This window comes from Equus przewalskii, chromosome 5 (genome assembly GCF_037783145.1).
Source record: "Equus przewalskii isolate Varuska chromosome 5, EquPr2, whole genome shotgun sequence".
NCBI lineage: Eukaryota > Metazoa > Chordata > Mammalia > Perissodactyla > Equidae > Equus > Equus przewalskii.
This window is the reverse complement of record NC_091835.1, coordinates 72,776,569-72,848,657: the sequence shown is the minus strand read 5'-3', so window position 1 is coordinate 72,848,657 and position 72,089 is coordinate 72,776,569. Positions and strand designations below refer to the sequence as shown.

Here is a 72,089-nt window from a genome sequence, read left to right as displayed (position 1 = left end):
AAAGTTTGGTAAGCTGAACTCGTATAAAATAAATACACAGTAATTTTAAGTTCTCTGAGTCCTAGAATTATCCATTAGAAAATAAAAGCTAATCAAGAGTTTTGTTACATTAGCAACTAATATTTAATATGTATAGTAATATGCTTACTAAAAAAGTGCAGCTCTCAAATATAGAATCACCACAGAATTGCCAAAACACGTAAAAAAGATGATGATGATAACGGTAATAATAGTAGGAGGAGTTACTGTTACTTGAATGCTTTCTTGCGCTAAGTGCTTGGGTTATACTATTTTATGTGATCCTCTCACCTGTTGAATGAAGTAGGTAAACTGACAGCATCCCTTCAACCTTAAAACCATTCCAGGACTTCCCACATCTGTGATCAGGGGCAGCACAGGGACTTACACCTAGGCTGTCTGGTATCAGAAGCAATACTCTTAGCCTTGTTCTCACAAATGTGTATTGTAAATATTTCAATTATCTGCTAAATGAAAATATTCTGCAAAAAACAAATAGAAATTATTTTCAAGTGCAAAATAATCCTGAAGTCACTGAATTAATAAATAATATTCGCTATGAAATTTTTGGAAAAGACGTAGCCCTATCAGGCGTTCAATCCTGTTGTGCAACAAGTATGTGACACCAGCATAAAAACAGACAAACAAAAAGAAAGAGCAAAACAAAAAACTTGAAATACAATTAGTATGTATAAAATGTACTACACAATCGCAACAATAGATTTAATAAACCAAAAGAAATTATTGTGACTTATTAGAAATTTTGGGCAATTTGCGTCCTATTGATGAATATTTTACTGGAAGACCAGTAATTCCCTGTTCCTGCTATAGCCTGGCTGTGGGTCCTATCAAAAATTATCTGTAGGACTTGTTTTCCTCAAGTAATAGGAGCAATTGGAAACAAAGCGTCACTTTATTTTAATTAGCTGAAATTGCTATCCAGTTGAACTAGACCATTTGGGGAAGCCATGAGATCTTGGAAATCCTTCCCCTTCTGCCTAAATTCAATCGTTAATACTAGTTAAGAAAAAGAAAAAACCTGCCGCGGTGAGGTGGTGTACAGCCCATGTGAGAGAGGAAGAAAAATGAAAGAACTAACTCTCTGGTCTGACCTGATGTGGTTGAGTGTCAAACAGTGATAAACCACATGTATACATTATTAAAACAATAACTCACTCCCCTTAATAAATTTGGCTCAATTAGGTTCCTGGATTCTTATTTTGTATTCATATATCTAAAGAAAGGAAAGAAAAGCAGAGAAAGTAGGTCAAAAGCATTCATTTTCTCTCATTTTTATATCCCTTTTTCTGAAAAAAATTGCACTACAAATGAGGAAAAGAGGAGAAAATTCAGAGTAGAGAAGAGTTGTGCAAAGGCTTCCTGTGAAAGAGTGATGTTTTAAATGTAGGAAAAATTGGCTAATTGAGTAAGGACCTCAGTCTGCATCATATAGAAAAAAAGCTTTTATATCAACTACAATGTTACAGTGCTATGTTAAAAAAAACATTAAAAATGTTTATCTGATTTTAGGTGGGTAAGTGTATGCACTAAATTAAAAGAGAAAAGTCTAGTAAATAAAATTATATGCAAATGTATACTGCTTTACACCAAAAATTGGTTCAAATGTTAAAAGAAAATAGAAACCCAGAATAATACTTCCAAATAATGACAAGACAATGGGTCCAATGTATTATAGTTTTAAGATTGGCCACATATTTATACCTCCATTCAGAAATAATTGTTTGTAGGTTGTGAGATTACATTTTCAGAATATTCTATATGTTTTGAAATATATATTTGGATAATAAAAATTCTCAGGCCATACTGGTACTGAGTTTTGGCTAGATAAAGTTACTTCGTCTCTCATAACTCAATTTCTTCTTTTGAAAATGGTGATAAAAATGAAACATGGCATATAGTACCTCTTCTTTAGGTATCAGCTTTTATTATCATAACATGTATCATTTTACACTAAGAAGAAAACGGGGAAATAAAAATTAGCAGAATGTTATTGACACACACTTTCCATGTGAAGAATTGTTTTTCAAATAATATATTGTGGGCCTTCTTTTTACAGGAGTAGCAACTCTAAGGATGATACTCCACAGAATATGGCTCTGTACCTTTGGGAAAGAATAGGACCTTGAGTCAAAAGTGTTTTGTGTAACCATTACCATTCCATTTTTCCACCTACCAATGGGACTGTTATCTTTTCCAAACAAAAATCAGTTTGATGCCGGCTCAGTGAGCCATAGAGTCAAAAGAAAGATTTCTTGGACTCTCAAGTTCTGGTAGTAGTGCTCCTTTATTCAGAGAATAGCATGGAGTAGCATGGGGACAAGACCCATGGGCAGTGAAGAGCTGCAAACATGGGTTGAGGGTAGGGCTAAATTTATAAGACATAGGTATGTGAGTTATTTCTCTATAAGACAAAGGAAAAATTATGCAAAAAAAGTCATTAAATTGGTATCAGTGCAGGTGGGGTTTTGTTATCAAGGGGTCCTATAACTTTGGATACGAATCAGGTAGGGTCAGGTGAGGAGGTGCTATGCATCCCGGAGAATGATATAGATGATTGGAATGTAGGCCAGGACACCTTGGTCTTCTTTCCCTGGGGCAGCCTTGATCCTCATCAGGTTTACTTGCTTTGTAGAATTAAAAAAGTTAAAGAATAGTCCACAGAGGTATAATATTATTTTAACTATTATTTAATAACAGCTTTTAATATTTACATCTTGACCAAGGAAAAATTGAAATGAAAATATCATTACCACATCATCAGTTCAGAACACAGATGCTTTCATACATTCTAAGCAAATAAAATAATGATGCATATACCTATATTATTAGAAATATAATTTTGGAAAACAAAAATATTTGTTACCATATATATAAATATCTTGGATATGATAATTTTACAAGAAAATGTACACCTAGGATGCATAGAAAACAAAATTTGTCCGTTACATAATGGTTTTACACGTATCAGTGAGAGAACCATTTCCTGTGTAATATTCTTTTCACAGCATCTTTCACATCTCTGTTTCTCAAACTATATATTAGAGGGTTTAGCATTGGTATTATAAGCGTGTAGAGCACAGCTATAATCTTGCTTTGCTCCGGTGAGGAGATGGCCCCAGGCTGGGCATACATGAAGAACACAGTCCCATAGAATAAACTCACCACAGCTATATGGGAGCCACAAGTGGAGAAGGTCTTACTCCTGCCATGGGTGGAGGGGATCTTCAGGACAGTGGAGAGGATAGAAGCATAAGAAACCAGAATGACAGTTGTGGTGGTGATGATGATGAGAGCAGAGAGAATAAACATTACAATCTCATTCACAAAGGTGTCAGCACATGAGATCTTGATCAGGGCTGGGACATCACAGAAAAAGTGGTCCAATCTGTTTTCTCCACAGAAATGCAAACTGAAGGTGAAACTTGTTTGTATCATGGAGTTGATGCACCCACAGATATAGGACCCAGTTACCAATTGAACACAGACTTTCTGGGACATGTGCACAGGGTAAAGGAGAGGGGAGCAAATGGCCGAAAATCGATCAAATGCCATGACAGCCAGTAGAAAACCTTCAGTTGTGACAAACATGGAAAAGAAGAAAAATTGAGCAGCACAGCCACTGTAAGAAATTTTCTTTTCATTAGACAAGAAGTTGGCTAAAGTTTTGGGAGCAATGACTGTGGAGTAGCAGAGATCTAAATAGGACAAATTTCTAAGGAAGAAATACATAGGCATTTGAAGTCTGGAGTCCATCTTAGTGACAGTTATCATGCTGATATTTCCCACCACAGTGGCCACGTAGAGCAGCAAGAACACCAGGAATAAGAGGATCTGTATCTTTGGAGGGGTCCTGAACCCCAGCAGAATAAACTCAGTCACCGCTGAGTAATTCCTACTCAGCTCTGTCTTCATAGCTGAGACATAGGTGGAACTGGAGAGATGGTGAAAATGGAAGAAATGAGCGATCAGAATACTTGTTTTAGTAAAAATAACTAGGAACCAGGAGGGAACATTTTTGTTTCCTTATATTTCCAATAGTTTACAAAACACCAATGAACACAAAGAATGGATTAACATTTTTAAAAAGTCGTCCTAGTGAAGAGTTCTATCTGATTGATTAGCCTTTTTAGATATATTTATTAGCAAATGATGCAGATTTGCTCTCTAAATGTGCATTGGGGAAACGGAAGTCTAGGAAAATGTCTGGAAACAATAGCTTGTTTTTGTCTTAATTTCTTGACTTCTTATCAATTCAATGTCATTGAAAGTTGCCTCCTTAATAGAAGATATTTCTCACAGACATTATAACCCACTTAAGATTTTATTCAGAGTTAAAAATCTATTCAATTGATGGTTTCGTATTATTTTTTTTAATGATTAGTTTATCCACCAAAGAAAAATAATGTGCCAAAATTGTATCTTGTCCCTCTTATACAAGGAGAAACAGTCAGATCCAGACAAAAGTATCATGCTTTTACACATTAACCTCATATCCTTATTTCTCTCATTATTTTTGTCCCTGTTGTGATATACACTCTTAGTGGCACAGTTCATCTGCTAAAAATGAAAGTAACTCTCGCTTGTATTTCCTAAACACAATAAAATCAGACTTTTCTTTCCCTCCCTCCTTACTCGCTTTCTTCCTTCCTTCCTTCTTGCTTTTGTTCCCTTTGGATTTTGCAGAGTGGAATGCAAATGGAGAATTCTAATGTCTTGGGTAGAGATTGTTCTGTCTTTTCGGAAACAGACAAATCTAATTAGAAATACAAAGTTCTGTGCATATGAAAGATAGAAGGCACACAGAACATTTTAAAGATAGCTACAAAAGAAAAAAGAGAAATATCTATTTAAAGAAGCTTATATTATATTTATTTAGGTTTATGCTATTATGACTATAAAATGTACTAAAATACAGTGCAGAGGTAGAGAAAAGGATTAATTTTTATTATAATTTTATAAATGGAGGAACAGGCAAAAGTAGATATAAGAGGCTTACTTGGAGTCATGAGATTGAGCGGTATAGGGGGTTACTATTCAACAATCTATCATAGAATATAAAAGAAAAGTGAGGGGCTGGCCCCATGGCCAAGTGGTTAAGTTCATGTGCTCCACTTCACTTCCGCGGCTGAGGGTTTCACCAGTTCAGATCCTGGGTGAGGACGTGGCACAGTTCATCAGGCCATGCTGAGGCAGCGTCCCACATGCCACAATTAGAATGACCCACAACTAAAAAGACACAACTATGTACTGGGGGATTTGGGGAGAAAAAGCAGAAAAACAAGAAAAAAGGAAGGTTGGCAACAGTTGATAGCTCAGGTGCCAATCTTTTAAAAAAAAAGAAAAGAAAAGTGACAAATGACCAATTCAACAATTCACATGCTATGGAAATGTACTTTATAATATTATAATTACATGAATTTATAATTCTGTAGATATTCAGACTTCTACATAAGTTGTATAATTATAATAAATACATGATATAAAATGTCTCAATGTCTCTTGTAATTTTTGCTGTTGTCATTGCTATGGTTTTGCCAATTTTGACATTATTTTAAGATAGATTGGGACTACAGAAGTATACTACAATCAATTTGGTCTAGTTACAATATCTATTTCCTGAAAAAATTAAAGGTTAACAGAAATGTTGACAGACTGATTTTAGAAGGCATAGGAATGGTCAAAATAACCCTTGGTAGATCTTATCAACTACAAAAATTCTAGTTCCCTTAAATTCATATTTTACATAACAAGTTTCTGATTTCAATAGAAAAATTGAAAAAGAAGGAAAGAAATATAACTAAAGGTATCTGAAAGAAGAGTTTTGAGAATAAACAAGTTAAATGTCAGACATAGTCTCAAGAATGAATATTGCTTCTTATCTTAGTAAACTCTCATTATATGTGAAATCAAGTACATTCACAAAGAAATAAAATTATGTAAAGAAGCAAACCTTTGCTTAACAGGAAGTTTTTCTGCAACAGAGATTGCATTCCTTCACTGTTCACATCATGACTCAAATTGCTGAGATGAACAAGTTCTAGCAAAAATTGTAGCTTCTCTCTCTCTCTTAGTTTACTGTACTTTTCATTGATTAAACCAACAAGTAGACCTAAGATGGATCCTGAGAAAAATTCTCTCATGGGGAGGGAAACCAGGGTAGTGGGTATTCCCTCTGCAAGATAATCACCAGGGACTAAAGGTCCCTCTCACCAGTAATGTATTTTGAATCATAATGCAAAAAAAAAAAAGAGAGAATAAATTATTAATTAGTAAACTTACCAGATCTTTAGAAAGTTAGAAGGGGTTTTTAGGGGCCATAAGAAATAAACTTGTACTTATAGGACAAAGTAATAAAAAAAACACATTTGGAGGAGAAGATCAAGTTCTTGGTCTTGATTCTTCTTTTATTTTCATGACTTACAGAGAGACAAATTCACAATATTTCCTTTGAATGGATTACAACCCTTACTCCTAGAAACGCATTTTTTATCTCTCCTGTAAATGCATCATGCCTGTATTAATCAGAGGAAAATTAATACAGAGAATAAGCTAAACAGTTAATGGAGGAGTTGAAGAAAGGGGATGTTGAAGTAATATAGAGAATAAGAGCAGGAGTCATACTGCATCTATGATTGCAGGGCATAAGAGACATGGTGTTAAAAGATCGCAGAAGTTGGGAGTTTCTTCAAGAGTGAGAACTATGGTGAGAACAACAGTGCCCAGTAGGTGCTGGAACCAAACAGAGAGACACTCTAAAAAGCATGTTGAAAGAGCAAGAAATTCTGTCTCTTCTTACCTCCTCAGTTCTGCCACTGTCGTGTGAGAGAACCGTAGACAATAAGTCATTGAATGAGTGCAACTGGATTTGGCCCACAGGCTATAGTTGGATGACCACTCCTCTAGAAGGTACAAAGATTCCTCAGCTAACATTTTGGGAAAGAAAAGATCTTACATGAAATTTTTCAAAATTTTCCACAGTCGTGTTCTGTGCATTTCAGAATTTCCTAGAGATCCTAGTTTAGATTGACAATATGTCCTTTTAGCCAGAAAAACTGTTTTTGGCATTTCTTATAGTGCAAATTTGGCATAATGCATTCTCTTAATTTTCCTTTATCCGAAAATTTCCTTATTTTGCCTCCAGTTCTGAAGTATATTTTCCTGGATATGACATTTTGATTTGGTCTCCTCTACTATCTGTAAGCAGTTTAAAGATGTTGTGACATTGTCTTCTGGTTTGAGATGTTTCTGACAAAAATTCGATGCTCTGACTTGTATTTGCTTGTCTATAATGCCTCTTTTTCCCTCAGCTATTTCACCAATGTCTTTTTTACTCATTTTTAGAAATTTTATTCTGTTAAGTCTTCATGTGGTTTTCTTTCTGTTTATCCTGCTTTGATTTTGTGCATTTTCTTGCATCTGTGAGTTGATTGTCATCATCAACTTTGAAAACAAATTTGACCATTATAGTTTCTAACATTTTTCTGGCCCCTATTCTTCCAGTTACATTTGTAATGTTTTCTCAGTTCTCGCTGAATGTCTGTTCAGTTTTTCCTTTTTAGCTCTATGCTAATGTTTGATTTGTTTGAATTGCTATGTATTCAAGTTTAAAATCTTTTCTTCTTGATTTATTTCCTTTTTCTAGAGAATTACAGTTATTCTCTGCCTATTGTCCAATATCCGAAAATAGTTGGTTCATATATTTTCTCCAGAGTTTAGCTTTTTGTTATGGAAGGTAAATGTTGTGGTAGTTATTCTTTCATGAGAAGATGTGGAAACGTCTTAAATTCATTACTTTTTAAATATTTAATGACTTTTACATTTGTAGTACAAACACACTCTTCAGTGAGATTTTATTATTCCTTTTGTATTGAAGTGTTTTATTTCTTAATATTCTGCTCAAAACTTTTTAAGTTAAATTAGATTTATGTATTTTTTTATTTTAATGTGTATATGAGACTGATGGTAGACTCATAAATATAGTCAGAATTATTTACTTTATGACTATTCCTGAAAGAGTTTATGTAAGAATGGTCTTATTTCTTTCTTAAACATCTGGAAATAAACACTAGTGAAGCTATCTAGGCAAGGACTATTCTTCTTTGGAAGACTATTAATAAAAATTTAATTTCTTTAATAGATATTTTAAAATTTATATTTCTTTTTATATATAATTTTGTTCTATTTAAAATAATCTTATTTTTAAAAATCATCAATATTTGGTAGAAATATAGTTTACTACATTCTTTTTGTTAATATCAGTAGGATCTACAGTGATATCCCATTTTTCATTCCTGACGCTTGTGATTTAATGTTGCTGGTTCACTTTTGTTAAGTTGGCTAGGGTTTTACTAATCTTTCCTACTAGAGTCTTACTAGTTGTTCAAAGAATCTATGTTAAGCTATGTGATTATTCTATATTATTCACATTTTTTCTATTTAACTAATTTTTTATCTATGTTATCTACCTACTTTTATTTTTTGTTTTGACTTGAGTATTCTATTTCACATTATTAAGATAAATTAGTCTATTGATGTTCCTGCTTTTCTTCTTTATACTATTTACCTATAAGGCTCTGTATATCTGTCTAAGTACTACTTTTTCTGCATTCCAGAAGTTTAGATATATCATAATTTATTATAATTTAGTCTGGTTTCTTTTATCCATGGATTTTTAGGAAGTGTTAATTTTAAGGTCCATGTCCATGGAGTTTCTAGTTATCTAATTTATCTAGATTTATCAAATTTATCTAATAAATCTAGATTTCAATCTTTGAATTTGTGGAGAGTTTCTCAATGACCCATCTATTGTGAAAGCCAGTAAGAGTTTCTTATGTATTTTAAGCAGAAGTGTGTTGTTATTGCTAATGATATTGTGGAAAGTTTAAAGATGAAAAAAAGTATATTAGACATTGGTACATTTTCTAGATTAGAAACACAAGTTCCACCCTACATGCTTTCTAGTTGGAGATGTTGGAAAGTTGAAATGTCTCCTGCTACTAGAGTTCTTGACACCAATTTTTTTCTACCAACCAGGTGTCTACTTATGGCTAAACAAAATATACAAACTCATATTTTGGGAGGGGATCGACATTCTGCTCCTTTCGACTTATTCCACCAGTGAGGACGGTTGTGGAAATAGGTGGGTTTCCCGCAGCGTTGATGAGTCTCCAGCTTTCTAGAAAAGCTGTTTGATGAATGAGAAAGTAGGGACTTTCTTTTCTATGTATCTGATCCCTGGAGCAGAGTTACAGTGCTGTGTTTTGAAATCATACCTCCAATACTAGCCCCCTTTGTGAATTAATCCAACATTGCCCCAAGGGTCATTGCAAGAGTGCCACCCAGAAGTTCCTCCAGCCTTTCCAAATTTGACAGACCTCAATTCACATTAGTAAATGATTTCTGGTTTAAAATATCTAGACTGCTTTCTCTTCCTACACTGACCAAACTTTTACTAATACTGTGTTAGTATTAGTATTGTATTATAGTGTTAGTACTGTATTATAATATTCCGTATTATAATAAGGAGAAGCTCTGACCCCATATCACCTTGCTATCTCTACACTATTCCAGAAAAATTCTAGAAATAATTAATTAAAAGAGGGAATTTCTAAAAAGAGGATTAAAATTAACTGATGGAAACATTGAAGTAAAAATGACATCCCTGTAATATTAGGCTCATTAAATAAGGTATTATATCTCTGATTTAAATGTAGTCTTTAAGTCTCATAGTAGTTTTAATGAATTTTTAAATATAGGTATTGATCTCATAAATATTTTTACTTAGTATTTTTAAAAATTTTACTGAATGCTTTTATTTCTTCCATTACATTTCCTAACTGTTTAGTGTTAAACTATAAGAAAGCATAGAATTAGCAAAACATTATCTGACTTTGAGTTTGTGACTCAGAGGGCATTTTTTATATCATGAAATATGTCTGCATCAAGAAATACAGATAAATCATAATCTGGGGTGAATTTTTATCTTTTTAAATCAGAGTAAATGTAATTTACTACATAATATAAAATATTGTTATCTAAACTTTTCTCACTGTGTACAAACTTTTCAATTTGTTTCTCTATGCCTATCAATACGTCTGCTGTGGTAATTATCAGGAAGCTTTTCGTTGTCAAGGAAGAAAATAAAGTCCAGAGAAACTTCCCAAAAGATACACATAAGCAGAGAAGAAAAAGATTTTCATATTTGGACTATTTTTAGACTATTTGTCTATATATGAGGTTCCCACAGTCCTCATGGACAACAGCCCTGGAGCCTGCACTTACGTCTCCATAATTGGCTTTATGATTACTCTTCTCCCAGAGGAATTCATCACAGAGGATGAGCAAAACCTCAGTGCTGAAATATCCTGAAAAAAGTTTTCACAGGAATAAAAATAACTAAGGCCATCACAACCACTGTTGATAGTGTCCCAGATGATCATGGACTCTGGAAGATACAAGGCTGCTCTGCTCCTTAAAGATCCATGGTTATCCTTATTTTAAGATGTATACCCTATCGAGATTTCAGGAAAGGAAATCTCTTTATATAGAGAGAGAGATACAGATATAGATATAGATATAGATATAGATCTATAGACACATTCCTTGTCCTGACTGAAGAGTGAGTTCCCTGGAATTGACGCAGCTTTGGTAAAACATCATTTATTGTAGTGTCAGGAGTGGAATGTTCACCGGCTTCTCTTTGCTTAAAAAAAAGGGCTAAATGATTATGGCATTTTTAATTAAGCAACTTCTAATGAAAATGAAATATTTGTAATGAGGAAATAGAAATGCATTTATTTGGGGAGGCCAGCCCAGCGGCTGAGTGGTTAGGTTTGCGTGCTCTGCTTTGGCAGCCCAGGGTTTCGCCAGTTCACAATCTACGTGAGGGCATGGCACTGCTCACTAAGTCATGCTGAGTCGGCGTCCCACATGGCACAACCAGAGGGATCTACAACTAGAATATGCAACTATGTACTGGGGCCTTTGGGGAGAAGAAGAAGAAAAAAAATAAGAAATGTATTTATTTGGCAGAATGGTTTTGATCTAAGAAAATGAACATATATTTGGAAATGGCTTTAGACAACTTTATTTTATTCATGCTTACTGATTTTGATGTTATTGATTTTAACATAATAACATATCTAATTTTATTCTATGTTAAAAGATGGCTACAGTAGTAATGGGCACTATATAGATTGAGGTAAAATAAGGTAAAAATATTTTTGAATATATATATTACTGTCATGTGATGATTCGAACACTGGCTTAGCTAACATAATTTCTACAAACACTATAACAGAGATTATACGTAATACTTCTATTTTAGATTATATGAAATACGTGTTTTAGATAAAGATAATTCTTTAACTATAAATATATTGAGAATAAAAATTCAGACAGGGAGTAAGATTAGACAATAAAATATGCCACATTCTTGCTGAACTCCCTGCAAATGTATGAATGAAATACAATAACCAAATAACTTCTTTTACTACTTAATAGAAGAGCAATCTCAGAAGCCTAGTGTCATCTAATCCAAATTCTTGATTCTTCATGACATTAAAATTGTTTTATACAGAATAGTAAGCTGTAAATAATTTATTTCTGCATTTAAGAGAGCATTTATGTCACTAGAATAAAAGCCGAGAGTTCCTTTATTCGCCCTGCGCCTCTCAGCATGTTTCTACCGTGGGTGCAAGAAGAACAAGCAATCACTCAGAAGTCACTGACTTCGTTCTTGTAGGCTTCAGGGTCTGCCCAGAGCTCCATATCTTCCTCTTTCTGCTATTTCTGCCTGTATATACCATGATTCTTCTGGGGAATGTTGGGATGATGGTCATTATAATGACTGATCCCCGGCTGAACACACCAATGTATTTCTTCCTAGGCAACCTCTCCTTCATTGACCTCTCCTATTCATCTGTTATTGCACCCAAGGCTATGATCAACTTCTGGTCTGACAGCAAGTCCATCTCCTCTGCAGGCTGTGTGACCCAGCTCTTCCTCGTTATCCTCTTCGTTATGACTGAGACATTTCTCCAGGCAGCGATGGCTTATGACTGCTTCATTGCCATCTGCAACCCAATGTCAGTACGTCTCTGCACGCAGTTGGTGGCTGGTTTTTATTTTTGTGCCTGCATCAGCTCAGTTCTTCAGACAAGCATGACATTTATTTGATCTTTTTGTGCTTCTTGGACCATCAACCACTTTTACTGTGATTACCGTCCAGTTCAGAGAGTTTCTTGTTCTGATCTCTAGATTCAAAAGACGGTTTCTTTTTTCTTGTACAGCATTATTATTTTGCCTACAATAATTATCATTATTGTGTCCTCTATGTATATTGCGTCCACAGTTCTAAAGATACTCTCCACTGAGGGACATAAGAAAGCCTTTTCCACTTGCATAAAGTGACCTCCTTATGTTACAACTTAGTCACAGCCATGTTGATTCCTTTCATTTACTCTCTGAGAAACAAAGACATCAAAGAAGCTCTGAGAAAGATCCTGTGGAAAAAAATACTTATTTTTTAATTCTATTGTAACATTGATGTAAGACAAAGGCATGGACATTATGACAATTTGGAGAGGCACCGATGCAAAAAAAAACACCATTAACTTTAGGAATATTTAATCTTAGGGAGTTTATTATTTAAATTCTATGTAATTACAGTTGAACAATATCTTTGGATTACATTTTGCCTGGCTGTTGGTCTTGAAGTGGAATGGCTTTCTCCATACTTCATCTTCATTTTGGATAAATATAATGATTGACATGTCATTTGTCTTTATGGAAAATATATTCCTAGTTTTTTGCTGGCTCTCTGAAGATGATATTTGGGAATGTATTATTTATCTTGAATCAGCAACAGATGTTACGTGGATATGCATATAATTGGTAGAGATAACAAAATCTGATTGATGTGATAAGCAGACAGACAAAAATATCACATTTACTAAAGAAACCTTTTTGAGTGCTTAGTTCAAGAACCAGATACTCTCCAGTGCACAGAGTCTTAAGAATGACATGTGAGTCACACTTAGTTTTCCAGAGGCTAAATGACAGACACATTTCTTTCATGGTTTCTCTGGCTTGGATAAGTTATTCTTGAAAATTCACCCTTTTCACAAGAAAACTTTAATGAAAATGAACCGAAAGTAAACATAATTCATTATTTCTTATATATGTCTTTGTGAGAATCAATTCATCAGTTTGATAGTGAATTTTGATTCACTCTTTGCCCTATGAACATCCCTAGGAATAAATAATTTCTATACTTAACGTCACAATCATTGAGGGGAAAATTGTTGTACAGAGAACTAAGTGCCACTTGGTAAACCCAGTGAAAAGACATGTATAGAAAAAACAAAGGGAGTGGAGCCTCTAGAGGGGAGTGGTCCTAATGGTCAGGGCAAAGTTCCTAAGGACATTTCAAAAAGTAAATACAATTGAGCAAGAGAAAGTGACAGGTTTCTGTGCAAAGGGAAATAGATAACTATGTGGTGAACTGCATGAAGGTTAATAAGTGATTTTTATGCATAAGGCAGGGAGTGAGAGATTAGACTTCCAAGGAAGTTCATGGAAATCATGCAGATCTTTATGACAAACCAAGGAAGATGATCTTAATTCTGTAGGCAGAGGTTAAGCATTGGGGATTTTTAAGAAAGGTGGTATTGTGTTCATTCTACAAAAATCACACTGGTAGCTTTGTGGAAGATAAATATTCACAGAGAGAAGATGGGAGTCACAGAAAGTGTGTGGTCGTCCAACTAAGAACTTAGGGTGGCTTGAACAAGAGCGGTATTATAGAGACAGTGAAGAGAGGGACTGTTTAAAATGACAGGTAAACTAAGCCAAATATTGATCAATGGTTGATTAAATGAGAATGAGGTAGAAGTGTATAATGACTTCTAATGTTCGATTCTTCTATGAAGAAATGCTACCTCATAAAATGAGAAAAAAATATGAGTAATAAGAGTTAATCCTTAACTTAAGAGTTCAGAAAATAAACTCAGGAGTCAGACTGAGCTTTCAAATTCTGTTTTTGCCTCTGTAGCTTTGGGAAAGTTACCTAATATTTCTGCACTTTCATTTCCTCATATAAAATGGTATACATAATAGCGTCTACATTTAGAATTATTTGAAAGATTAAATTATATAAATTATTTATAAATTTGTTAAACCCATATATTTAATGGCTGCCAGATTTGTTCTTTCCTCATGCCCTCAAAACTACATCATAAGTCCAAGAGAGAAAAAATGATCATTTTCTCTGCCCCTTTCCCTGACTCTCTAACATGGACCATCCCCAATTCTCCAAGATGACCTGTTTTAAGTTCCTAAGACAGGGCCTGAGAAAATCATAGTTATTTCAGTCTTTACCTTTCTTTCTGCTAAAAACTAATAAAAAAGATTTAAAAATGGCAAAAAAATGAACAGAGCCCCCAATTAGATGCAAAATATTATCTTATCATCGAATACTATATCTATTTATCTTTCTTCTCATGTCTTTCTTTAAGAGTGCTCTCTTACACCTTAACAACGTTTCCTGTTTCACTCACGTTTGTTAAGTTATGGATTACTGAGGAAAATAGGCGACTCACCAGATAGAAAAACCTTGTTGCGATTTTCAGGTAAGTGATCACTGTGCTAAGGTGGAGTCTTGCCTCTCTCCCGAGATGAAGCAGAAAGACATTTAGGTTGAAAGAGGAACATTTTGCTAACCCTCCTCTGGGAGTACAATACAGAATCCTTCAGGCAGCACTCTGAGTCCTGTAATGGGACAAGCCTGCAATGAAAGAGGATCCTGATTCTTTGTAATTCCAGCCTATGTAAGGCCCAGGAACAGGGTCTTTGTCCAGTGGATATTAATAATCTTATGTTAAACTGAGAAAGAAATCCTAACTATAGTGTTGACTGTCAAGGGAGGAGAATGTTCCTCTATATTCACCATGTCAACGCAACTCCCCGTCTCCATCAGATTCCACACATACACATAAATGCAAACATAATCATAGTCTCTCTCTCTCTCTCTTCTCTCTCTGACACACACACACCCCAGGATATCTTTGAGTAAAATACCAAGAATGATCGCTGATTGAATCATCTCCAAGGGTCCAGTGTCAGCCAGTGGACTCAGGAAAGCATCTTCAGACTGAGGTAAAGGCTAACATACCTCACCATAAGAGGATATGCATCATAAGTTTTCAATGCTGACTTTTTAATTTTCTTTCCTGAGGTCACGTAATTGCTGTCTTTGCTACATGAATTAAATTCAGGTATATTCTGTTCACACTCCTGTGTGGAACTAACTCTTCTCATTATACTTTTGACTCAAGGAGGGTGGATATGCTAAAGAGAGTAACCTCTGAAAGCAGGAATGAGATTGAAAAATAATAACGAGCATGTTAATGTAAATTAATCAAAACATATACATAAATGCATATATACATATATGTATATATAATTATCTAAGTATGATACATGCAGTATAAGACTGTTCATAATATAATCAAAGTTGTAGTACATCATGTACAAAATCATTTTAAGAATTCTAGCTAATTTTTTTATTTGGGAATTACCAGTTATTTTTCTTCTCTTTTTTTTTTTTTAAAGATTGGCACCTGGGCTAACAACTGTTGCCAATCTCTTTTTTTTTTTTCTCTGCTTTATCTCCCCAAACACCCCCGTACACAGTTGTATATCTTAGTTGCAGGTCACCAGTTATTTTTCAAAACATCATTGTTAGTAGCTAAATAACATTCTTATTTAAAACACGGTGGACATAAGGAACTTCTTCAAGCTCATCTAGTGACTTTCCATTAAATTTATAATTATAGCTGATGTTAGTGTCAATTACTACTAAGTTTTCTTAATTTAAATGATAGTGTTATTTTGGTGAATTCTCACCCACCTGCTGCTACACAAACAACAAAGTTTTAGCCTGCTTAACGTTAATATTTTTATACAAGTATCTTATATTGCCTTCATAGTTTCCTGGTTTTTAGGCCAAACTAAATCTTCCATCCTAAAAAAGACATTTCTAGGTCATTGCTCTAAAACGCAAATGGTTGGATCTATAAAGGCAGCTCTGCTGATTATTTTTTCTCAAGTACTTTCTTGAGGGACAATTAGTGTGAAATAAATTGTATTCATTCACAGTGTAGAGTTCTGTGAGTTTTGAGGGTTTATACCTGAGTGAAATCATCACCACATCAAGTTATAGAACATTTCCATTAACTCAAAAAATTTGTCACGCCCCTTTTTAGTCCACACCTCCTTCTAATTCCATTCCCAGGTAACCAGTGATCTGATTTCTTTTGCATATTATTTATACAAGCACACACACACACAGTATGCACTCTTTTCTGTCAGGCTTCTTACACTGAGAAAAATTATCTTGAGACTTATTCATTTTGTCATGTGTATAAGTAATTCATTCTTTTTATTCCTGGGTAGGATTTCATTTTCCACTGTATACATATACCAAATTTTGTTTATGAACTCTTAAATTCATGCTCAATTGAGGTGTTTTCAGTTCTTAGATATTGTGAATAAAGCTGATATGTCCGTCCACATATATGTATTTGAGTCAGGGTCCACACCACCCCTCCCCTCTCTCAGCCCACTACGATAGAAAGTTCACTTGTTCAGGCAAATGCAGACAAGCATAGAAGGATTCCTCGTCCCTCAGATCCCAGTCAAGGCTACCATATCTCCTTGAGAGTAGCAGACATTTCTTATCTGCTCCAGCCCCATGTTGCAGAGTCTCTATTCATGTTGCAGCTCCATCAAGAGCTGATAAAATATCTGGAGTTCTCTTCCTCTACCCAGTCCATTCCTAGTGTAGAAGTTTTAGCCCAGGCACGATAGGCCAAGAATAACAGGGCCCCCATTTCAGTTTCCACAGTTCAAAAGATAGATGTTCTATGCCAAGAGAGACAAGCTTAGAAGAACGTAAGCTACAGATCTCACCAAGAAATCTGATCATAAAGCAGGGGTGTCACTCTGTGAGAACTGGGCCACTGTTCCTGCTCCAGTTCCAGAAAAGTTGAACACAGGTTTTACCTACAATGAAAAGCAGGCCATTACACCAGAAGGCTCCAAAGCTATCCTCAAGTGAATTGACTTTATTTGGAACAAGTTTGGGAAAGTTTAAGCATAAGTGAACTCACAAACATGAAAAATATTTGGTGGTAAGCAATTAAGAGGAGGTTGGTAGCTTCATGAGAGCAAAAGCTAACTGTCACTCAATTGGAAGATTACCAGAGTCAACTGGGGAAGCAGACAGCTAATAAGTGCCCTTCCAGAGCTAGAACAAATCACAATGACTGGTCTTAAAGACTAACCTTTCAAAAGGGACCAAATTTAATTGGATCAGACTGTAGAGTAATACACGTCTTTCCTGGATTGTGCCTTTGCTGTTGTATTTAAAAAGGCATTGCCACACCCTTGATCATCTAGATTTCTTCTGTGGTATCTCCTAGGAGTTTCATAGTTTTATCTTTTACACATAAGTCTGTGATCCACTTGAGTTTATATTTGTGAATGGTGTAAGGTTTATATGCAGGTTCATATTTTTGCATGTGGATGTCCACTTGTTCCAACACCATTTGTTGAAAAGACTATCTTTCTCCCCTGAATTACCTTTGCTCCTTTGTCAAAGATCAGTTGACTACACTGATGTAGCTCTGTCTCTAGTCTCTCCATTCTGTGCCATTGATTTGTTTTCTATTCTGTCACCAATACTACACTGTCTTCATTACTGTAGCTGTGCTCAGTCTTGAAGTTGTGTAGAGTCAGAGCTCTGATTCTGTTCAACTCCTTCAATACTGTGTTTGCTGTGTTGTGTATTTTGCCTCTCTACATAAACTTTACATTCAATATCTAAAGATTCTTCATATCCACAAAATAACTTGCTGGGATTTTGATTGGCATTGCATTAAATTCATAGATCAAAATGAGAAGAAGTGATATCCTGACAATATTGAGTCTTTCTCTCCATAGACTATCTTTCCATTTATTTAGATTCTTCGATTTCCTCCATTAAAGTTTTATAGTTTTCCTCGCACGGATTTTGCACGTGTTTTCTGAGAATTATATAGAAGTATTTCAATTTGGGGGTGGGTGTGCTAACATAAATGGTATTCTGTTTTTAATTTTAAATTCCACTTGTTCATTGCTGGTATAAGGAAAGTGACTGACTTTTGTGTATTAACCATGTATCCTGCATCTTCCTATAATCTTGTATTAGTTTCAGGAGTGTTTTTGTCAATTCTTTCAGATTTTCTACATACACATTCATGTCATCTCTGAACAAGGACAGTTTTTTTGTCTTCCTTCCCATTCTGCATATCCTCTGTATAATTTTGCTAGGGCTGCTATCAGAACATACCCCAGACTGGGTATCTTAAAAAACAAATTTATTTTCTCACAGTTCTAGAGACTGGAAGTCCAAGATCAAGCTGCCATTGGATCTGGTTTCCCCTGAGGCCTCATTTCTTGTCTTCAGGTGGTCACCCTCCAGCTCCCACTTCACATGGTTGTCCCTCAGTGCACGTGCACCCCTGGTGTCTCTCTGTGTGTCATAATCACCTTTCCTTATAAAGACACCAATCAAAGTGTATTACAGCCCACCATAACAGCTTATTTTAATTACCTCTTTGAAGGCCCTGTCTCCAAATATGACTGCAATCACATACTGAAGTACTGGGGGTCTAGGGCTTCAACATATGAATTTTGCAAGACTTAATTCAGCCCATATCACTTTCATTTCCTTTTCTTGTCTATTTCATTAGCTAAGACTTCCAATAGGATGTTGAAAAGGTGTGGCGAGGGGGTACATCCTTGCCTTTTTCCTGATCTTAGCAGGAAAGCTTCTAGTTTCTCACCATTAAATATGATCTTCCCTATAGATTTTTGTGAATTTTCTGTTTCAAATTGAGGAAATTCTCCTCTCTTCCTAGTTTGCTAGAGCACCTGTACTGTTAATCTGTTTGTACCATCACCATGCACATCATTCAAGTTAAAAAATGGTGAAACTCTCCTCCTTGGCATATACTAATCAGTTAATACGTTCTGTGTATTTTCCCCATAGTTTTTGAAATCAGCCTTTTTTCATTTACGTTGGCATACTTCAAGCCCACATCAATAACATCAACTGATACAGCATTTTCCCTGACTCAGATCTAATTCCCTTTAAATAGATCTTCCACGTAGCCCTGAAGATTTTCCCTGACTACCGACTACCCGCTCCCAGGCACTCCATCTTGCAGTCTCCGAGTTGGTCCTTGGCATACACATCTCTGGATTTTAATTGTCTGTCCAAAGATGTGACTCTTATACTAAATTGTAAGCTCCCTAAAGAATGAGGTTATTTATACCTGAGCCTACCACAAGCCTAGAACATATTAAACAAGTAGTCAAAATTAATCACATAAATAAATATTCAGAGGCAAAGATCAGCAAATTTTGGATAACACTCTACTTTGATGACATGCTTATTTTTACACCTTTATTATATATTTCTCACAATAATTAGCAAAGGAAAAAATTATGAAAATCGAAATTGAGGAAACGATGCTTAAAAATGTTTACGTATATTTGTCTCCCACTTTGGTTCTTTATATTAGGTTTCAGCAACTAGTAGAGCCTCAGAGCACTCCACAATGTCTGACACACTCAGTGTACAGTTTTCCAAGTTAATATATAAGGATTAAGTATTATTTGTTTCTTCATATCATGAATTCCTATCAATATACACATAAAAAATACTTGATTCAAAGTAAAAATTTAATAACCATTTTACATGGTAAAGAAATTGGTTACAAAATTGGGAATTGTTTCATTTAAACAAATTAATTGGGCATTATTGTCAATTATCAATGATTGTGTGTAAGGGAGAAGCAATTCCAGAGACAAACACCAGACAAAATATTGTTTAAGCACTACAATAAAACATAAAAATAATGTTCAACAATATGCCATAAAAATAAATAAACATAAATTCCATGAAATAAAATGTTGAGATCAATGGGAGGGTTCAATCTCAAAATATACTTCTCTAATGTCCAGGACATCTCCAATATCCAGGATGTTAAGAATTAACAATGTCTCTGAGGGGGAAAAAAGTAACACATGGGAAAGTAAAATCACCTTGAAAAAGCTTCTGATAATATTTTTCTGATACTCAGGAGAATAACTTTCATTAATGGCCTCAAGGAGTATGAAATAAACAGCCCCAACACTTTTGGTGGAAGAGAAATAATAATCAAAGAATTGTATTTTTCTTCTCTAGAAGTTTTTTTAGAGCCTCTTTGACATCTTTGTTTCTCAAGGAGTAAATCAAAGGATTCAACATGGGAGTGACTAAGGTGTAACATAAGGAGGCCACCTGACTGAGCTCAGGAAATCTGTCAGGAGTGAGATACATAAAAAAGACAGCTCCATACAGCACACTCACGACTCCTAGGTGAGAGTGCAAGTGGAGAAGGCTTTCCTACGTCCCTCAAAGGAGGGTATCTTTAGAACTGTGGACACAATATACATATAGGACACAATAATGACAATCACAGTAGGCAAAATAGTAATGCCACATAAGAAAAAAGAAACAACCTTATAAACATAGAGATCAGAACAAGAAATCCTCTGAAGTGGACGGTAATCACAGTAAAAGTGGTTGATGACCCGAGAAGCACAAAAGGATAAAGTAAATGTCATGCTGTTCAGAAGAACTGCAGTGATGCAGCCACAAAGATAGGAACCAGCCACCAACTGAGAGCAGAGATGTGCTGACATCTGAACAGAGTAAAGAAGTGGGTTGCAGATGGCAATGAAGCGGTCATAAGCCATGGCTGCCAGGAGAAATCCCTCAGTCACAATGAAGAGTGTAAAGAGAAAGAACTGAATCACACATCCTGCAAAGGAGATGGACTTGCTGTCAGACCAGAAGTTGACCATAGCCTTGGGTGCAACAACAGATGAATAGGAGAGATCAATGAAGGAGAGGTTGCCTAGGAAGAAATACATTGGTGTGTTCAGCCGGGGATCAGTCATGATAATGGCCATCATCCCAACATTTCCTAGAAGGACCATGGCATAGACGAGCAGAATTAGTAGGAAGAGAAGGATGTGCAACTCAGGACGGACCCTGAAGCCTACAAGAATGAAGTCAGTCAGTTCTGAGTGATTGCTTGTTCTCCTGTCACCCATGGCAGAAACCTGCTGAGAGGCACAAGGCAAAATTAACAAATGTGCTCTTGCCTTGGATCCTAGCTACAAATAATTTCTTACAATATTAGAATTTACAAAGCTAGTCTATAATCATTATTCATTTTAACCTTATAAAATCATTGTAACTTAAAATTAAGCCAATTCCAAATGATGATGAATCAAATGTTCAGTTTAATGCCATAATTCCTCCAAGTGGTGGAATTAGATCTTTTTCCTCTTGGTCTACTGCAATGCCTTTCCACTCAAATGACTTTCGCATTTGCAAGTATCACTTCTTTATGCATTTCTGACTTATGATTTATGCACTAAATTGAATGTCATTAAGCAGTGATTGGAACAGAGCACAAATAATTTAATAAATGACATATAGGAAGCAATTTCAATGTCTGGGTTTGGAGATAGAGGGGGCTTCAGTAGTCTAGTTTAGGAAAACTTAACTTTGAGGGCTTGAGTTAGAGCTCAAGCAGATATTAAAAAAATGACTAAATTTAAAAACTACTTAAGGGCCGGCCTGGTGGCACAGCAGTTAAGTGCACACATTCTGCTTTGGTGGCCCAGGGTTTGATGGTTTGGATCCTGGGTGCGGACATGGCACCGCTCGTTAAGCCATGCTGTGGTAGGCGTCCCACATATAAAGTAGAGGAAGATTGACATGGATGCTAGCTCAGGGCCAGTCTTCCTCAGCAAAAAGAGGAAGATTGGCAGCAGATGTTAGCTCAGGGCTAATCTTCCTCAAAAAAAAAAAAACTACTTAAGAGGTGCAATTACTTTTTGTGGGTAATGGAATCTTTGGATTCTGATGTAGAGTATATACTAACTAAGATAAAAGTTGTGCACCGCCAAACACAAAAATAATTAGCACTCACATGCTAGAATTTCTCTCCCAGACTATGGCCTCCAAAGCCCTTTCATAACGATAATTTCCCTCATTTCCTCAGCCCGTAGCTCTTAGTTGTTTAAGAAGAGGCCTACAGGTAGTTTAGATAAGAGAACTATTTTAGAAATGGATACCAAACACAAGATACATATGAAGGAATTGTTGCTTGCATTCTTATTTACCCTGGATGTTACTTTCATAGTCATCATTAATTTGTTTACTGGACAGCTCAACTAGGATTTTGAACTCCTCATGTTAAGAATATGGTCACTCTTTCTCTCCCCTTAGGGCTTTGTATGCACAATTGTGCCTGGTCTATAATAGCAAACATTTATGTGGTGCTTTTTTATATGCCAGACACTTTACTCAAGTTACAGATGAGGAAACTTAGGTACAGAGAAATGAAGCCTGTTGAAAGCTACCTATTAGGGTCAGAATCTGAATCTGAAGCCAAGAAACATGGCTCCAGAATCCATGCACCTGATCACTGCCTGATACCACCTTTGATAAGGAGCCCTTCCTGTTCCTTTACCTGACTTACTTCTACTCACACTTCAGAGTTCAGTAAAGTGCCTTATCTTCAAAATAAATTCCCCAATTCTTCAACTTGGGTTAAAATATTGCATACATCATTCTCCCAAGGATAGTAGCTATTATCACCATATTTTATATTAAATATTAACTATTCCTCACTTCGCAATAGCTTCCTTAAGATCAAAACTTCAACTTGCCCTCCATACATTGTCACCAGAACATTCTATGTCTGGCAAATTTCAATTAATCAATATATATTTATCATATAGGTAAAAGTTGAATGATAATTGAGCATGCAGAATCAGAGAAAAACATCAAAACTCTGTAATACTGCAGTGGTTAGCATGGGTTTAGCTTTCAACAGAGAAATGTTCCAGTGCTGTTTCTCTCAATTTCTAACTTAATCTTGGACAAGTTACTTATGTAACTTACTTTTATCACTCTATTATGTTAATTACTTAGTTACTCATGTAACTTTTGGCAAGTTACTATACCACTGTATCTTCATATAAAGGAGGAATAAAAATAATACAACCTTCAAAGTTTTCTTAGGGGTGGACAAGGAGATAATACATGTGAATCACTCAGCACCTTTTATGGCAGAGTAAGTACTCGATAAACATTAGCCATTATTTTTATTTTATCTTTCTGTGCTCAATCCCACAATGCACACCAAAATCATCAGTAATTAGGTTGAAAATTGATTATATATATATATATATATATATATATATATATATATATGGCTTTTTGGGATAAACCATTCTAAGTTGAGGGGAGGTTTCGGAGAAACTGTAAAAGTTTAGAAAGAATAAAGAAATCTGAAGGAAGTTTAACGTTTTCACTGAGAAAATGATGACTAATAGGAAAATGGCATGGTGTATTATTTTTATATTTCTTTTAGTCACCAGCTACACAAAAAATTAAATATGCAAATAATTGTATTATAAAGGAGGAAAATTTCAAATAGATTATACTTAGATTCTGGGGATATGTAAGATATTGAAGCAGTGAAAAGAGAGCCTGAGGTAGTCATGAAACATTTTTTGAAATGTAATATATCTTATTCATAATTTACATATTATTTATATTATATTTAGTCTCACTTAGGAGCAAGGACACAGACTATTTTAATTTTTGATATTTATTCCTATTAAAATCATTCTAATATTAAAGTTTATGATTGAAGGCATTTATACCCAGAAAAGGGAGTTTTCCCCAGAGTAGCCAACAAATAAGTAGTCAGTTTGTGACATATTATCAGTCAAAAACTCGCATATTTTAAAAATTACTTCTACCTTGTATTGTTTGGTAATTCGTCAGGTTCTGTAAAATGAAGCAGCAGAATTTGATGTTATCTTCTTCTTCTTGTTTTAATTCTAGAAAGGGTAAACATAAAGGTAATTAATGTCTATGTTACAACTACAAGTACTGAAAAATCATGACATCAAGATAAAAAGAACCCTTCTCCCCTCAAAATTTACAAATGCATGTTCATTATCTCAGTTGTGGATTCCTTCCATAGAGAAATTTGACTTCATTTTCCTTACTGCTGTACTAGACCAACTGTCCTTGTTTTTTCGGTAGTTGATTTCTTGATAAATTCTGTAGTCCTTCACACAGGAGAGGCAAGGTGAATTTTCTAAATGATGCTCTGCTAAAATTGAAATAATTCCAGGAGTTATATTCTGTGGTAAAGTAAAATGAACCTGAGGAATCAGTCTTCAGAATATTCTCTCTCCCGCATTTTTGGATGTTTGAATGCTTTTGAAGAAGGAAAGTAGATTGTCTTGAATGTATTAGTAAGACCCCTGAGGTATCTGGAATCCCCTACAATCTGCCAAAATATCAGCAGCTATTATTCTCAATGGCTTTGGTTTGGGCAAAACAGTATAATCCTTTCACATAATTGCAGCATTGAGGTTTTTCCCACCTTCTGGGAGATAGTCCTCCTGGGAGAGAAGGAAGCATGTCACTTATTAAGATATCTAGGCTCCAGGGCCAGAGTCCATGAGGACCACAGAGATTCAAGATTAAAAAGAAGCAAAAGTTAAAGGAAAAAAAGAGCCGAATAGGTGTCAAAATATGTGTAAGATTTTTTTCTTTCTTTTCTGTGTGACTCTTTGGGAGGATCCAAAAGGATTTTTCAATATTAATTTCTTCACTGAAATGAAAGCATTTCAATTTATCATGACAACAAAGTCTGTGGTAAGCAAATAGAAGTAGTAATGAAAGGAAATACTATCCTTCATAATACAAGCTATAGGGAAATTTTTGTTCCTGGTCATAAAGTTAATTTCATTTTCACCCAAAACTCTCCATATTTATTCTTCAGCTTTATTTTCACAATAATAATGGATAATACAAAGCAGAATAGCATGACCACAATATGGGGCAAAACCCAACAAATGCCCTCTAATTCATTATGTAAATGTTAAATGGCGATTGACTAGATCTAAACGTAGGCTCACTTTGAAACGTTAATTGCTTTAAGCTTGTTCATCCAAGTGTCATGTATTAAGTTAATAATTGCTCAACAGTCACTGTATACACTTCAAAATAAATGTTTAAACTGTTCTTTATGAGCTAAAAAAATCTCAATTTGTATTTGATAAAAATTAAATCATGAAGCTAAGTGCCATAAATATATCTTATGTAACATAGTAAGAGTAGGAGAATGAGCAAAAAGGAAGAAAATAATGGCAGCTCATAAAGTCCTCATGTATGCAACTGCTCAAAGGTAATAGTTGGTATTTTTCCCCCCATAATCTCCTTGGTCTCAACAATATCCTCAATATGCAGAAGTTGTTTACCTAGTAGGTGACCCAAATATTCATTGATGAAGTATCTGAGCCATTGCGGTCTGGCTGTGCTGTAGTTTTTCATTAATATTTACCATCAGACATGGCGGTCTTAGGAGGCATCCTGTGAAATTCCCTGGGTTACCACTAGACTCCTACTTGTTTCCTTTCTATTAATATCTTTTGCTAGTCAGCATCAGTTACCCAAAAGAATGCAAAGCATTTTGTTTACCTGTTGGTTCAGTGAATTACGTAACTAGGAGGCAGGAGCAATTGCTGTATCCCCTAGTAAAATCATCCCTTTGTTGAGAAGGAAGTATGCTAACTCAGTAAAGTCCAATGTCATAGAGCCAGCAAGGAAGGAAAATTTGAGACTGGGTTAGTAGGATTTATAATGGCAGTTGACATTCCCATTTTTACCCATTGCACTTGGGCTAATAGTCAGATTAGGAAAAAAATAGTCTGATATATTGGTTGTTAATGCAGAGCACAAACCACATCCTGGATGACAGGTACTCAACTTTGTAAAGATCTGTTAGCCACTTGATCCAACAGCTGAATCTCCAATTTCACCATTCTGTAAGATCATCTGATTCTGTTTAACTAGATAATTCTATTGACTCCCATGGGTATGAGTACATTGCCTCACTTCTCTTCTTGTAAAATGAGTGCCTTGCACCAAATCACTAGAGCAATATAGTATAGTAACAAATAAGGCATTTATTGAGCCCAGACAGGGTGGTACTAACAGAAGCAATTTGAGCACGAATGGCAAAATGATATCTAGGGCAGTGCCTGGACACATAGCTAATTCTCCTTGATGGAAAAACTAATCAGTCTGAAACATGATGACTGACTGGTAGACTGACATACTTATTCCTGATGTACTTATCAGGAACGTGTTTCTTCCTGTTGTAATAACATTTAACATGAGATCTACACTTTCAACAAATTTTTAAGTATGCAATACAGTACTGTTAACTATAGGCACAATGTTATACAGCAGATCTCTAGAACTTGTCCATCTTGCACAATTTAAATAAGTTAAAACCCATTGAATAGCAGCTCCCCATTTTCCTCTCCCCATCAGCCAGTGGAAACCAACATTCTACTCTCTGCTTCTATAAGTTTGACAATTTACATACCGTACATAACTGGAATCATTCAGTATTTGTGCTTTGGCAGCCCAGGGTTTGCCGGTTTGGATCCCAGGTGCAGATCAATGCACCGCTTGTCAAGCCATGCTATGGCAGACATCCCACGTATGAAATAGAGGGAGATGGGCACAGGTGTTAGCTCAGGGCCCATCTTCCTCAAAAAAAAAAAAGACCATTAACATCATATCTAATAGTGAAAAAGAGAATAATTTTCTGCTAAACACTAGGAAAAAGGCAAGAATCTCTGGATCACTACCTCTACTCACCATTGAATTGAGAGTTCAAGGAAGTTTGATAAAGTAAGGAAAAGATATTAGAAGTACCCAAAATGAATGGAAGAAGTAGTAAAACTGTATTTATTAGCAGATGACATGATTATCTGTGCATTAAACTCCATAGAATCTAGAGAAAAGCTACCAGAATTAATAAATATTAAACCAGCATTACTTTCCTGGGATCTACTTCATTTGTCATAATGCAGTATCCTTTTTATATATTGTGGAGTTGATTTTCTAACATTTTATTAAGAATTTTTGTATCTATATTCATCAGAGATGGATAGGCTATCAAAGTACATTGGTCTCATAATGAGTCGGGACAAATTATTCTACTTCTATCTTCTGGAAGAATTTGGTAGAACTGTGTTCTACAAAAAGCATACCATTTTTGATAACATAAAACATGTTAAATATTTAGTGATAAGTCTGACAAATGTGTAAGCCTGGTACAACTAAAAACTAGAAACAGTGATGAAAGAAATTACATGAGACCTAAATAAATGGAGGATACCATATTCATTAATTGGAAGACAATATTATTAAGAGATTAGTTATAATCAAATCAATATATAGATTCAATTTAATTCAAATAAAAATCTTTTTGTATAAATCAACAAGTTTATCCTAAATTTTACTAGAAACGCAAAGGAACTAGGATACCCAAAATAACTTTTAAAAAGAACAACAAATCTGGAGGCCTCAATAATTTTAATATCCTAATTCTAAGACTTACTAAAAACCTACAGTAAGCAAAACAGTGTGAAACTTATATCAAGACATCAAAATGGACCAAGGGAAGAGAGAGTCCAGAAATAGATCAACACCTGTATGATCAATTGCTCCATGAGTCTTAACCAGTTATGTAGATCCTTAACTGAATCATACCATTACATTTATTTTTTAATCTGTTTTCTCATATTTTATAAACTTTTTCTTACTAATTTTACCGTGTTTAAAGGAAAGGAAGTGATTGAAATGAGTCAGAAAAAGATTCTAAGCCCTTAGAAAGACTCATTGAATAAAAGATATAGTCTTTGCTAAGGAGACATTTGCTTGCTATTGCAGGAAGCAATAAATAAATAAATATGATATGTTTTAAGGTGTAATAGAAAAGATGAGAGAGCATAGAGAGATACATGATTCTCCTGTGTCCCTTGACTTTTAATATTTGAACTATTTTTCTACCTACAAGTATATGGAGCACATATTTTTAAATATCTATACAATTATAATGACCTCATATTTTATTATCTGATAAAAGATACAACATTTTCTGGAAAGAAATGATATTACATTCCAGGTCATTTGTTTATCATATAAGAACAGCTGAAGCATATGTACAATTTCACAATGCTCAAAAAACTACAACCATTAAGATGAGTCATAATAATTTGTTGAATCTTAAAAGTTGAAAGGTAAAAATATGACACATTTGCTAAACATAGAAACAAGTAAGGTAATATGGGCTTATACTTCTCAAAGATGAAAACAGTAGAATTGTCATTTTCTCAGAGCAACACATAAAAAGGAAAATTATAGAACAAGAAAATATTAAAAATGACAAAAGTGAAGAAAAATAGATTGTAACAATGAATGTAAATGATATATACTACCCTAATTTAAGAGAATAACATTTCTCTTGGGAGGAGGGAAACTTGATTTATAAAAAGTCACAGCTAGAGTGAAATCAGCATCATGGTGGAGTGAGACTTCCCCTTCAACTTGCCCCTCTAAGGCACAATGAAAAGGACGTTCATACACCAAAAGAGGGCATTCACACAACACAAAAGATGTCTGAGAGACCCACACACCCATACATCTGAAGGTGGAGGTGCTGGACCCCCTGGAGGACATGGAAGGAGATAATGGGAATCTTTACTTATTCCCAAACAGCAGTAACCCAGGGACTTCTTGCAGCTCTGAGAGGAAAGGAGGGAGGGGTGGCCCTCTGTGGGAACACCATCACTCTCCAAGTTCCCTCACAGCCTGTGGGAAAGCCTCATGCAGAGGTAACTAAGCTATCATGGAGGTGTCTTCATCAAGCTAGCACCCCAGGAGAGCAGATAGTGAGGGCCCAGAGAGGACATCCCAGGGATCACTCAGGTGAAAGAAAGCACCCCTCTTCCCCTTCTAGCACACCAGCTCAGTGGTCAGCCAGAGCACACACAGACAGAAAACCACCAAGCAGTAGGGGGCTATCATGTGGGTGAAAGAAAATGCACTTCCCCCTGCCCAATGCTCCAGCTCAGCAGTTGGCCAGGGTGCTCACAGACAGAAAAGCAGTCAGCAGCTGGGGGGATTACATAGGCAAAAGAAGAAGCCCCTCCCCTTTGCCCAGCACATCTGCTCAGTGGTCACCCAGAACATGCCCAGCCAGAAAAGCAGTCAGTGGCTGGGGCAAGGGAGCTGCAGATCACAGAGGACTCAAAATACATAGCTCCTGACCCCCACCCAGTGGCAGCAGGTGGAAGCTGTGACCAAATACTATTACTATGTGGAAGCATAAATCCATAAATCTATTCATTAATAGAATGAAATATTCTATTAATTCCCCAGGCAAGAAGGAAAATGGCAAGCACCCAGAAGTCAACCCTGAAGCCACAGAAATTTATAAGCCAAATGACAGGGAAGTCAAAAGAGCTATCATTAAAAAAACTCAATGAGTTACAAGAAAATACAGAAAGACAGTTCAATGAAATCAGGTACTTCTTCACAAAAAGAGATTGAAACTATAAAGAAGAACTGATCAGAAATATTGGAGATGAAAAACACAATGGCTGAGGTAAAGAAAAATCTAGACTGCTTAAACAAAAGAGCTGATATTATGGAGGACCAAATTAGCAATTTAAAGGACAGAAATATAGAAATACTTGAGAGGAGAGGAGAGGAAATTAACACTAAAAAGAAATGAAGAACTTCTCCAAGAAGTATCAGACTCTGTTAGGAAATGTAACATAAGGATTATAGGTACTGCCAAGGGAAAAGAGAAGGAGAATGGGACAGAAATATTCTTCAAAGAAATAATAGCTGAGAACTTCCCAAACCTGAGGAAGGAGCTGGAAATACAAGTAAAGAAAGTCAAAAGATCTCCTAACTATATCAATGGAAAAAGACCTTCTTCAAGGCATATAGTGGTAAAGCTGGCAAAAGTCAATGACAAAGAATAAGTAATAAGGGCAGCAAGGTAGAAGAAAATAACTCACAAAGGAAACTCTGTCAGAAATTTCAGGGGACTTCTCAGTAAAAACCTTACAGGCTAGGAGAGAGTGGAATGATACATTCAAAATCCTGAAAGACAAAGTCTTTCAGCCACAAATACTCTATCGAGCAAAAATATCCAGAAAATATGATGGAGAAATAAAAAGTTTCCCAGATAAACAAAAGCTGAGGGAGTTCATTGCCACAAGAAACCCCTGACACAAGAAAGCCTCAAGAAGACCCTCATACCAAAAAAAAAGGGGGGGTTACAAAGTGCTTTTCAAGGAGATAAATAGCTAGGCAAAATCAGAAACTTCTAGCTATCTATCATGACAGGTTATTAAACACTTAATTATAACACTAAAGATAAAGGGAAAGAAAACACCTAAATAAATATAATCTCATCATTTCAAAGACAATCTCACAACATAAGATGGAATACGATATGACAATAATAACTTTGAAGGGAAAGAGGTAAGGGGTGCAATTGGCTTAGTCTGAGGAAATAGGCTATCAGAAATTGGACTATCTCATCTATGAGATTTTTTTATACAAATCTAATGGTAATCACCAAACAAATAATCAGAACAGTGACAAGAATGATAAATATGGAAAGAACTAAGAAAACCATCATGGAAAACTACCTAACTTAATTGGTATTCTGAAATACAAGGGACAAGAAACAAAGGAAACACAGAACAGCTGGAAAATGAACAGTAAGATGGCAGCATTAAGTCCTCAAATATCAATAATTACTCCAAATGTAAACAGACTGAATTCTCCGATCAAAAGACACAGAGCAGTGGGCTGGATCAAAAAACAAGACCCAACAATGTGCCACACCCAGAAAACATATCTCAGCTCCAAAGACAAACACAGGCATCAGAGTGAAGGGATGGAAGACAATACTCTCAGCTAATGGCAAACAAAAGAAAGCAGGTGTCACCATACTTATATCAGACAAAGTTGACTTCGAGATAAAACAGATAAAGAGAGAAAAAGAGGGCAGTATATAATGATAAAAGGGACACTCCACCAAGAAGACAGAACACTTGTAAATATTTATCCACCCAACACAGAATCATCAAAGTACATAAAGTGAGTTATTAACAAACCTAAAAAGGGATATTAACAACAACACCATAATAGTAGGGGACCTCGACACCCCAGCACATCAATGGATAGATCATCCAGATAAAAAGTCAACAAGGAAATAGTGGAATGAAATGATAAACTAGACCAGATGGACTTTACAGACATACATAGAACACTCCATCCAAAAAGAGCAGAATATGCATTCTTCTCAAGTGCGCATGGAACATTCTCAAGGATAGAGCATACATTGGGAAACAAGTCCAGCCTCAATAAATTTAAGAAGATTGAAATCATATCAAGCATCTTTTCTGACAATAATGCTATGAAACTGGAAATCAACTATAAGAAAAAAGCTGGGAAAGGGACAAAGATGTGGAGACTAAACAATATGCTACTTGAGTACCAATGGATCATTGAAGAAATTAAAGGAGAAATCGAAAAATATCTGGAGACAAATGAAACTGAAAATACACCATACCAACTAAAATGGGATGCAGCAGAAGCAGTCTTAAGAGGGAAATTCATAGCAGTACAATTCCATGTTAACAAACAAGAAAAATCCAAAACAAACAAACTTTAACTACACCTAACAGAATTAGACAAAGAAGAACAAAGTCCAAAGTCAGCATAAGGGGAGAAATTAAAAAAATAGAGCAGAAATAAATGAAATTGAAACAAAAAATACAGTAGAAAGGCTCAATGAAACTAAGAGCTGATTCTTTGGGAAGATAAAATTGACAAACCCTTAGCTAGACTCACCAACAAAAAAAGAGAGAAGGCTGAAATAAATAAAGTTAGAAATTAAAGAGGAGATATTACAACAGATACCACAGAAATACAAAAGATTATAAGAAAATACTATGAAAGACTATATGCCAACAAATTGGACAATATAAAAGGAATGGACAAATTCTTAAATTTATACAACCTTCCAAAACTGAATCAAGAAGAAATAGAGAATCTGAATAGCACAATCACAAGTAAAGAGACTGAAACAGTAATCAAAAACCTTCCAAAAAACAAAAGTCCACGACCAGACAGCTTCTCTGGATAATTCTACCAAACATTCAAAGAAGATTTATTAACTAACCTTCTGAAACTATTCCAAAAAATTGAGGATGATGGAACACTTCCAAACACATTCTATGGGGCCAACACCACCCTGATACCAAAGCCAGATAGGGACAACACAAAGAAGGAAAATTACAAGCCAATACCACTAATGAACATAGTGCAAAAATCCTCAACAAAATATTGGCAAACTAAATACAGCAATACATTAAAAAGATCGAACATCATGATCAAGTGGGATTTATACCAGGGATGTGAGGATTATTCAACATCTGCAATCAATCAATGTGATACACCACATTAACAAAATGAGGAACAAAAACCACATGATCATCTCAATAGATGCAGAGAAACCATTTGACAAGATCCGACATCAATTTGTGATAAAAAAAAAAAACTCTCAATAAAATGGGTATAGAAAGAAAGTACCTCAACATAATAAAATTCATATATGACAAACCCACAGCCAACATCATACTCAATGGGGAAAAACTGAAAGCCATCCCTGCAAGAACAGGGACAAGACAAGAGTGCCCATTCTCACCACTCTTATTCAACATAGTACTGGAGGTTTGAGCCAGAGCAATTAGGCAAGAAAAAGAAATAAAAGGAATCCAAATAGGCAATTAAGAGTGAAACTCTCACTATTTGCAGACAATATGATTTTATATATAGGAAATTTTGAAGAATCCATCAGAAAACTGTTAGAAATAATCAACAACTATGGCAAAGTTGCAGGGTACAAAATCAACTTACAAAAATCAGTTGCATTTCTATACTTTAATAACAAACTGACAGAAAGGGATTTCAAGAACACAATCGCATTTAGAACCACAACAAAAAGAATAAAATATCTAGGAATAAGGTTAACCAAGGATGTGAAAGACCTATAAAATAAAAATTATAAGACATTACTGAAAGAAATCAATGAGGATATAAAGAAATGGAAAGATATTCCATGCACATAGATTAGAAGAATAAATATAGTTAAAATGTCCATACTACCTAAAGCAATCTACAGATACAAGGGAATCCCAATCAGAATCCCAAGGACATTCTTCATAAAAATAGAACAGAGAATCCTAAAATTCATATGGAGCAAAAAAAGACCCCAAATAGCTAAAATAATCCTGAGAAAAAAGGACAAAGCTGGAGGCATCACAGTCTCTCCCTTCAAAATATACTGCAAACCTATAGTAATCAAAACAGTATGGTAGTGGTAAAAAACAAAATGAACACACAGATCAAAGGAAGAGTACTGAAAGCCCAGAAATAAACTGCACATCTACAGACAGCTAATCTTCGACAAAGGAATTGAGAACATACAATGGAGAAAGGAGTCTCTTCAATAAATGGTGTTGGGAAGGGGGCCGGCCCAGTGTCTCAGCGGTTAAGTGCGCACGTTCTGCTTCAGCAGCCCAGGGCTTGCCAGTTTGGATCCTAGGTGTGGACATGGCACCACTTGGCAAGCCATGCTGTGGTAGGCATCCCACATATAAAGTGGAGGAAGATGGGCACGGATGTTAGCTCAGGGCCAGTCTTCCTCAGCAAAAAGAGGAGGATTGGCAGCAGTTAGCTTAGGGCTAGTCTTCCTCCAAAAAAATAAATGGTGTTGGGAAAACTGGAAAGCCACATGCAAAAGAATGAAAGTAGAACGTTATCTTTAACTATGCACAAAAGTAAAATCAGAATGGACCAAAGACTTGAAGGAAAGAGTTGAAACCATAAAACTCATAGAAGAAAACATAGGCAGTACACTCTTTGTCATCAGTCTTAAAAGGATCCTTTTGAATACCATGTCTACTTGGGCAAGGGAAACAAAAGAAAAAATTGACAAGTAGAACTTCATCAGACTAAAGAGCTTCTGCAAGGCAAAGGAAACCAGGATCAAAACAAAAAGACAATTTACCAAGTAGGAAAAAATATTTGAAAATCATATATCCACCAAGGGGTTAATCTCCATAATATAACGAACTCACACAACTGAACAACAAAAAAACAAACAACCCAGTCAAAAAGTGAGCAGAGGATATGAACAGACATTTTTCCAAAGAAGGTATACAGATGGCCAACAGGCAGATGAAAAGATGTTCAGCATCTCTAATCACTTAGATATCTCCTTACACCCGTTAGAACAGCTATAATTAACACGACAGAAAATAACAAATGTCGGAGAGGTTGTAGAGAAAAGGGAACCCTCCTGCACTGCTGGTGGGAATGCAAACCAGTGCAGCCACTATGGAAAATAGTATGGAGATTTCTCAAAAAATTTAAAATGGAAATTCCATATGACCTAGCTATCGCACTACTGGGTATTTATCCAAATAACTTGAAACCAACAATTCAAAGAGACTTATGCACCCCTATGTTCATTGCAGCATTATTCACAATAGCCAAGACATGGAAGCAACCCTAGTGCCCATTCACTAAATACTGGATAAAGAAGATATGGTGTATATATATATATAGATATATAGATATATAGATAGATAGATAGATAGATAGATATACAGTGGAATACTACTCAGCCATAAAAAAGACAAAATCATCCAATTTGCAACAACATGGATGGACCTTGAGGGTTTTATGTTAAGCAAAATAAGCCAGACAAAGAAAGACAAACACCACATGATTCCACTCATATATGGAAAATAAAAAAACACACGGACAAAGAGAACAGATAAGTGTTTACCAGAGGGGAAGGGGTTTGGGAGATGGGCGTAAGGGGTAAAGGTGCACATATATACGGTGACTGGCAAATAATAATGTACACCTGAAATTTCACAATGAAAGCAACAGGATAATTATTTTCTTGATAGTAAAATACAAAACAAAGATATACAAAACAAACAAAGATATTAAAAATGTCAAAAGTGAAAAATAACAGATTATTACATTTAAAGTAAATGATATAGATTCCTCCCATTTAAGGATAAGTTGTTTCTGTTGTATATATGTATGGGGGGGAGGAGCTTGAGTTTTAAAAAGTCACAGCAATAAAATACTTTATAAAAAAGTTAAATATCAAAGTTTTAATAAGATATACCAGATAAAATTTAAAGATAAGACAAGTGCCATATTGACATTAAATAAAGTAGAATTCAGATTAATGCATTTACAAATACAACAAAGAAATGCATCTATATTAATAAAATATGTAACTAAATGATGTATATTATAATATACAATACATAAAAAATTATTGTAACGGAGAAAATGACCAAGTAACACAAACAATACTTAAACACATTCTGCTTGTGATATGCCAAAGAAGGAAAAGTCAACGAAGTTAGAAAGATTTGAGTAAAATTGCTAACACATTTGAGTTAATAAATATCTTTATAATATTAAAACCTATAGAGGATAAAACTTTCTCTGAGCCACTGCCACATTATCTTTACCTTTGTGGGCTTTGGATCCAGAAACTTCCGTGTTCCAGTCCTGGCCTTGATTGTTGCTGGCAATATGAAATTAAGTACATTACTTAATTCTTCTGATACAATTTCTATACTTGTAAAATACATTAATTTAAATTATCCATTTAGTATATATAATGTTGCCTTTACCATAATTTTCATTTGAGGAGTAAAGAAATACCTGGGAACTTTATACAGTACCTGACATATAGAGAAAGTATTTTTAACTAATATCAACACTTTAAGAAAGTGCTGATGGAAATTTTTCAAAAATTGCCTCTTTGATAAGCAGCCTTCAAATCCAATATTTAATTGAGAAACTCTAAGAATTGAAAAAAGTTTTGTAAGCTGAACTCATATAAAATAAATACATAGTAATTTTAAGTCTCTGAGTCCTAGAATTATCCATGAGAAAATACAAGCTAATAAAGAATTTTGTCACAACAGCAACTAACATATAAAATATATAGAAATACTTTAACCAAAAAAAATGTGGCTCTCAAATATAGAAATCCACAGGATTGTTAAAACAAACAAAAAAAGATGATGACAATGGTAATAATAATAATAATAGTAGAAGCTACCATTAATTGAAAACTTTCTGGTGCTAACAGGGTAGGTTACAGTTTTCTGTGTGATCCTCTCACCTGTTGAATGAGACAGGCAAACGGACAGCATCCCTTCAACCTTAAAACTTCTCAAGGACTTCTCACAGCTGTGATTGGGGCAGCACAGGGACTTACACCTAGGCTGTCTGATAGCAGAAGCAATACTCTTAGCCTTGTTCTCAAAAGGGTATATTGTAAATATATCAATTATTTGCTAAATACCATTCTCCCAAAAACACATAGAAATTATTTTTAAATGCAAAGTAATTCTGAAGTAACAGAATTAATAAGTAATATTAGATGAGAAATGTTTGAAAAAGACGTAGCCCTACCAGGCATTCAATTCCATTGTGCAACAAGTACGTGATACCAGCATAAAACAGACAAACACAAAGATGGAACCCAACAAAAAACTTGAAATACAAACTAGTATGTATAAAATGTACCTTATGATCATAACAGAATTTCATAAACCAAAAGAAATTATTATTTTTTAGAAATGTTGGGCAATTTGTATCCTATTGGTCAATATTTTACCAGAAGACCAGTAATTTCCTGATCCCACTATAGCCTGGCTGTGGGTCCTCTCAAGAATGATCTGCAGGACTTATTTGCCTAAAGAGATAGGAGCAAATTGGAAACACAGTATCACTTTATTCTAACTAGCCATAATTGGTGTCAAATTGAACTAGAGCATTTGGGGAAGTCACGAGGTCTTGGAAGTACTTCCCCTTTTGCCTAAATTGAATTATTAATAATAGTTAAGAATAAGAATAATAAAAAAAACCTGCCACAGTGAAGTGGTATACAACCCATGTGTGAGAGGAAGGGAAATGAAAGAACTCTCTCTCTGGTCTGACCTGACGTGGATGAGTGTCAGAACAATGACAAATCATATGTATACATTATTAAAACAAATGATTCACTCCCACTAATACATTTGGCTCAGTTAGCTTCCTGGATTCTTATTTAGTATTCCTATAGCTAAAGAAAGGAAAGAAAAGCAGAGAAAGTAGGTCAAAAACTTTCACTTCCTCTCCTTATTTTTTTGGTTCCTTCTTTACTTTCCCATTTCCTTTTTTTCCTGAAAGAACTTGTACTACAAATGAGGAGAAGAGGTGAAAACTCAGAGTAGAGAAGAAAGAGTTATGCAAAGGATTCCTGTGAAAGGTGATTTTTTAAATGTTAGAAAAATTGGCTAATTGATAGAAAGAACTAGAGTAAGGACCTCGGTTCACATTATAAAAAAATACTTTTCATTAACTAAAATTTTACAATAATATATTAAAGTTTAACATTAACAATATTTATCTGATTTTGAGTGGGTAAGTGTATGTACTAAATTGAAAGAGAAAAGACCAGTAAATAACATTATATACAAATACTGTACTTCTCTACACCAAAAATTAAGATGTTAAAAGAAAATAGCAACGCAGAAGAATATTTGCACAAATAATGACGGGACAATGGGTCAAATCTGTTCTGGTTCCAGGACTGGCCCTATCTATACCTCCACTCAGAAATGGTTGTTTCTAGGTTGTGAGATTATATTTTTGGAATAGTCCACGTTTTGAAATACGTATTTGGATAATAAAAATTCTAGGGCCATACTGGTGTGGAGTTTTGGCTACACCAAATTACTTAGTGTCCCAGTACCTCAATTTCATCTTTTGAAAATGGTGATAAAAATGATACATAGCACACAGTACCTCTTCTTTATGTACCAGTGTTTATTATTATAAAACGTATCATTTTACATTAAGAAGAAAAAGGAGAGATATAAATTAGTAGAATGTTATTTACACACATTTTCCTTGTGAATAATTGCTTCTCAAATAATACATTGTGGGCTCCCTTTTCACAGGAGTAGTAACTCTAGGGATGACACTCCTCGGAATATAAGCCTGGAGCTTTGGGAAAAATTGGACCTTTACTCAGAAGTGTTCTATATAACCATTAACATTGTGTACTGCCACCTACACAATGGGACTGTTATCTTTTCCAAATAAATATCAGTTTACTTTCTTTGTAGAATAAAGTTAAAGAATATTGCACACAAATATAATATTATTTTAATTACTATATATTAACAGCTCTTCATATTTACATCTTAACTGAGGAAAAATTGAAAGAAAAATATTATTACCATATCATAAGTTCAAAACATATACGGTTTCATATATTCCAAGCAAAGAAAATAATGATGCATATACCTATACTATTAGAAATATTATTTAGGAAAATGTAGAAAAATATTTGCTGCCATATACATACACAATCTTGATATAATAATTTTACAAGAACAAGGATAGCTAGGATCCTTAGAAAACAAAATGTGTCCATTGTATAATGGTTTTCCACATATCAGTGAGAAAATCATCTCCTGTGTAATATTCTTTTCACAGCATCTTTCACATCTCTGTTTCTCAGACTATATATTAGAGGATTTAGCATTGGTATCACAAGTGTGTAGAGCACAGCTATAATCTTGCTTTGCTCTGGTGAGGAGATGGCCCCAGGCTGGGCATACATGAAGAACACAGTCCCGCAGAATAAACTCACCACTGCTATATGGGAGTCACAGGTGGAGAAGGTCTTACTCCTGCCATGGGTGGAGGGGATCTTCAGGACAGTGGAGAGGATAGAAGCATAAGAAGCAAGAATGACATTTGTGGTGGTGATGATGATGAGAGCAGAGAGAATAAACAGTACGATCTCATTCACAAAGGTGTCAGCACATGAGATCTTGATCAGGGCTGGGACATCACAGAAAAAGTGGTCCGATCTGTTTTCTCCACAGAAATGCAAACTGAAGGTGCAACTTGTTTGTATCATGGAGTTGATGCACCCACAGATATAGGACCCAGTTACCAATTGAACACAGACTTTCTGGGACATGTGCACAGGGTAAAGCAGCGGGGAGCAAACGGCGGAGAATCGATCAAATGCCATGACAGGCAGAAGAAAGCCTTCAGTTGTGACAAACAGGGCAAAGAAGAAAAATTGAGCAGCACAGCCACTGTAAGAAATTTTCTTTTCATTAGACAAGAAGTTGGCTAAAGTTTTGGGAGCAATGACTGTGGAGTAGCAGAGATCTAAATAGGACAAATTTCTAAGGAAGAAATACATAGGCATTTGAAGTCTGGAGTCCATCTTAGTGACAGTTATCATGCTGATATTTCCCACCACAGTGGCCACGTAGAGCAGCAAGAACACCAGGAATAAGAGGATCTGTATCTTTGGAGGGGTCCTGAACCCCAGCAGAATAAACTCAGTCACCTCTGAGTAATTCTTACCCAGATGACTCTTCATAGCTGAGACATAGGTGGAGCTGTGGAGAGATGGTAAAAATGACAGAAATGAGTGACCAGAATGCTTGTTTTAGTAAAAATAACTAGGAACCAGCATGGAAAAATTTTTGTTTCATTATATTCCCAATATTTTAAGAAACACCAATGAATACAAACACTTTTAAAAAGTCTTCCTAGTGAAAAGTTCGATCTGATTGATTAGCCTTTTTAGATGTACTTATAAGCAAATGATGCAGATTTGCTCTCTAAGTGTGCATTGGGGAAATGGAGGTCTAAGAAAATGTCTGGAAACAACAGCTTGTGCTTTTTTTTAATTTCTTGATTTATTATCAATTTACAGCCATTGAAGTTGCCTCCTTTAGTGGAAGTAATTTCTCATAGACATTATAATTCACTTAAGATTTTATTCAATTGATGGTCTCTTTTTATTTTTACTGATTAGTTTATCCACAAAGAAAAATAATATACAAAAATTGTATCTGTCTCCCTCATATTAGAAGAAAGACTTCAGATCCTGACAAAAACGTCGTCCTTTTATGTATTAACCTCATATCCTTATTTCTCTCATTATTTTTGTCCCTATGGTGACATAGACTCTTAGTGGCACAGTTCATCTGCTACAAAGAGAATTGACACTTGTTTGTGTTTCCTGAACACAGTAAAATCAGACTTTGATTGTTTTCCTCCCTTCCTTCCATTTTCCCTCCCTCCTTTCTTCTTCCTTCCCATTTTTGTTCCCTTTGGATTTTTCAGATTGAAATGCAAGTGTAGAATTCTAAGGTCTTGGACAGAGATTTTTCTGTCATTTCAGAAACCAGCAAATATAATTAGAAATACAAAGATCTGTACATAGAAGGCACAAAAGACAATTTAAAGACTGCTACAAATGAAAAAACAGAAATATATATTTAAACAAGCTTACATTATATTTATTTAGGCTCATGCTGTTATGACTATATAACGTTTGTACATAAAATACAGTGGAAAGGAGGAGAAAAGAATTAATTTTTATTCTAATTTTATGAATGGAGAAACTGACAAAAATAGATATAAGAGGCTAATTTAGAATCATGAGATCGAGCGGCATAGTACTTTACTATTCAATACTCTATCATAAAATATGGAAGAAAACTGACAAATGATCAATTCAAAAATTCACATACTATGGAAATGTATTTTAAAATTTTATAATTATATGAATCTATAAATCTGTAGAATATAACTTTATATATAAATTATAATAAATAAATAAATAAAATTATATATGATATAAAATATTCAATGTCTCCTATAATGTCTTTAAATTTTTACTGCTTTTGTTGCTATAGTTTCACTAATTTTGACTTCTTTTAAGGCTGGTTGGGACTATAGAAGTATATTAGAAACTATTTGGTCCAGCCACAATATCTAGTTTCTTGAAAAAATTAAATGTTGACTGACTGATTTTAGAAGGTATACGAACGGTCAAAATAACCTCTGGTTATCAACCACAAAAATGCTAGTCTCCTTAAATTCATATTTTACATTAACAAGTTTTCGGTTTCAATAGAAAAATTGAAACGAAAAGAAAGAAATGTAATTAAAGCTACGTAAAAGAAGAGTGTTGAGGGGCCGGCCCTGTGTCCGAATGGTTTTAAGTTCCGGAGCTCCTCTTCGGTGGCCCAGGGTTTCGCTGCTTCCGATCCTGGTCTTCGACATGCCACCGCTGATCAAGCCATGCTGAGATGGTGTCCCACATAGCACAACCAGAGCCACTCACAACTAGAATATGCAGCTATGTACTGGAGGGCTTTGGGGAGAAGAAGAAGAAAAAGAAAAGAAAAAGAAGATTGGCAACGGTTCTTAGCTCAGGTGCCAATCTTAAAAAAAAAAAAAACATAAAAAAAGAAAGAAGAGTGTTGAGAATAAACAAATTAAATATAAGACAGTCTCAAGAATGAATACTACTTCTTATCTTAGTAAACCCTCACTATATTTGAAATCAAGTACATTCGCAAAGAAACACAATTATGAAAAGAAGCAAACCGGTGTTAGGAAGTTTTTCGGCAACATGGATTGCATTTCCTCACTGTTCACGTCACCACTCAAATTGCTAAGTTGAACAAGTATTAGCAAAAATTATACCGTCTCTCCCTCTCTCTCTCTCTCAGTTTACTGTACTTTTCATTGATTAAACCAACAAGTAGATCTGAGATGGATCTTGAGAGAAATTTTCTCATGGGGAGGGAAACCACGCAGTGGGCATTCCCGCTGCAAGATAATCATCAGGGACTAAAGGTCCTTCTCATCAGTAATTCGTTTTGCATCAAATGAACAAAAAGAGAGAGAGAGAGAGGGAGAATAAATTATTAATAAGTAAACTTACCAAGCCTTTAGAAAGTTAGAAGGACTCTCTAGAGGACATGAGAACTAAATTTCTACTTATAGAACAAAATGATTTTAAAAAACACATTTGGATCAGAAATATTTGATTCTTCTTTTATTTTCGTGATTTACAGAGAGGGAAAGTCATGATATTTCCTTTGAATGGATTATAACCCTTACTTTTAGAAACTCATTTCTTATCTCTACTGTAAATACATCCTGCTTTTATTCATCAGAGGAAAATTAATACAGAGAATAAGCTAAACAGTTAATGGAAGAGTTGAAGGAAGGGAATGTTGAAGTAATTAGAGATTAGCAAGAGCAGGCAGTCATACCTCCATCTATGATCTCAAGGCACAAGAAGAGTGGTCTTAAAAGATCCTAGAAGTCTAGAAGTGTCTTCAAGAGTGAGAACCATGATGAGAACCATAGTGCCTGGTAGGTGCTAGAATCAAATAGAGAAACACCCTAAGAAGTATATTGAAAGAGCAAGAAATTCTGTCTCTTGATACATCCTCAGTTCTGCCATTGTACTGTGAAAGCACTGGATTTGGCCCACAAGCTGTAGTTGGATGACCACTCCTCTAGAATGTACAAAGATTCCTCAACTAACCTTTGAGAATGAAAGAATCTTACATGAAATTTTTCATGACTCTCCACAATCATATTCCATGCATTTCAAAATGTTCCTAAAGATCCTAGTTTTTTCTGCTATTTCCCTTTAGCTAGGAAAACTTTCTTGGGCATCTCTTAGAGTGCAAATTTGGCATAATGTATCCTAGTTTTCCTTTATCTGAACGGTTCCTGAATTTGCCTTCAATTCTGAAGTGTATTTTCCTTGATATAACATTTTGGTTTGGTCTCTTCCCCCATCTGTAAGCACTTTAAAGATGCTGTTCCATTGTCTTCTGGTTTGAATTGTTTCTGACAGTCTATGCTCTAACTTGTATTTACCTGTATTAACATCTCTTTTTCCCTAGCAATTTCACTAACGTTCTCTTTTTGATTCACTTTCAGAAATTTTATTCTGATGTGCCTTCATTTGATTTTCTTTCTCTTTATCCTCCTTGAGTTTGTGAACTTTCTTGCATCTGTTAGTTTATAGTTGTCATCAACTTTGAAAAAGGTTTTGAGAGTTATAGTTTCTAACATTTCTGGCCCCTCTTCTTCCAATTACCTTTGTAATATTTTCTCATTTCTCACTGAATGTCTGTTCATTTTTTCCCTATTTACTCTATGCTTATGTTTAATTTATTTCTATTGCTATGTGTTCTAGTTTAAAACATTTTCTTCTTGATATGTTTCCTTTTTCTCAGGAGTTGCAGTCATTCTCTGCTTATTGTCCAATATCTAATAATATTTGGTCCGTATATTTTCTCCAGAGTTTAGTTTTTTGTTACAGAAGGCAAAACTTGCAGTAGTTATTCTTTCATGAAAGATGTGACAACATCTTAAATTTATTGCTCTTTAAACATTAAATGCCCTTTAAATTTGTAGTAAACACACACTTCAGTGAGATTTTATTATTCCTTATGTATTGAAGTATTTTATTTGTTAATATTGTGCTTAAAAATGCTTAAATTAACTTTATGAGATTTATCTATAATTTTTTATTTTGATGTCTATGTGAGACTGATGACAGACATAAACACAGTCAGGAAATCTTTCCTTTATGACTATTCCTGAAAGAGCTTATGCATAAAGTCTTATTTCTTTATTAAACATTTGGAAGTAAACACTGGTGAAGCCATTTAGGCAAGGGCCATTCTTCATGGGAAGATTACTAATGAAAATGTAATTTCTTTAATAGAATACTTTAAACTTTAAATTTCTTTTTATACATCATTTTGTTCTATTTAAAATAATTTTATTTAAAAAAACAAGAATTGGTAAAAATACAGCTTACTACACTCCGTTTTTTAATATCAGTAGGCTCCTTAGTGACATCCCATCTTTCATTTCTGATGCTTATGATTTAATGCTGCTAGTTTACCATTGTTAAGTTGGCTAGGGGTTTAAAATCTTTCTGATAAGAGTCTTACTCATCTTTCAAAGAATCGAGGTTAAGCTATGTGATTACTCAGTATTATTCACATTTTTTCTATTTAACTAATCTTTATCTACATTATTCACCTTCTTTCATTTTTTGCTTTGACTTCCTGTTTTCTGTTTCACATTTTTAAGGTAGATTAACTTATCGATGATCCTGCTTTTCTTCTTTGTACTATTTACCGAGAAGGTTTTGTATATCCATCTAAGTACTTCTTTTTCTGCCTTCTAGAAGTTAGATATATCATAATTTATTACAATTTAATTTAATTTCTTTTTTATTCCTTGGATTTTTAGGAAGTGTTTATTTTTGATGTCTATGTTCATAGAGTTTTCTGGTTATCTAATTATTATTGATTTCCATATTAATTCGACATGATCAAAGAACACTCACTGAATGATTTCAACCTTTGAATTTGTGATGAGTTTCTTAATGTCCCATCTATTATGAATGACAGTAAGAGTTTGATATGTATGTATAAGCAGTAGCATGTTGTTATCGCTAATGCTATTGTGGGAAATTTAAAGATGAGAAAAAGTATATGGGATTCTGGTTCATTTCATAGATTAGATATCCAAGCTCTGCCCCATGTGCTTTCTAGTCACCGATGTTGGAAAATTAAAGTGTTTCCTGCTACTAGGGTTCTTGACTCAGATTTTGTTCTACCAATTATATCCATACAAACTCAGAATTTGGAAGAGGATCAACTTTTTGTTCCTTTTGTCTTTTTCTACCTTTTGGGAAGGTTGTGGAAACAGGTGGGTTTTCTTCTGCAGCATTGTAGTGTCCCCAACTTCCTAGAGAAGCTATTTTGATGAATGAGAAAGTAATGACCTTTTTTTGTTTCTATGTATCTGATCCTTGGGTCTGAGCTATGATGCTGTGTTTTGAAATCATACTTCCAACGGTAGCCCTCTTTGTGAATTAATCCTATGTGGCTCTAAGGGTCATTACAAGAGTATCACTCGAAGTTCCTTCAGCCTTTCCAAATTTGATAAGCCTTGGTTCACATTAATAAATAATTTCTAGCTTAAAATACCTAGACTGCTTTCTCTTCCTACACTGACCAAACTTTTACTAATACTGTATTGTGATATGGAAAAGCTCTGGCCCCATATCATCTCGCCATCTATACGCCAAAAAATTCCAGAGAAATTCTGGTAATAACTTCTAATTAAAAGAGAGATTTTACAGAAATAGGATTAAAATTAACAGAGAGAAACATTGAGGTAAAAATGACATCCTTGTAATATTCAGCTCATTAAATAGGGTATCATGTCTCTGATTTAAAATTAGTCTTTTAGTCACACAGTAGTTTTTTGGTTTTTTTTAATAAAGGTCACCTTCATGTAATGGTTCTCAACCTTCATTCTGACAACTTTTTTTAACAGTTTTTTTTTTTTAAAGATTGACATCTGAGCTAACAACTGTTGCCAATCTTCTTTATTTTTTCTGGTTTTTCTCCCCAAATCCTCCCAGTACATAGTTGTATATTTTAGTTGTGAGTCCTTCTAACTGTGGGATGTGGGACGCTGCCTCAGCATGGCCTAATGAGGGGTGCCATGTCCATGCCCAGGATCCCAACCAGAGAAAACCTGGACTGCCCAAGTGGAGTGCGCAAACTTAACCGCTCAGCCGTGGCACCGGCCCCTCACACAGTAGTTTTTAATAATTTTTAAATATAGGTATTGATCTCATAACTATTTTTACTGAGTATTTTTTAAAATTTTTACTGATTTCTTTTGTTTCTTCCATTATATTTTCTAACTGTTTAGTATTGAAGGAAAGCATAGAATTAGCAAAACATTGTCTGACTTTGTGATTTAGAAGGCATTTGTCATATCACGAAATATGTCTACATCAAGAAATACAGGTAAACCATAATTGGGAGTGAATTTTTGTCTTTTTTAAATCAGAGCAAATGTAATTTACTACATAATTTAAAATATCCATTTATCTAAAACTTTTCTCAAGGTGTAAAAACTTTTCTATCTCTTTCTCTATGCCTATAAATATGTCCGCTGTGATAATTATCAGAAAGCTTTTCTTTGTCAATGAAGGAAATAAAGTCCAGAGAAATTCCCAAAAGATACTCATAAGCAGAGAAGGAGAAGACCCTTGTATTTGGACTATTATTAGACTGTTTGGATCTGAGGTTCCCACAGTCCTCATGGACAACAGCCCTAGAGCCTGCACTTGTGTCTCTGTAATTGACTTTGTGATTACTCCTCTCCCAGTGGAATTCATCACAGAGGATGAGCAAAACCTCAATGCTGAAATATCCTAAAATAAGATTTTACAGGAATAAAAATAACTAAGGCCATCATAAAGAACCACCTTTGATACTGTACCAGATGATCATGGACTCTGGATGACACAAGGTTGCTATGCTCCTTAAATACCATGATCATCCATACGTGAAGACATATACAGTATACGAGAAGTCAGAAAAGGATGTTTCCTTGATATATATTTCTTGTCTTGACTGAGGAGTGAGAGCCCTTGAATTGATGCAGCTTTGGTAGAACGTCATTTACGGCAGTGTAAGGATTGGAAGGTTCACCAGCTTCTCTCTCTGCTTCAAACAAAGGGCTAAATGATCACAGCATTTTTTAAGTAAGCAACTACCAATGGAAATGAAATATTTGTAATGAGGCAATAGAAATGCATTTATTTGGGGGCCAGCCCTGTGGACTAGTGGTTAATTTCTGCATGCTCTGCTCCTTTGTCCTGAGTTCAGTTCTCTGGAGTGGACCTGCACCACTTCTCAGCAGCCACACTGTGGTGAAGACCCAAATACAAAATAGAGGAAGCTTGGCACAGATGTTGGCTCAGGGAGAATCTTCCTCAAGGAAAAAGAGGAAGAATGGCAACAGATGTTAGCCCAGGACAAATCTTCCTCAGCAGAAAAAACAAAAAACAAAAAAACCTTTATTTGGGAGAATAATTTTGATCTAAGAAAATGAACGTACATTTTTAATTACCTTTATAGAATTTTATTTTATCTGTGCTTAGTGATTTTGATGTTATTAATTTTTTTTTTAAAGATTGGCACCTAGGCTAACAACTGTTGCCAATCTTCTTTTTTTTTTTTTTTTTGAAGGATTGGCACCTGAGCTAACTGTTGCCAATCTTTTTTTTTTTCTGCTTTATTTCCCAATCCCCCCTGGTACATAGTTGTATATCTTAGTTGCAGGCCCTTCTAGTTGTGGGATGTGGGACGCCACCTCAACGTGGCCTGACGAGTGGTGCCATGTCCACGCCCAGGATCCGAACCCTGGGCTGCTGCAGCAGAGCGTGCAAACTTAACCACTCAGCCACGGAGCCGACCCCTGATGTTATTAATTTTTAAGTAACAATAACTTATCTGTTTTTATTGCACTTTAAAAGATGGCTACAGTAATAATGGAAAATAAATAGATTTAAGTAGAATAAGGTAAAAATATTTTGAAATATATATATATATAACTGTCATGTAATAAGCCAAACACTAACTTGGCTGACATAATTCCTACAAACACTATAACAGAAATTATAAATACTTCTTATATTCTAGATTCTATGTACAGCATATGTTAAATAAAGATAATTTTTAACTATAAATATTTTGGGACTAGAAATTCAGAATGGGAGTAAGATTAGACAATAAAATATGCTACATTCTTGCTCAACTCCATGCAAATGAATGATTTAAATACAGTAACTAAAAAACTTCTTAATAGGAGAACAGTCTCAGAAGCCTAGTGCTATCTAATCCAAATTCTTGATACTTCATGACATCAACATTGTTTTATATGCAACATTTAACTAAGCTGTAAATAGTTTATTTCCACATTTATGAGAGCATTTACGGCACTAGGATCAAAGCCAAGAGTTCATTTATTTGCTTTCTGCTTCTCAGCAGGGTTCTGCCATGGGTGACAGGGGAGCAAGCAATCACTCAGAACTGACTGACTTCATTCTTTTGGGCTTCAGGGTCCGCCCAGAGCTCCATATCTTCCTCTTCCTGCTAATTCTGCTTGTATATGCCATGGTCCTTCTGGGGAATAGTGGAATGATAACCATCATAATGACCGATCCCCGGCTGAACACACCAATGTATTTCTTCCTAGGCAACCTCTCCTTCATTGATCTCTTCTACTCCTCTGTTATTGCACCCAAGGCTATGATCAACTTCTGGTCTGAGAACAAGTCCATCTCCTTTGCAGGCTGTGTGACCCAGCTCTTCCTCTTTGCTCTCTTCATTGTGACTGAGGGATTTCTCCTGGCAGCCATGGCTTATGACCGCTTCATCGCAATCTGCAACCCTCTCCTCTATTCTGTTCAGATGTCTACACATCTCTGTACGCAGTTGGTGGCTGGTTCTTATTTTTGTGGTTTCATCACCTCAGTTCTTCAGACCAGCATGACATTTATTTTATCTTTTTGTGCTTCTCGGGCCATTGACCACTTTTACTGTGATTACCGTCCACTTCAGAGGATTTCTTGTTCTGATCTCTACATTCATAAGATAGTTTCTTTTTTCCTATGCAGCATTATCATTTTGCCTACCATAATTGTCATTATTGTGTCCTATATGTATATTGTGTCCACAGTGTTAAAGATACGCTCCACGGAAGGACGTAAGAAAGCCTTCTCCACTTGCAGCTCTCACCTAGGAGCTGTGAGTGTACTATACGGTGCCATCATTTTTATGTATGTCATCCCTGACAGATTTCCTGAGCTGAGTAAAGTAGCCTCCTTATGTTACACCTTAGTCACTCCCATGTTGAATCCTCTGATTTACTCTCTGAGAAACAAAGATGTAAAAGAAGCTCTGAGAAAGATCCTGGGGAAAAAATTATTTTTATTTAATTCGATTTTAAAATTTATGTAACTGAAAGGCCTGGACTTTATGAAAATTTAGGGAAGCACTTACGCAAAAAATGCACCTCCTGATGTTAGAAATATTTAATCTTAATGAGTTTATTTCTTTGAATTCCGTGTAATTTCAGTTGAAAATATATTTGCATCATATTTTGCCTGGCTGTTGATTTGGAAGTGCAATGGCTTTCTCCATACTTCATCTTCATTTCGGTTAAATATAAGATTGACATGTCTTTTGTCTTTATGGAAAAATGTATTCTTAGTTTTCTGCTGTCTTGTTATTTGAGATTTATTGTTTATCATGAAACAGTAACATATGTAATGTGGATGTGTACATAATTGGTAGAGGTAACAAAATTTGATGTCATAAGCAGATAGATGAAAATATCAGGTTTACTGAAGAATTCTTTTTGTGTACTTAGAGAATCAGATACTCTGCAGTGTACAGAATCCAAAGGATGCTATGTGAGTCACTCTTAATTGTCCAGTGGCTGAATGAGTGACACACTTATTTCACGGTTTCTCATCTTGAATATGTTATTCATGAAAATTCTCACCTTTCACAAGAAAACAGTTATGAAAATAAATTAAAATTACACATAGGTTTTTTGTTATATATGTCTTTGTGACAATTCGCCAAATTGATATTGAATTTTTATGTACTCTTTACCATACAAACATCCCTAGGAATAAATGATTTCTATACTTAACCTCACAATCTAATGAGGAGACAATTGTTGAATAGAGAACTAAACTGCCACATGGTAAACCCAGTGAAAAGAGATAGATAGAAAATACAAAGGGAGTGGAGTCTCTACAAGAGAGCGGTCTTAATGATCAGGGAAAACTTGTAAGCACATTTTTAAAAATAACATAGAACTGAACAAGATGAAATAGATAGGTTTCTCTGCAAAGAGAAATAAATAACTATATAGTCAACTGCGTGATGTTTAATAACTGCTTTTTAATGCACAAGATAGGGATAGATGGGATTTAAAAGGAAATTCATACAGATCATGCAAATCTATATGACAAACCAAGGAAGATAAATTTTATTCTGTAGACAAAGGGTAAGCATTGGGCATTTTTCAGAAAGGTAGTATCATGTTCATATTGGCATTTTAAAAAAAATAACAGTGGAAGCTGGTGAGAAATAAATATTCATACAGAGAAGATGGGAGTCACAGAAAATGTGCGCTCACCCAAGTAAGAGCTTATGGTGGCTTTAAAAAGGGCAGTCTTATCACAGATAGTGAAGAGAGGAAGTATCTTTAAAATAGCAGGTAAAATATGCTGAATATTGATCGATGGTTGATAAAATGAGAATGAGGTATCAGTGAATAATGACTTTTAATGTTTCAGCATCTATTACTGGGGAAATGCTACCTCACAATGAGGACAATGAGGAAGAAAATATAATATTAATAAGAGGTAATTGTTAACTTAGGAGCTAAGAAGATAAGCTCAGGAATCAGACTGAGCTTTCACATTCTGTTTTCCCTCTGTAGCTTTGGGCAGGTTACATAATATCTCTATATTTTCATTTCCTCATGTCAAATGGGGTGCATAATACAATCTACATCTTAGAGTTACTTGAAGGATTAAATTATATAGATTTCATATAAATTGGTTAAATCTGTATACTTAACAGGTGCCAGATTTGTTCTTTCCTCATGCCCTCAACACCACGTCATGTGAAATCTCAGAGAGGAAGAAAATAATTTTCTCTGCCCCTTTCCCTGACTCTCTGTCATGGAGCATCCACAATTCTCCAGGATGCCCTTTTTTAATTTCCATAGACAGATCTTGAGGAACTGCTTGTGTATTTCAGTTTTTTCTTTCTGATGAGAACTAATAGAAAAGATTAAAAAATGACAAATAAAAACAAACAGGGCCTCCAATTAGATGCAAAATAGTATCCTACCATCAAATACTGTACCTATCTCTATACCCATGTCTTTATTTAATGGTCCCCTCTACAACTTAACAAATGCTTCCTTTTTCATCCACATTTTTAAAAATATGGATTACTGGGGAAAATTGTGAACACACTGGGTAGAAAAACTTTATGAAGATCTTCAGGTAAGTGGTCACTGTGCTAAGGTGGAGTCCTGCCTCTCTCCGCAGAAGAAGCAGAAATATATTTAGGTTGAAAGAGGTACATTTTGCTAACCCTCCTCTGGGAGTACAATATAGAATTCTTCAGGCAGCACTCTGAGTCCTGTAACGGAACAAGCCTGCAATGAAAGGGGCTCCTGATTCTTTGTAATTCCAGCCCACCTAATGACCAGGCACAGTGTTCTTGTCCATTGGATATTGATATTCTTATGTTAAACTGAGAAATAAATCCTAGCAATAGAGTTGACTGTCCAGGGAGAAGAATGTTCCTCTATATTCACTACACATCTCCCTGCAACCACCATCAGACTCCACACATACACATAAACACAAACATAATTGTAGTCTCTCTCTGTCTCTGTCTCTCTCTATCTCTGTCTCTCACACACAAACACATACACATCACACATACAACACACACCAGAATACCTTCGAGAAAAACTTCAAAGAATGGTCACTGATTGAATCATCTCCTAGAGCAATGTATGTCCAATGACATCCAGCTGACTCAGAAAAGAATTTTCAGGCTGAGGTAGAGGCTAACAAACCTTACTCTAAGAGGATATGCATCAGGTTGGTGTCAAAATGGTGGCATAGGCAGACTCTGAACTCACCTCCTCCCATGAACATAACCAAGTTAAAACTATTCTTAGAAAGATTACTCCTGAAAAGGAACTGAAAATTGGATAAAAAGAACCCCTGCAACATGGGGCAGTCCTGACCGAGGCAGAAGAGGCAAAATTCCTTTATGGAGAGAAAAAAAACACCTTTGCAAGCCATGGTACTTCATAGCCATCCAGGAGAAATCCTAAGGTATGCAGCCTTCCCTGGAGGAGTGGGGAACCTGAGTAGGGGAATGTTACCACAATAAGCATCCTTCAGACTCAAAACAACTGAAACAAGTGTCATAATATCTGGCTTTGCTGGCTATTAACTACAACAGGGAATAGCCCTAGAAAAGTTATTGGACGTAAGTGGGAAAAAGTCAGCTCTTAAAGGACCCATACACAAATTCACCTGTTTGGGGAAGCAACCTAAAGTCACCAGAAAGAAAGGTTCACAGTCCTTTCATGAAAACAGACTCACTTGATATGCTATGAGTGCATCTCAGTGAGAGGTGAGACCTCTCCAGGGACTGAGAAATTGGCAGCAGCCATTATTACAACCTAGTACAAGCATGCTAACAGATGCTGGCAGAGGCCATTGGAGTTTTCTCCTGGCCTATTAGCCTAGGGTGTGTTCTGACCACTAGAGTGCCAATTTAAACAAGCTCACGTAGGTCAGGCAGCCCACCCTAGGAACTGGTCCCACCCAACAGCAAGCCCTCAGGCAACTTTTCAGCCTGAATAGCCTGGGTACCTGGATCCTCTGGAGGCAATGAAGTAGGTCTGCCTCTTCAAGACAGGGCATGCAAGAGGAGAGGCTGGAGTGGGTAGGCCATTGCTGGAGTGTGGGAGGGGCCTCTGCAATGAGGCAGCTGGTTACACTCCAGGGGATTGGGACATATACATGGGCCAGGACTGTGTTGATGAAGTGTGTAGACCTCTGGGCTGTGGGGCTTATCAGTGGCAGAAGACCTGTGCTTCTCAAACAGCAACAGAAGGGATCGGCCCCACTTTCCAAAGCCTGAAACAATTGGGTGCTCCTGTGCCTGGTACTGGCCCCACTCAGTTGCAATCCTGAGAGGGCTGGGCAACAGCCTTGCAGGCTGGAGGTCTACAGCAATTTTAAGCCCCTGAGCATAGCAACCAGTCATGATGGCGGCCTACTCACTTAACAGAAAAACTGCAATAAGAAGACGCTATTAGACCTTGCAGCCAACTGTGCAAGGGCTCCTAAAAACCTGATAAGTGACTGAAGGGTCCATAGTAGGCACACAGAGCTGAGCATTACAAACGGCTGGTCAGGGAACAGACTAGACTCCCTGGGCACCTGCAACAAGAGCAAGCCTGCCACAACAGATGGACACAAATAGTCCACACAGGGGTCATTCCTGGAACTGCTGATGAGAAGGAAGCACACTCTGGGCCTCCAAAGACATCTCTTATGTAACACAACTTCTCCAAGATCAGGAGACACACCTGACCCACCTAATACACAGATAAAAGCACAAAGAAAAAGGCAAAATGAGGAGGCAAAGGAATACATTCCAAGCAAGGGAACAGGAAAAAACCCCAGAAAAGAACTAAATGAAACAGAAATAAACAATCTACCTGACAAAGAGTTCAAACAAAAAGTCATAAGGATGCTCACTGATCTTGGGAAACGAATGGATGAACACAGTGAGAAGATCAAGAAATAACGGGAAAATATACAAAAGGACCAAAGTTCTTCATTTCTTCAAAAATGAAGGATACAATACTAGAAATGAAAAATTCACTAGAGAGACTCAATAGCAGAGTAGATGATACAGAAGAATGGATCAGTGAGCTGAACAAAAGACCAGAGTAAATCACCCAAGCTGAACAGATAAGAAAACAAAGAATTAAAAAGAACGAGAACAGTCCAAGGAAACTCTGGGACAACAGCAAGCACACTAACATTTGTATTATAGGCATCCCAGAAGGAGAAGAGAAAGACAAAGGGGCAGAGACTCTATTTGAAGAAATAATAGCTGAAAAGTTTCCTAACATAAGGAAGGAAACAGACATCCAAGTACAGGAAGCACAGAGAACACCAAACAAGATAAACACAAGGAGGTCCACACCAACACAGGTTATAATTAAAATGTCCAAAATTAAAGATAAAGAGAAAATCCTAAATACCACAAGGAAAAGACACCAAGTTACATACAAAAGAAACCACATATGGTTATTAGCTGACTTCTCAGCAGAAACCTTATAGGATAGAAGGGAGGGGCATGATATATTTACAGGGCTGAAAGGAAAATACCTACAGCCAAGAATACTCTACCAGCAAGGTTACCATTCAGAAGGGAAGGAGAAATAAACAATTTCCTTGATAAGCAAAAATTAAAGGAGTTTATCACCAAGAACCAGTTTTACAAGAAATGCTAAAGGGACTTATTTAAGTGGGAAAGAGAAGACCACAAATGGGAATAAGAAAATTATTTTTTAAAAAAACAAAGGAGAGCTGGCCTGTGGCCGAGTGGATAAGTTCACACACTTTGCTACAGTGGCCGAGGTTTTTACTGATTTGAATACTGGGCATAGACATGGCAGTGCTCATCAGACCATGCTGAGGCAGCATCCCACATAGCACAACCAGAGGCACTCACAACTAGAATATGCAACTATGTGCTGGGGGAGCTTTGGGGGACAGAAGAAAGAAAAAATTTTTTTAAAAAAAGAAGATTGACAACAGTTGTTAGCTCAGGTGCCAATCTTTAAAAAAAAAGGTAATAAATTTACTGGTAAAGGCAAAAATACAATAAAGGTAGCAGATTAGCCACCCAGGAGGATAATGTGGAGATCAAAAGACAAAAGTACTAACATCACCTATTTCAATGATAAGAAGGTAAAAAAAAAATACAAAATAAGAGGTTAGATATACCAAAAACATAAAATGTGGGAGTGGGGAGCAAAAGATTAGAGCTTTTAGAAAGAGGTCAAACTAAAGAGACGATTGAGTCCATATAGATTACCATATATGTAGATTATTATATATGAACCTCATGGTAATTACAAAGCAGAAACCTATAATAAATACACAAATAATTAAGTGAAAGGAACCCGAACATAATATGAAAGAAAGCCATCAAACCACGAGGGAAGAGAAGAGAGAAGAAAGGAACGGAGAAGAACTATTAACACTCAGAAAAGAAGCAATAAAATGGCAATAAGTACATATTTATCAATAGCTACTTTAAATGTCAATGCTCCAACCAGAAGGCATAGGGGTTCCAATTGGAAAATTAAAAAAGACCCATATATATGCTGCATACAATAAACACACTTCATACCTAAAGATTGTCACAAACTTGAATGAAGGGATGGAAAAAGATAGTCCATGAAAATGGCAAAGAAAAGGAAGCTGGGATAGCAATACTTATATCAGACAAAATAGTCTTTAAAACGAAAACGGACTTATTTCATTCAGCATAATACCCTCAAGGTCCATCCATGTTGTGACAAATGGCCGGATTTCATCATTTCTTATGGCTGAGTAGTAGTCCATCATGTAGAAATACCACATCTTCTTTATCCATTCGTCCCTTCATGGGCACCTAGGTTGCTTCCATGTCTTGGCTATTGTGTATAATGCTGCAATAAACATAGGGGGGCAAGTATCTGTATGCCTTTGTGTTTTCAAGTTCTTTTGATAAATACCCAGCAGTGGGATAGCTGGATCATATGGTAGATCTATCCTTAATTTTCTGAGGATACTCCATATTGCTTTCCATAGTGGTTGCGCCAGTTTGCACTCCCACCAGCAGTGAACAAGGGTTCCCTTCTCTCCACATCCTCTCCAACATTTGTTGTTTCCTGTCTTGTTAATAATAGCCATTCTGACTGGAGTGAGGTGATACCTCATTGTAGTTTTGATTTGCATTTCCCTGATAGCTAATGACGTTGCTCATCTTTTCATATGCCTGTTGGCCATCCATATGTCTTCTTTGGAGAAATCTCTGTTCAGATCTTTTGCCCATCTTCTAATTGGATTGTCGGGTTTTTTGTTGTTGAGCTGTATTAGTTCTTTGTATATTTTGGATATTAACCCCTTATCTGATATATGGTTTGCAAATATCTTCTCCCAATTGTTAGGTTGTCTTTTCGTTTTGTTGATGGTTTCTTTTGCTGTGCAGAAGCTTTTTAAGTTTGATGTATTCCCATTTGTTCATTTTTTCTTTTGTTTCCCTTGCCCAGTCAGACAGGGGAAGCAACCTAGATGCCCATCAAGGGACGAATGGATAAAGAAAATGTGATATTTATACATGATGGACTACTACTCAGCCATAAGAAATTAGGAAATCTGTCCATGTATGACAACATGGATGGACCTTGAGGGTATTAGGCTGAGTGAAATAAGTCAGAGGGAGAAAGTCAAATACCATATGATCTCACTCATAAGTAGAAGATAAAAACAATGACAAACAAACACATAGCATTGGAGACTGGATTGGTGGCATAGGGGAAGGGGGGGAGGGCAAAAGGGGTGATTAGGCTCACATGTGAGGGGATGGACTATAATTAGTTTTCAGGTGGTGAACATGATGTAATCTACACAGAATTCAAAATATATTATGATGTACATCCAAAAATAAATAAATGAATTTAAAATTTTTTTTAAAAAGAATGAAATAAAAATATTGTTTAAAAAAAAACAAAAAGAAGATATACAGACAGCAAACAGGCACATGAAAAGATGCTCAACATCACTAACTATCAGGGAAATGCAAGTCAAAATTACTATGAGATATCACTTCACTCCTGTCAGAATGGCTATAATTAACAAGACAGGAAACAACAAGTATTGGAGTGGACATGGAGAGAAGGGAACCCTCATACACTGCTGGAGGGAGTGCAAACTGGTGCAGCCACTATGGAAAACAGTATGTAGATTCCTCAAAAACTTAAGACTAGATCTACCAAACGATCCAGCTATTCCATTGCTGGGTTTTATGAACTTTTTTTCTTACTAATTTTAACATGTTTAATGGAAAGGAAATTTTTGAAATGAGTCAAAAAAGACTCTAAGCTGTTGGAAAGACTCACTGAAGAATAAGATATAGTTTTTGCTAAGGAGACATTCACTTGCTATTGCAAAAAGCAAAAATGAGTAAATGTGATACATTTAAAATACAATAGAAAAGATGAGAGAGCATAGAGGAATATTTGATTCTCGTAAGTGCAGCTTGACTGCTAAGAATTAAACTATTTTTTGAGCCAGCTCTGATTCAATGCTCACTGCTTCCTCTGCCAGGTTGGTTTCACAGTCGCTCGATCACACCACCCATCTGTCAGTTGCCATGCCGTGGCAGTGGCTCACATAGAACTAGAAGGACTTACAACTAGGATATACAACTATGCACTGGGGCTTTTGTGAGGGAGAAAAAAAAAGGAAGATTGGTAATAGAAGTTAGTTTATGGTGAATTCTTCCCTGAAGAAAAAAATCAAACTATTTTTCTACATATAGGTATATAGAGCATATATTTTTAAATATCTATAAAATTATAATGATCTCATTTTCTCATCTGTTAAATCATACAGTAATATTTCCTGAAAAAAATGCTATTACATTCCATATCATTTGTTCATCATATAAGAACTGAAATATATGTACAATTTTACAAAGTTCAAAACACCTACAATTCATTATGATGAGTCATAATAATTTGTTAAATCCTAAAAGTTGAAAGGTAAAAATCTGACATTTATTTGCTAAACATACACACAAGTGATGTAATATAGGCTTATGCTTCTCAAAGATGATAACAGCAGAAATATAATTTTCTCAAAACAACATATAAAAGGAACAAATATAAAACAAGAAAGTATTAAAAATGACAAAAATTGAAGAAAAATAATGGATTATAACAATGAGTGTGAATGAGATATACTGCCCTCATTTTAAGAAAATTACTTTTCTGTTGGAGGAGGGGAAACTTGATTTATAAAAGTTCATGGCTATAAGAGATTACATGGAAAAGTTGAAAATCAAAGCATAATAAGATGTATTATGAGTGATATCCTACATATGGGTAATTACATAGGCTTTCCATCTCATGAGTTTTCTAAATTATGTTTGATGGTTGAAGCAAAAATTATAATACTGTCTTCTTTGGTTCTAAATGTATGTACATGAAATATTTAAGAAAATTATATTATTAATGAGAAGGGTAAATAGACAAAATGAGAAAGTAAACTCCTATACTTAAATATAAGTGATTCTATATAACTTAGACTTATATTTCTCAAAGATGAAAGCAGCAGGATAATTATTTTCTTAATAGTAAAATACAAGCTGAAGAAATATAGAAAGAACAAAGATATTAAAAATGGCAAAAGTGAAAAATAACAGATTACTACAATTAACGTAAATGATATAGATTTCTCCCATTTAAGAATAAATTGTCTCTCCTGTGGATATGTGGGGAGAAGGAGTAGGAGATTGAGTTTTAAAAAGTCACGTTCACAAAATGCCTGTTAAAAATCAAAGTTTTAGTAAGATATACCAGATAAAATTTAAAGATAATCCAAATGCTATGTTGATATTAAATAATATTGATAACAAATAATATGATGTAATACCATAAATCAAAAATTGCTGTAACAGAGAAAATGACCAAAGTAACAAGCAATACTCTAACACATTTGGTTTGTGATATACCAAAAAAACAAATGTTAATGAAGTTAGAGAGGTTTGAATACAATTATTGATACATTTGAGTTAATAAATATCTTTATAACGTCAAACCTTTAGAGTATAAAACTTCCTCTGAGCCACTGCCACACATTCTTTGCCTCTGCAGCTTTTGGATTCAGAAAGTTCTGTGTTCTCGTCCCAGCCTTGGTTGCTACTGGCAATGTGAAATCAAGCACATTACTTAATTCTTCTAAGATACAATTTCTATACTTGTAAAATATATTAATTCAAATTATACATTTAGTATATATAATGTTGCCTTTGCCATAAGTAAGATTTTAGGAGTAAAGAAATACATATGTACTTTATACAGTACCTGACATATATAGAAAATATTTTTAATTAATTTTAACACTTTAAGAAAGTGCTGATGGAAACTTTTCAAAAATTGACCCTTTGGTAGGCAGGCTTCAAATATGATATTTAATTGAGAAATCCTAAGAATTGAACAAAAGTTTAGTAAGTTGAACGCATATAAAATAAATACATAGTAATTTTAAGTTCTCTAAGTTCTAGGCTTATCCATCAGAAAACACAAGCCGATAAAGATTTTTGTCACAATAGCAATTAATATATAAAACACATAGAAATATGTTTGCTAAAAAACATGTGGTTCTCAAATATAGAAACTTCACAGCATTGCTAAAACATGTAAAAAACATGATGATGATAATGGCAATAATTATAAGAGTAGAAGCTATCATTAACTGAATACTTTCTGGTGCTAAGTGCTTGGGTTATACTATTTTATGTGATCCTCTCACCTGTTGAATGAAGCAGGTAAACTGACAACATCCCTTCAACCTTAAAACCACTCAAGGACTTCTCACAGCTGTGATCAGAGGCAGCACAGGGACTTACACCTAGGCTGTCTGATAGCAGAAGCAATACTCTTGGCCTTGTTCCCACAAAGGTATATTGCAAATATATCAATTATTCGCTATATGAAATTCTGCTAAAAACAAATAGGAGGTTTTTTAATGCAAAATAATTCTGAAGTCACTGAATTAATAAGTGATATTAGCTGAGAAACGTTTGGAGAAGATGTAGTCCTACCAGGCATTCAATACTATTGTGCAACAAGTACGTGACACCAGCATAAAAATAGACAAATTGATGGAACAAAGCAAAAACCTTTAAATACAATCTAGTATGTATGAAATGTACTAAATGATCACAACAAAATTTCATAAGCCAAAAAAAATCATTATTTTTTAGAAATTCCTGGTAATTTGGGTCCTATTGATTAATATTTTACCCAAAGACCAGTAATTTCCTGATCCTGTTATAGCCGGGTTGTGTGTCCTCTCAAGAATTATCTGTAGGACTTATTTGCCTGAAGTAAGGGGAGCAAATTGGAAACAAAGTATCACTTTATTTTCATTAGCCAAAATTGGTGTCAAATTGAACTAGAGCATTTCCGGAAGTCACGAGGTCTTGGAAGTACTTCACTTCTGTCTAAATACAATTATCAACATCAGTTAAGAAAAAGAAAACCCTGCCACACTGAGGTTGTATACAGCCCATGTGAGAGAGGAAGAAAAATGAAAGAACTTTCTGGTCTGACCCTTGTGGTTAAGTGTCGGAACAGTGACACACCACATGTATACATTAGTAAAACAAATGATTCACTCCCGCTAATACATTTGACTAGTTAGTTTCCTGGATTCTTATTTAGTATTCACGTATGTGAAGAAACCAAAGAAAAGCAGAGAAAGTAGGGCAAAACTTTCATTTCTTCTCATTTTTTTAATCTTTCTTTTCTTCTCCATTTCCTTTTTATCTGAAAGAAATTGTACTATAAATGAGGAAAAGAGGAAGAAGCTCAGAGTAGAGAAGAAAGAGTTGTGCAAACACTTCCCGTGAAAGGATGACATTTTAAATGTTAGAAATATTGATTGATAAAAAAGAACCTGAGTAAGGACCTCAGTCCACACTATACAGAAAAACTGGTTTATATTAACTAAAATTTTAGCATAATACATCAAAATTTAACATTAAATATATTTATCTGGGGGCCGGCTCCATGGCCGAGTGGTTAAGTTCCCGCGCTCCGCTGCGGGGGCCCAGGGTTCAGATCCTGGGCGCGGACATGACACTGCTCGTCAGGCCACGTTGAGGCCGCGTCCCACATCCCACAGCTAGAAGGACGTGCAACTAAGATATACAATTGGGGGGGGGGGGGGGGTTGGGGAGATAAAAGCAGGAAAAAACAAAAAAAGGTTGGCAACAGTTGTTAGCCCAGGTGTCAATCTTTAAAAAAAAAAAATATTTATCTGATTTTGAGTAAGTACATGTATTAAATTAAAAGAGAAAAGACCAGTAAATAAAATTATATACAAATGCTATACTGCTCTACACCAAAAATTGATGAAGATGTTAAAAGAAGAAAGTAGAAACACAGAATAATATTTGCACAAATAATGACAGGACAATGGGTCAAATTTGTTTGGCGTTGTATACCCCTCTAATTACTTCTTTTTCTGCACCCTAGAAGTTTATATCATAATTTACTATAATTTAATTTGATTTCTTTCTTATCCACGGATTTTTAGGAAGTTTTTATCTTTTTTTATTTTTTATTTTTTAAGATTGACGCCTGAGCTAACATCTGTTCCTAATCTTTATTTTTTCTTTTATTCCTCTCCCCAAAGCCCCAGTAAATAGTTGTATATTCTAGTTGTGAGTGCCTCTGGTTGTGCTATGTGAGACACGGCCTCAGCATGGCCTGATTAGCGGTGCCATGTCGGTGCCTGGGATCCGAACCAGCGAAACCCTGGACCATCAAAGCAGAGCGCGTGAATTTAACCACTCGGCCATCCATCGGGACAGCCTCGGAAGTTTTTATTTTTCATGCCCATACCCATAGAGTTTTCTAGTTACCTAATTTTTATTGCTTTCCATATGAAGTTGACATGATCAAAGAACATACACTGAAAGATTTCAATGTTTGAATTTGTTGAGGGTTTCTTTGTGTCCCATCTATTGTGAATGCCAGTGAGTGCTTCTTGTGTATTTATAAACAGTGGCATATTGTTTCTGCTACTGCTATTGTGGGGAGTTTAATGATGAGAAAAAAATATGTTGGATTCTGGTACATTTTATAGATTAGATACACAAGCTCTACCCAACGTGGTTTTTAGTTGGAGATGTTGGAAAGTTGAAATGTCTCCTGCTACTGTGGTCCTTGACACATATTTTGCTCTACCCATCTGATCCATACAAACAGGATTTGGAATGGCACAGTGATTTGGGGATCAACTTTTTGTTCCTTTTGACCTTTTCTACCAGTTAGGAGTTTGCAGAAACTGGTGGGCTTTCTCTGCAGTGTTGTTGACTCTCCAACTTCCTAGAGAAGCAACTTTGATGGATGAGGAAGTAGTGACATCTTTGATTCTCTGTATCTGATCCCTAGATCAGAGTTGTTATGGTGCTGTGTTTTGGAGTCGTACCTCCAATGGTAGCTCTCTTTGTGAATGGATGCTATATTGCCCTTAGGGTCATTACAAGGGTGTCACCCAAAAGTTCTTCCAGTTTTTCCAAATTTGAAGGCCTGGATTCACCCTAATGAATAATTTCCTGTGTAAAATGCCCAAACTGCTTTCTCTTCCTAGACTGACAAAACTTTTACTAATACCGTATTATAACAAGTGGAAGATCTGGTTCCACATAATTTTGATATCTATACAAACAAAATAATTCTACAAATAATTTTTAATTAAAAGAGGGATTTTCAAAAAGATTACAATTAATGTATAGAAATATTTACCCAAAAAATGACATCCTGATAATATCAGGCTCATTAAATAGAGTATTATGTCTCTAGTTATAGTGTTTCAGTCACACAGTAGTTATTAAAGAATTTTTCAATATAGATCTTCATCTCATAAATATTTTTACTGGATTTTTAAAATAATTTGATTGAATGCTATCATTTCTTTCATTATATTTTCTAACTCTTTAGTGTTTATATATAAGAAGTCTTGGAATTAGCAAAAGCAATTGCTTGACTTTGTGTTTGTAAAATTAGAGGGTATTTATTGCATCATGAAATATGTCTGCATCAAGAAAATACAGTAAACAATAATTTGGAGTAAATTATTTTCTTTTTTAATCATAGCAAATGTAATTTCCTGCAGAATTTAAAATATTCATTTATCTAAAACTTTTCTAATATAGTATAAACTTTTAAATCTGTTTCTCTATGCCTATCAATATGTATGCTGTAATAATTACTAGAAAGTTTTTCTTTGTCAATGAAGAGTATAAAGTCCAGAGAAACTTCCCAAAGGATACATAAAACCAAAGAAGAAAAGTTTCCTTGTATTTGGACTATTATTAGACTATTTGTTTGTATCTGAGGTTAACACAGTCCTCATGGACAACAGCCCTGGAGCCTGCACTCTAGTCTCCGTAATTGACTTTATGATTACTCCTCTCCCAGTGGAAATCCATCACAGAGGATGAGCTAGACCTAAATGCTGAAATATCATGAAAAAAGATTTCACAGGAATAAAAATAACGAAGGCCATAATAAACACCCACTGCAGACAGTGTCCCAAATGATTAGGGATTCTGCATGACACAAGGTTACTATGCTCCTTAAATATCCGTGATTATCCCATTATCTTTATTTTAAGATGTATAAAACATACAAAAATTCATGAAAGTAACTTTGCTTTGTGTATATTCCTTGTCCAGACTGAAGAGTGAGATCCCTGGACTAGATGTAGCTTTGGTAGAAAGTCATTTCCTGCAGTGTAAGGACTGGAATGTTCACCAGCTTTTCTCTGTGCTTCAAAAAAGAGCTAAAAGGTTATGAGATTTTTAAATTAAAAAACTACTAATGGATATAAAATGTTTATAATGAGGCAATGAACATGCAGTTAAATGGTGAAATGACCTTGATATGAGAAAATAGACATATATTTAGAAATAACTTAAGAGCTTTATTTCGTCTGGGCTTAGTGATTTTTTGATGTTATTAATTTTAACATACCAACAACATCTATTGTTATTCTCTTTTCAAGATGGCTTCAGTAAAAACTAAGTAGATTGAGGTAAAATGTTTTAAAATATATTTATTACTGTCATATAATGATTCAAATATTGACTTGGCTATCATAATAGACACAAACAATATCATAGACATTATACGTAAAACCCATTTTAGATTATATCTAATGCCATTATTTTAGATTATATTTAATATTCCTATTTTAGATAAATATCATTATTAAATTATAAACATTAAGGATAAAAATTCATAATGTGAGTAAAATTAGACAATAAAGTGTGCTACATTCTGAATTCTAAGCAAAAGCATGATTTAAATACAATAAAAAAATAAATTTTGCGGCTTATGAGAATAACAATTTCAGGAGCTTGGTGCTATCTAATCCAAATTCTTGATTCTTCATGATTTTAAAATTGTTTTATATGCAATATTTAATTAAACTGTGAAAAATTTATCTCCACATTTAAGAGAATATTTGTCACTAGAATCAAAGCTAAGAGTTGACTTATTTGCCTTCTGCCTCTCAGCAGGTTTCTAACATGGGTGGCAGGGGAACAAGCAATTGCTCAGAAGTGACTGACTTCATTCTCGTGGGCTTCAGGGTCTGCCCAGAGCTCTACATCCTCCTCTTCCTGCTATTTCTCCTTGTGTATGCCGTGATCATCCTAGGGAATGTTGGGATGATGGCCATTATCATGACTGATCCCCGCCTGAACACACCAATGTATTTCTTCCTAGGCAACCTCTCCTTCGTTGATCTCTTCTATTCCTCTGTTATTGCACCCAAGGCTATGATCAACTTCTGGTCTGAGAGCAAGTCCATCTCCTTTGCAGGATGTGTGACCCAGCTCTTTCTATTTGCCCTCTTCATTGTGACTGAGGGATTTCTCCTGGCAGCCATGGCTTATGACCGCTTCATTGCCATCTGCAACCCACTCCTCTACTCTGTTCAGATGTCAGCACGTCTCTGTATGCAGTTGGTGGCTGGTTCCTATTTCTGTGGCTGCATCAGTGCAGTTCTTCAGACCAGCATGACATTTACTTTATCTTTTTGTGCGTCTCGGGCCATTGACCACTTTTACTGTGATGACCGTCCACTTCAGAGGATTTCTTGTTCTGATCTCTACATTCATAAAATGGTTTCTTTTTTCTTATGCAGCATTATCATTTTGCCTACCATAATTGTCATTATTGTGTCCTATACGTATATTGTGTCCACAGTGCTAAAGATACGCTCCACGGAGGGACGTAAAAAAGCCTTCTCCACATGCAGCTCTCACCTAGGAGTTGTGAGTGTACTGTATGGCGCTATCATTTTTATGTATGTCATCCCTGACAAATTTCCTGAGCTGAGTAAGGTTGCTTCCTTATGTTACACCTTAGTCACTCCCATGTTGAATCCTCTGATTTACTCTCTGAGAAACAAAGACGTCAAGGAAGCTTTTAGAAAGATTCTCGGGGAAAAAATAGTTTTATTTAATTCTATGTTAACATTGATATAACTGACAGAGGTGTACAATCTGACAACTTGGGGGAGTATTGATGCAAAGAATGCACCCATTGGTCTTAGAAATATTTAATCTTAGTAGCCTATTAATTTGAATTCGATGTACTTACAGCTGAAGAATACATTTGGGCTATATTTTGCCTAACTGTTGCTTTTGGAGAGTAATGGGTTTCTCCATATTTCAACTTCATTTTGGGTAAAGATAATAATTGACGTGTCATTTGTTTTTAAAATGTATTCCACCTTTGCTGCTGGTTCTCTGAAGACGTTCCTTGGGATGTATTATTTATCTTGAATTAGTAATATATGTTATGTGCATATGGATGTAATTTGCAGAGGTAAAAAATATATCATGTAATAAGAAAGTATAACAAAATACAACACTTATTTAAGAAATCTTTTTGAGTGTTTAGTGGGAGAATCTGATGCTCTGCAGTGCACAGAGTCCTAAGGATGACAATGAGTCACTCAATTGTCCAGAGTCTGAACGAGTGACACATTTATTTCAAGTTTCTTTCACTTGGATCATTATTATTTTGTCCCCCATCTAAATATCTACTAAATCAATAAATCATTCTTGAAAATTTCCCTCTTTTCACAAGAAACTGTAACAATAATCCAAAAGCAGTGATAGTTCATTTTTTGTTGTACAAGACTTTGTGAGAATTAACTCATCAAATTGATATTTATTTAATTTTGATGGACTATTTGCCCTCTGAAAATCCCTAGGTATAAGTAATTTCTATACTTAACCTCACAATAAAATGAGGGGAAAATGACTAAATAGAGGACTAAATTGCCACATGATAAACCCAGTGAAAAGACATAAATAGAAAATACAGAGCATGGATTCTCTAAGGTGAGTGGTCTTAATGGTCAGAGAAAACTTCCTGAGCACATTATTAAAAATAAATAGAATTGAGCAAGATGAAGTAGATAGGATTCTCTGCAAAGGAAATAAATACTACATAGCGAACTGCGTGAAGTTTAGTAAGTGACTTTTAAGGCACAAGACAGGGAGTGAGAGATGAGACTTCAAAGGAAATTCAGGGAAATCATGCAGATCTATACAAGAAGCCATGGAAGATGACCTTTATTCTGTAGACAGGGAGTAAGAATTGGGTTTTTTTCTTTAAGTGGTATTGTGTTCAAATTGGTAGCTTTGTGGAAGATAAATATTCACAAGGAGAAGACAGTAGTCACAGAAAGTGTGTGGTCATCAAAGTAAGAGCTTATGGTGGTTTAACGAAGGCAAGTGGATTAGAGAGAGTGAAGAGAGGGATTCTCTTTAAAGCGGCAGGTAAACTAAGCTGAATGTTGATTGATGGTTGATAAAATGAGAATGAGGTAGAAGTGTATAGTGACTTCTAATGTTTGAACATCTATGACTGGGGAAATGCGACCTCATAAAATGGAGAGGAAAATGTATGTGGGTTAATCATTGTAAGAGTTAATCATTAACTTAGAAGTTAAGGAAATAAGCTCAGGAGTCACACTGAGCTTTCAAATTCAGTTTTCACCTATGTCACTCTGGGCAAGTTACATATGACTGCACTTTCATTTCCTCGTGTAAAATGAGGTGCATAATAGCATGTAAATCAGAGCTACTTGAAGGATTAAATTATATAAATTTCATATAAATTTGTTAAATCTATATGAATATATTTAACGGCTGCCAGATTTATTCTTTCCCCTTGTCCTCAGTACTATGTCATGTTAAGTCTGAGAGAGGAAGATAATAATGTTCTGTGCGTCTTTCCCTGACTCTCAACTGCAGAGCACCTCCAACTCTCCAAGCTGACCTATGCTTCCATTTCCATAGACAGATTTTGAGGAACTGCTGACTTGGCTACTTCAGTCTTTACCTTTCTTTCTGCTGAGAACTAATTAAAAATATTTTTTAAATGACAAAAAAATGAAAGGATCCCCCATTAGATGCAAAATAATATCTTATCAAATACTGTATCTATTTATCTCTCTACCCATGTCTTTCTTTAAGAATCTTCTCTTACACTTTCACAAATGTCTCCTCTGTCACCCACAGTTTTTAAAATACAATTACTGGGGAAAATAGGGGACTCACAAGGTAGAAAACCTTTATGACGATTTTCAGATAAGTGGCCACTGTGTTAAGGTGGTGTCTTGCTTCTCTCCTGAGATGAAGCGGAAAGATTTTTAACTTGAAAGAGGCACGTTTTACAAACCCTCCTCTGGGAGTACAATGCAGAATCCTTCAGGCAGCATTCTGAGTCCTATAATGGAACAAACCTGCAATGAAAGAGGCTCCTGATTCTTTATAATTCCAGCCCACATAAGTCCCAGGCACAGGATCTTTGTCCATTAGATATTAGTAATCTTATATTAAACTGAGAAAGAAATCCTAACAACAGAGTTGCTGACAATGGAGAAGAATTTCCCCCTATAATCGCCCTGTGCTGCACAACTCCAACCCACCATCAGACCTCACATATACACATAAATACAAACATAATCACAGTCTCTCTCTCTCTCTCTCTGTCTCTCTGTCTCTCTGTCTCTCTCTCTCTCTCTCACACCAGGATACCTTTGAGTAGAATATGAAGAATGGTCACTGATTGAATCACCTCCTAGAGCAATATATGTCCAGTGTCATCGAGCTGACTCAGAAAAGAATCTTCATGCTGAGGTACTGGCTAACAGACCTCACCATAAGAGAATGTGCATAGTAATTTTTCAGTGCTGACTTTTTTCCTTCTTTTCCCATGTTCAGGTAATTTCTGTCATTGCTACAGGAATTAAATTCAGGTATTCTGTTCTCACTCCTCTTTGGAACTTACTCTGCTTACTTTACTTTTGACTCCAGGAGATGGTAAGTCCTGAAAGCAGAGATGAGATTGAAACATAAAAATAAAATCTATCACGTTAATATAAATTAATCAAAATATATACATAAATGAATACACACATATGTGTACATAGGATTTTCTAAATATGATATATGCTTAATAATACTGCTTATAAAATAATGAAAGTTGTAATACAAGTCATGTAGAAAATCACTTTAATAATATATAGGTAATTTTTTTCATTTTTTTTGCTGCTGTGTTTATGATTTTTTTTTACTTTTTATTAAGATTATAATAGTTTACAACCTTGTGAAATTTCAGTTGTACATTATTGTCAGTCATGTTGTAGGTGCACCACTTCACCCTTTGTGCCCACCCGCCACCCTCCCTTTCCCCTGGTAACCATGAATAAGTTCTCTTTGTCTACATGTTTAACTTCCACCTATGAGAGAAGTCATACAAAGTTTGTCTTTCTTTATCTGGCTTATTTGACTTAACATAATACCCTCAAGGTCCATCCATGTTGTTGTGAATGGGACGATTTTATTCTTTTTTATGGCTGAGTAGTATTCCATTCTATATATATACCATGTCTTCTTTATCCAATCATCAGTTGATGGGCACTTAGGTTGCTTCCATGTCTTGGTTATTGTAAATAATGCTTCAATGAACATAGGGGTGCATGGGACTTTTGGAATTGCTGATTTCAAGTTCTTTGGATAGATACCAAGTAGTGGGATGGCTGGGTCATATGGTAGTTCAATTTTTAGTTTTTTGAGAAATCTCCATACTGTTTTGCATAGTGGCTGCACCAGTTTACATTCCCACCAGCAGTGTATGAGGCTTCCTTTTTCTCCATAATCTCTCCAACATTTGCCACTATTTGTTTTGGTTATTTAGGCCATTTTAATGGGTGTAAGGTGATATCTTAGTGTAGCTTTGATTTGCATTTCCCTGATGATCACCGATGATGAGCATCTTTTCATGTTTCTATTGGCCATCTGTATATCTTCTTTGGAGAAATGTCTGTTCATGTCTCCTGCCCATTTTTTGATCAGGTTGTTTGGTTTTTTGTTGTTGAGCTGTGTGAGTTCTTTATATACTATGAAGATTAACCCTTTGTCGGATATATAACTTGTAAATATTTTTTCCCAATTAGTGGGTTGTTTTTTTGTTTCAATCCTGTTTTCCCTTGCCTTGAAGAAGCTGTTTAGTCTGATGAAGTCCCATTTGTTTATTCTTTCTATTGTTTCCCTTGTCTGAGAAGACACGGTGTCCGAAAAGACCCTTTTGATACTGATGTCAAAGAGTGTACTGCCTATATTTTCTTCTCAAGCCTTAAGGTTTCAGGTCTTACCTTGTGGTCTTTGGTCCATTTTGAGTTTATTGTTGTGAATGGTGATAAAGAATGGTCAATTTTCATTCTTTTACAAGTGGCTGTCCAGTTTTCCCAGCACCATTTGTTGAAGAGACTTTCTTTTTTTCCACTGTATGCCCTCAGCTCTTTTGTCGAAGATTAGCTGTCCATAGATGTGTGGTTTTATTTCTGGACTTTCAATTCTATTCCATTGATCTGTGCACCTGTTTTTGTACCAGTACCATGCTGTTGTGATTACTGTAGCTTTGTAGTATGCTTTGAAGTCAGGGATTGGGATGGCTTCAATTTTGTTCTTTTTTCTCAGGATTGCTTTAGCAATTTGGGGTCTTTTCTTGCCCCATATGAATTTTAGGATTCTTTGTTCTATTTCTGTAAAGAATGTCATTGGGATTCTGATTGGGAAAACGTTGAATGTGTAGATTGCTTTAGGTAGTGTGGACATTTTAACTATGTTTATTCTTCCAGTCCATGTGTGTGGAATGTCTTTCCATCTCTTTATGTTGTCATCCATTTCTTTCAGGAAAGTCTTGTAGTTTTCGTTATATAGGTCTTTCACTTCCTTGGTTAAGTTTACCCTAAGGCATTTTATTCTTTTTGTTGCAATTGTGAATGGGATTGTGTTCTGGAGTTCTTTATCTGTTAGTTCATTGTTAGAGTATAAAAATGCTACGATTTGTGTATGTTATTTTATACCCTGCAACTTTGTTGTAGTTGTTGATTATTTCTAATAGTTTTCCAATGGATTCTTTGGGGTTTTCTATATATAAGATCATGTCATCTGCAAACATCAAGAGTTTCACTTCTTCATTGCCTATTTGGATTCATTTTATTTCTTTTTCCTACCTAATTGCTCTGGCCAAAACCTCCAGTACCGTGTTGAATAAGAGTGGTGAAAGTGGACACCCTTGTCTTGTTCCTGTTCTCCCAGGGATGGCTTTCAGTTTTTGCCCATTGAGTATGATGTTCACTGTGGGTTTGTCATATATGGCCTTTATTAAGTTGAAGCACTTTCCTTCTATACTCGTTTTATTGAGAGTTTTTATCATAAATGGCTGTTGGATCTTGTCAAATGCTTTCTCTGCATCTATTGAGATGATCATGTGGTTTTTGTTTCTCATTTTGTTAATGTCGTGTATCACGTTGATTGACTTGTGGATGTTGAACCATCCCTCTGTCCCTGGTATAAATCCCACTTGATCATGGTGTATGATCTTTTTAATGTATTGCTGTATTGGGTTTGCCAGAATTTTGTTGAGGATTTTTGCACCTATGTTCATCAGTGATATTGGCCTGTAGTTTTCCTTCTTTGTGTTGTCCTTGTCTGCTTTTGGGATCAGGGTGATGTTGGCTTCATAGAATGTGTTAGGGAGTGCTCCATCTTCCTCATTTTTTTGAAATAGTTTGAGAAGGATAAGTATTAAATCTTCTTTGAATGTTTGGTAGAATTCTCCAGAGAAGCCATCTGGTTCTGGACTTTTATTTTTGGGGAGGTTTTTGATTACTGTTTTAATCTCTTTACTTGTGATTGGGCTATTCAGATTCTCTATTTCTTCCTGCTTCAGTTTTGGGAGGTTGTATGAGTCTAAGAATTTATCCATTTCTTCTAGGTTGTCCAATTTGTTGGCATATGGTTTTTCATAGTATTCTCCTATGATCTTTTGTATTTCTGTGGTATCTGTTGTGATTTCTCCTCTCTGATTTCTAATTTTATTTACTTGAGTCTTCTCTCTTTTTTTCTTAGTGAGCCTGGCTGAGGGTTTGTCAATTTTGTTCATTTTATCAAAGAACCAACTCTTTGTTTCATTGATCCTTTCTACTTTCTTTTATGTTTCAATGTCATTTATTTCTGCTCTAATTTTTATTATTCCCCTCCTTCTACTCAATTTGGGCTTTGATTGTTCTTATTTTCTACTTCAACTAGATGTCATTTGAGATTGCTTATCTGAGATTTTTCTTGTTTATTGAGGTGAACCTGTATTGCAATGAATTTCCCTCTTAGGACCACTTGTACTGCGTCCCAAATGAGTTGGTATGGTGTGTTTTCATTTTCGTTTGTCTCCAGATAATATTTGATTTCTTCTTTAATTTCTTCAATGATCTATTGTTTGTTCAGTAGCATGTTGTTTAGTCTGCACATTTTTGCCCCTTCTCCTGGTTTGTTCTTGTAGTTTATTTCTAGTTTCATAGCATTATGTTCAGAAAAGATGCTTGATATTATTTAAACCCTCTTGAATTTGTTGAGGCTTGCTTTGTTTCCCAAGATATGGTCTATCCTTGAGAATGTTCCATGTGCACTTGAGAAGAATGTGTAACCTGCTGTTTTTGGATGGAGTGTTCTATATATATATATATATCTATTAAGCCCATCTGGTCTAGTGTTTCATTTAATTCTATAATTTCTGTGTTGACTTTATGTGTACACATTGGTGTTAGTGGGGTGTTGAGGTCCCCTACTATTATAATATTGCTGTTGATATCTCCTTTTAGTTTTGTTAATAGTTGCTTTACATACTTTGGTGTTCTTGTGTTGGGTGCATATATATTTATAAGTAAGTGTTATGTCTTCTTGGTGGAGTGTCCCTTTTATCATTATAAACTGCCCCTCTTTGTCTCTCTTTATCTGTTTTGCTTTGAAGTCTACTTTGTCTGATATAAGTATGGTGACACCTGCTTCCTTATGTTCATTATTAGCTTAGAGTATCATATTCCATCCCTTCACTCTGAGTCTGTGTTTGTCTTTGGGGCTGAGGTGTGTTTCCTGGAGGCAGCATATTGTTGGGTCTTGTTCTTTAATCCATCTTGCCACTGTGTGTCTTTTGATTGGAGAGTTCAATCCATTTACTTTTAGAGTGATTATTGAAATGTGGGGGTCTAATGCTGCCATTTTATCACTTGTTTTCCAGTTATCTTGCATTTCCTTTGTTTCTTGTCCTATGATTTTTGGACTACCAATTCAGGTAGGTAGTTTTCTATATTGGCTTTCTTCTCATTTGTAATTTTTGTCTTTATTCTTGTTATTTGTTT

At 35.3% G+C, this 72,089-nt stretch overlaps 4 protein-coding genes and 2 pseudogenes across 4 annotated transcripts; 3 read left to right on the top strand and 3 right to left on the bottom strand.

The window, feature by feature from the left end:
• Positions 1 to 3,003: 3,003 nt before the first annotated feature.
• On the bottom strand, positions 3,004 to 3,951 carry LOC103556555 (olfactory receptor 9S13-like). Its single transcript, XM_070622158.1, has one exon. It carries the CDS (start codon positions 3,949 to 3,951, stop codon positions 3,004 to 3,006), a length of 948 nt encoding a protein of 315 aa, XP_070478259.1.
• A 2,716-nt stretch (positions 3,952 to 6,667) lies between these two features.
• Positions 6,668 to 12,569, top strand: LOC103556556 (olfactory receptor 9K2-like; annotated as a pseudogene).
• A 7,736-nt stretch (positions 12,570 to 20,305) lies between these two features.
• On the bottom strand, positions 20,306 to 21,303 carry LOC103556558 (olfactory receptor 9K2-like; annotated as a pseudogene).
• A 17,375-nt stretch (positions 21,304 to 38,678) lies between these two features.
• LOC103556545 (olfactory receptor 9S13-like) lies at positions 38,679 to 39,614 on the bottom strand. Its single transcript, XM_008528707.2, has one exon. The coding sequence runs from the start codon at positions 39,612 to 39,614 to the stop codon at positions 38,679 to 38,681; it is 936 nt and encodes a 311-aa protein (XP_008526929.2).
• Positions 39,615 to 47,888: 8,274 nt separating this feature from the next.
• On the top strand, positions 47,889 to 48,903 carry LOC103556559 (olfactory receptor 9K2-like). Its single transcript, XM_008528716.2, has one exon. It carries the CDS (start codon positions 47,941 to 47,943, stop codon positions 48,901 to 48,903), a length of 963 nt encoding a protein of 320 aa, XP_008526938.2. The 5' UTR covers positions 47,889 to 47,940.
• A 14,967-nt stretch (positions 48,904 to 63,870) lies between these two features.
• LOC103556560 (olfactory receptor 9K2-like) lies at positions 63,871 to 64,857 on the top strand. Its single transcript, XM_008528717.2, has one exon. The coding sequence runs from the start codon at positions 63,895 to 63,897 to the stop codon at positions 64,855 to 64,857; it is 963 nt and encodes a 320-aa protein (XP_008526939.2). The 5' UTR covers positions 63,871 to 63,894.
• Positions 64,858 to 72,089: the final 7,232 nt, after the last annotated feature.

Coding starts and splice junctions, on each gene's coding strand:
- LOC103556560 (XM_008528717.2), top strand. CDS start 63,895: ATGGGTGGCAGGGGAACAAGCAATTGCTCAGAAGTGACTGACTTCATT.
- LOC103556545 (XM_008528707.2), bottom strand. CDS start 39,614: ATGAAGAGTCATCTGGGTAAGAATTACTCAGAGGTGACTGAGTTTATT.
- LOC103556555 (XM_070622158.1), bottom strand. CDS start 3,951: ATGAAGACAGAGCTGAGTAGGAATTACTCAGCGGTGACTGAGTTTATT.
- LOC103556559 (XM_008528716.2), top strand. CDS start 47,941: ATGGGTGACAGGGGAGCAAGCAATCACTCAGAACTGACTGACTTCATT.